The sequence below is a fragment of the Salvia splendens genome, chromosome 3 (assembly GCF_004379255.2).
Source record: "Salvia splendens isolate huo1 chromosome 3, SspV2, whole genome shotgun sequence".
NCBI classification, from domain to species: Eukaryota; Viridiplantae; Streptophyta; class Magnoliopsida; order Lamiales; family Lamiaceae; genus Salvia; species Salvia splendens.
The window spans coordinates 28,319,577-28,391,665 of NC_056034.1; the positions used below are offsets into that span (position 1 = coordinate 28,319,577).

Consider the following 72,089-nt stretch of genomic DNA (forward strand, 5'->3'; position numbering starts at 1 on the left):
CAGGCTGCTGTTGTCAATATTAGATTGCCAAAGCAAAGCACTGTTGGGGATGTTCTCAATGAGATCAAGAAAAAGGTTCTTTAATTGTTTCACTCATGTTCTGCTCTTGGCCATAGTCTTTATGTTTAACTCATTGCATCTTCAAATGATTTACTCTTCGAACTTCTCTTTTTTTTATTATGTCCTTTATAATTCTTTTGCATCTTATCGTAGGTAGAATTGTCTCAACCAAATGCTGAGCTTAGGTTGCTTGAAGTTTTCTGTCATAAAATTTACAAGGTAATGATCTTGGTTCAAACATGTCTTTTGTTCCTGATATGTTTGCTAAAATTCTGATCATTTATTCATTTATTGTATGTTGGGTATTTTTGGCTGTACTTGGATGTTATATTAACTCAGTAACCGTTATGATCTGGCATATTGTTGCTTGACTAGATGGCGTGAAGTGGATGCCACACAAATAGTTTCAAACAAATTCTGATCCCATGTTCATCTAAATATATACCGTTCAGTAGTTTGGTATGGATAATCCTAACCTCCCTTGATTTTGCAGATTTTCCCCATCCTTGAGAAAATTGAGAACATAAATGACCAGTATTGGACTTTGCGCGCTGAGGAGGTGAATTCTATTTCCTAAGCCTTGTCTCGTTCTCATCATTGTGGATAAATCATATCGACAGTTCAGCTATATTACCTGATCCCTCTTCACCCATAGAACTAATGTGTGATAAATCTAATGAACAACATTTTGGGCCCTAATTGAGGGAATCGTAATCTTAACCTCTTTTAACCTATGGCCCTATATTTATACTGTCTTGTTTTATCTTAGATTCCGGAAGAAGAAAAGAATCTTGGGCCCAACGATCACTTGATTCATGTTTACCATTTTACAAAGGAGGTTTCCCAGAATCAAGTGGTATCTCAGCCTTTTCTGAACTTTAGATTTGCAACTAGATACGAGATAAGTTATAGCTACTTATGTAATGCTTGCATTTTTTCCTGAACAGCAAGTACAGAATTTTGGGGACCCATTTTTGTTGGTTATTCATGAAGGTGAAACATTAGCAGATGTTAAACTCCGCATTCAAAAGAAATTGCAGGTCCAAGATGAAGAGTTTTCAAAGGCATGTAAATTGAATGTCATTACCTTGATACATTCTGTTTAAGTTTTGTGGATAATCTTCCCTTCTGCTCATTAATTTTCATTTTTGGAAAAATGTACAGTGGAATTTTGCATTGCTGTCCTTGGGATGTCCAGAGTATCTTGAAGACTCTAATGTTGTCTCCAGTCGTTTCCAGGTCCAGGTATCCCCCCCCCCCCCGGCCGCATTGTGATAATTTAGTAAATAATCTTTTGCTGGAATTCCAGTTGAAACTGGTGAGGTTCTTTTTCGCAGAGAATAGAAGTTTATGGTGTTTGGAAGCAGTACCTTGGGCTAGAGCACTCTGTAACTACACCTAAAAGGGCATATACTATTGTGAATCAGGTGAGTCAGCAGTTTTCCATCTTTTAATCTTGTGTTATTCTACTTCTACTGACCGCTTGTATTAGTTCTTTATGTACATGCACATCAAAATTACACCCAATAGATGTTTTAGTTTCTTTTTTTTTCTAAAAATAACCTTTAACAAGCTTTAGTTGTTTATTTTAAACCCCACATCATGCTCTTCACGAACTTTTTCTGAAATTTATCTCCGATCATCACAGACTCGCCACACACTTGATCATCAGGCAGTTAGAATATCCAATTGAAGCTGGGTTGGTGCCTTGAACTAAAATGAAAAAGAAAACAAGTGTGGATATTGGGAGGAGAGTTGAGGCAGAGATATGCTCGGTTCGTTTCTGAATGTTATGGTGATCGTTTCTTTTTTTATTAATTTTTCATCTTAACATGGATTGGAATGGTAGGCTCGGGGTAATTTTCTGGATTCAGGCAGTAGATATTGCGTTTTGTGTTCCGGTCACCAGATTTCCCAGTAGTAGGCGAGAATTATTGCATTGCGTGAGCATCCAATACCCATGAAAGATCGTTCATAACAGGATTTTGGCTGAATAGGGTCGGGTTGGTAAAGTGAGTATAGATAGTACTCTTTGTGTTTCTTAGGTCATTTTTTCTGTTCATCCTCAAATTTTATATCCATTTGTTTTGTTTATTCTTAATTTCATATATCAAGGGAATGTGGTGGTAAAATAATCATCTCTCTTATTTTTGAAATAGATATTTCTATGTTGCTATGCGATTTTCAATATGTTTTGTGTGTATATGTATATATATGTTCATGGATTTGCCTCGCAGTAGTCAAATAGTGTGCAGGCAAAGCTCAATGAACCTTGTGACCTTTGTTATGATTCTCAAAATAATGAAGTTCACATGAGATTTCACTTTTGAGCTTATCAACTACTAACATTATTATTTTTATTTACCCTAGTGCAAATACACAGATTATGTGTACACATAATTTAATAGTTTAGTTCACGCCAAAAAGGCTGAAATTGCAAAACGATATCGGAATGACTTCAAAATTACAAGATGGAATTTGGCCATAGGAGATCAGTTTCCAGAAAATATTTTAATATATATAGATTTAGTATGTACGATACACTGATTACAAGGGGAGTGATCACAAGGACGAGACTCATCATTTAATTGCTAATTACAACTAATTTAAGACTATAGGATTTTAGAAATCTTCTGGTCTACAATTTGCTATATGTAATTTCGTTTTTTATTTTTTTTATATTAAAAAGATAATAGCAACTATCAATTTAGGGTTTAGAAACATAATGTCAATATAGTGTATGAAATATATCAACACAAAGACATGACACTGTACAAGTATTGTATTGACATATCATGTGTCGTGTATTATGTATCGTGTATTGATATAAAGCTGTTAAAAAATTTATGAAAATTTTCAATTTTTTTTCAAATTTTGACATTGGAACATATGCAAGTGAGATCTCGTTACAATCCTTATGAAATTATCTTTAATTTGATATATGTTGTGCGAAAAAATAATTTAAATCGAGAAAGTTATACGCGTTTCAATGATATGGGATATTTTTCAAAAGTTAGTTACAACTAATTTGTTTTAAATTGACCTTAATACTCTTATTAAGGTTTTTTATTGATCGTATTGACATTCCGGAGCTGATAATCTAGCCCTTACTTGAATATCTAATGGTGATTATTTAATTATAATTAATAATTAATTATTAAATTAGCAATATAACCCTCTCCAGATTAAAATATGTAATATATACTGATTGCGCTTGTAATATATACTGATTGTACTTTTGTAGATTTTTTTTATTGTGTTTCTAATATATTTTGATTGATTTTTAGCATATGTTGATTGAGTTTTTAACCTATGTTGATTGAGTTTGTAATATACGCTGATTCAGTTTTAAATTTATGCTGATTGAGTTTTAATTATTTCCTCCGTTTTCTAAAAATAGGAACTTTGGAAATGACACGGATTTTAATGCAAAATTGGTAAAGTAATAGAGATGAAGAGAAAAAATGGGTAAAGCGAAAGAGAGGAAGAGAAAAAGTGTTGAAATTAATGTTAGTGATTATGGGGTCCGTTTCCTAAAATAGAGTTTTCTATTTTTAGAAACAGACTGAAAAAGAAAAAAAATTATATTTTTAAGAAACGGATAGAGTATATGTTAATTGAATTTCTATAGGTCTTTGTATAACTATGCTCATGGTAATATACTACTGTGCTAATTAAATTGTATAGTTGTGTTAACTGTATTGTACGACTATGCTGATTCAATTGTAAAAATATGTCGAATCATCATTCCTACATGCTAATTTTACGCAATTCAGTATGGAACAATATACAAATTAAGTATGGATCAACATAAAAATCCATATTTGCTGAACTTATATTATAAATTTGTTTCACTATTAACCTGACATACAAATCAATATGTGGTGAACGTATATTGTAAATTTGTTTCGCTATTAGGGTGTCCACAATGGGGGAGCCGCGGCCCGCGGCTCGGCGCGCGGTCCCCCATTGCAAAGGCCGAGAGCCGGGGCGGAGAGGCGAGAAGCGTGGCTGAGCCGCGGCCGCGGCCTTCACGCGGCTGAGCCGTGTGAGCCGCGGCCCTCCCATTGCAAGCGCCGAGAATCGCGGCTGGGCAGCGGGGATTTTTTTTTTTTTTTTCGAAATTTTGTGCATAAATATACTACATTTCCACTCCATTTTCCAACTCCATTTTACTCCCATTTTCCTCCAATCTTCCCTTCCAACTTCAATTTAACCTTGCAATTATGGATTCCGACGATGAACAATTCCAACAAGCAGTAGATCTAGAGTTCCAAAACCTTGTTGCGGCAGTGCAACGTTAAGCGGAAGAGGCAGAAGAGGCGGCGGTGGCAGTCGGCCGGCCATTCCATCATCGGCGATTTTTCGATCGTGATCATGTCGGGGCAGACCGCAGGTTGATGGAGGACTACTTCAACGACAACGCCCGTTATCCGCCAGAAGTTTTCCGTCGGCGATTCAGAATGTCGAAAAATCTCTTCGTCCATATAGCGACGTGTTTGGCGCAGCGGTTCAGGTGCTTCAACTTGCGATATGATGCCACCGGCCGACCCGGCATGTCGACTTTCCAGAAGTGTACGATGGCAATTAGACAGCTTGCCTATGCCGGGCCCGCTGACATGTTCGATGAATACCTACAGATGGGCGAAACGACTGGACTACAGACGTTGAGGCAGTTTTGCAGGGGGATCAAGGATATCTTTAAAGGGGAGTATCTACGGAAGCCATCGGCCGATGATTGCCAGAGATTGATTGCTATGCACGGGACTGCACATCATTTTCCGGGGATGTTGGGGAGCATCGATTGCATGCACTGGGAGTGGAGGAACTGTCCAGTGGCTTGGAAGGGGCAGTTCACTTCTGGCTTCAAAGGCAGACATCCCACGATGATTTTGGAAGCCATTGCTGATTACCGCTTGCGAATCTGGCATGCGTATTTTGGTGTCGCTGGATCGAACAACGACATCAACGTTCTACGATCGTCACACTTGTTTAATGACGAGAGTCGGGGTGAGGGGCCGCAAGTGAGATTCAGGGCCAACGGAACTCAGTACAACATGGGGTACTATTTGGCCGATGGGATATACCCTCGCTGGCCCGTGTTTGTGAAGACGATCCGACAACCCTTTGGACCGAAGCAAACCTACTTCGCGAAAAAACAAGAGGGTGCTAGGAAGGACGTTGAGCGAGCTTTTGGTGTACTGCAAGCGCGATGGGCCATTATACGGTGCCCGGCTCGACAATGGCACGAAAATGATGTTGCAGACATCATGACTGCATGTATCATATTGCACAATATGATAATAGATGACGAAGGATTTGCTGCAGAGCGATGGACACCCGAAGAAAGTGCTAGTACGAGCTCGGGTATTGCCATGGAGCCCATACAGATGGGTGTACCACGTAGTAATGAATACTTGATCCAGAGGTACACCGATATGCGGAGCCAAATATCGCATGATTCACTGCAGGTTGATATGGTTGAAGAGGTCTGGAACCGTAGAAGGGGCGCTGCAGAGTGATTTGAGTTTCCGGCTTGTTGTTTTTAAATTATGTCACTTTCGTTGTATAATTTTCCTATTTCAATATAATATAACGAAGTTATTGTTACATTTTTTCTAGGTTGTGAATTTTCTAATTTACAATCCACATTATTTTACTTTAATTAAATTTATAAATATCATAAATTTAAAACTAATAAAATTTATTAGACTTAAATTAAAAAATATTATTAAAAAAATAAACAAATTAATTTTTTTTAAAGACGACCACATTTGGTGGCCCTTGTTATTTTTGATAGTTTTGTTGACTTTACCATTACGGAAGCCACATGAGAGCCACGAATGGTGGCCGGGCCACCATTGTGGACACTCTTAACCTATTATTTTCAACTATGTAGTAGTATAATTTTATGAAGTAATAAGATAATGTAATTAATGCGTGATAAGCTTCCAGTTGGTAGCATTTTCAATTTTAAAATTTACTAAGAGCACTCACAATAGGGGCGCCGATTGCACGGCGCCGATCGGCGCCCCACCTGTGCTTAAATGGGGGGCGTTCGGTGGGTGTTGCTGACCTCCGATCGGTTGATTTTCATTTTTTTTTAAATTCAACTATATATATACATGTCATTTCACTTCATTTTATTCACAGCTCTCATTCTCTTGACTATAAATTTTCTCTCTCTAGTAACAGAATGAATCCCGATAGCGACAGGTCCCAATTCCCCAGACGACGGTAGCGGCTTCAGGATGAGCAGTGTGTAGAACTATTTTTTTTAATTGTAGATTTTTTTTTATTTTAATGAAATATGTTTTTTTTTATCTTTTTTTTTCTTGAATTGATTTCGTTTCTATTGTTTTAATATTTGATAAACACCAACAATTATAATGAATTATATACAGATAGTGATTGGCTATAAGATTAGCTAAGATAGGATGAGCTGAAGATAGGCTATGAGATAGGCTGATGATGTGGCATGAGGAAATTGGAGATGAGCTATAAAGAGGACTGTTTGAGTGCTCTAATGTGGTGTTCGATTTCTTAGATAAAATAATATCAAGATATAATTTATTATTGAGTTGTGAGATCATTTTAGTTATGACTAATTATTTCATGATTATCCATCTAGGATTGAGTTGTGAGATTAAATCTCATGAACCAAACATACTACATATTTAATCTCAGATACAATCTTGTAAACCAAACAATCATAAAACTTTGATATTATGGAATTCAAATTTAAGCTTCAATTTCAAATTTAATATTGGAACATAGTTTGTGTAGTCTCACAAACAATGGTGACATAAAACCATAAATAAAACACTAGGGAATTGTATAAGATAAAGGGTTTCAATCGGCTCTAACCGGACCTGATCCTCAAAATTATAAACATCAAATTGCACCAAATCTATCAAATGATTTTATTGATATGCTGTGTTGCCCATTTATACGAGGGTAATTATATAATTCATACAAAATATTTAGCATTTGTTTTATATTGATGCAAACATTTGAAGCTTGCATAAATGACAAACAGTTTTGATTGCATTTCATGTTAATACATTCTGGTAATGTACTTTAAATGTTGTTAAGAGCATCCACAACGGTGGTGGGAGTGAAGGCCGCCGTCCGTGCCAACGGCGAGGACGAGGACCGCCGGCGCTGCTCGATGCATCGAGCAGCGCCGTGCCAGCGAGCAGGCGACGTGGCGGCTTATGATTGGGCAACGGCATAGCCGTTGCCTTTGAATTATTTATTTTTTATTTTATTTTAAAAATCGTTTTTAAATTATATAAAATGATTAAAAAAAATTCCAAATCCCAAAAATATGGCCGTTTTTTCCAGTTTATTCTGAATTTTTTTGAGTTTTTTTTTTTTATTTTTTTTCCCCAAAATCATCTATAAATACACACATTCATCATCCATTTATCACATCAATTCATCTCCCATTCATCTCTCATTCTTAAAATTCTCATACAAACTATCAACACATTCATCCCTCATTCAAAACCTCAAATGGATTTCACCCATATTATGGCGGAAGCGGAACGCGAAGAACAAGAATACTACGAACAACATCGTGCCGCTTACGAAGCATATGTCGCGGCGAATACCCCCGCTCCTCCTCCTCAACGAACCAGATCAAATCGGCGCTACATCCATCGTGACCGGGAGAGAGCCCACGAAAGGCTCGTTGCCGACTACTTTGCCGACCAGCCGCAGTTTCCGGCAGATTACTCCAGGAGTCGTTTTCCCATGTCAAAGCACTTGTTCATGCGAATTGTCAACACATTGTCCGCACGTGTTGAATTCTTCCAAACAGGTCAAGATGCAGTCGGCCGGCAAAGTATCACGCCGTTGCAAAAGTGTACGTGTGCCATCCGACAACTCGCTATTGGGCAAACGGCCGACATCTTCGACGAGTATTTGCATATCGGTGAGTCCACTGGAATCCTTTGTCTAAAGAATTTTTGCGAGGGCTTTCGTTCAGCTTTCGGGGATGAATTCCTTCGGGCACCCAGCACCGATGATTGTCAACGGTTGTTGCGTCTTCACGAATCAGTCCATGGCTTCCCCGGAATGCTTGGCAGCATTGACTGCATGCATTGGAGGTGGAAGAATTGCCCGAATGCTTGGAGGGGGCAACACTTAAGCGGTCACAAAGGCGGCGGCCCAACACTTATCCTTGAGGCGGTCGCCGACTACCGCCTATGGATTTGGCATGCATATTTCGGCATTGCCGGAGCCAACAACGACTTGAACGTGCTCTATTCTTCACCACTCTTCAATGATGTGATGAATGGTGTAGCACCGGCGATCGACTTCACCATCAACGGAAATACATACCACATGAGTTACTATCTCGCCGATGGTATCTACCCAAGGTGGTCGACGTTCGTGAAGACGCTCCACAACCCGCACGACCCGAGGCGGGTTCTTTTTGCGCAGCATCAAGAGTCCGCGCGGAAAGACGTTGAAAGAGCCTTCGGGGTCCTTCAAGCCCGATTTAACATTGTGAAGGCCACGGCTCGGCTGTGGTACGTGAATAATATCGCCGACATCATGTTCACGTGTATTATCTTACACAACATGATTATAGCCGACGAAGGGCCAAGGGCGGCTAGCTTCTACGACGAGGATGAAGCCGGAAGCTCAACAGCGAAGTCTCCCCCACGCCGAGGTGAGCATACGACGGTTGGCCAGAGGATCGAGACAAGGCACACAATGCGCGATACCCGAACCCACATTCAGCTACAAGAAAACCTAATCAAACACATGTGGGCGAAATTCAGCAACGAGTAGTGATTTTTTTAATTTTTAGTATTTTAATTATGTAATTTTTAATTTTTAAGATTTTAATTATGTCATTTTTTATTTTATTTGTCATTTGTAATATTATTTATGTTTTTTTAATGAATTTTAGTATTATGAAAATGTTTATGTTTAATTGAATATTAAATTAATTGTGCTCGTCCTTGCGGAAGAGTACAGTTGTGGGTGTTGTGCTCTTGCCAGAGAGCAGGCATGAATAGTACCGCCCGGGCCTACAACAGTGCCGCTGGCAAGAGCACGGTTGTGGATGCTCTAACTCATTACCTATGTGACATACAAAACATTAAAAATGATAGTACATTTTTTTGTACCAATATAAAATAATGATAGGACTTTTTATACCAACATAAAATAATGACAAAATATTTTGTGCTCCACATAGATAGAGTTAACGGCTTATGAACAAAAGTGACGGAATGTACTAAAATGAAGTATGAACAAAACTTTTTGCACTATTCCTATGATTTATGTTAACTTCAAACGTTTTGTACTACCAATTTAAAACTAACGTGAAACATTCTATATGAGTTGCGTATTACCCATTCATATGGCAGATGCAAGTTTACTAGATTCAGAAGGGAAATTTACCAAAATGACCTTGGGTCCGTGCTACAAGTTTGGAATGACAATGCCCTTGGGATTTCAACTACTTCCCCTTCAAAATAATGAAATGAAACAGCATTCCCGAGCTAGGAAAGAGCAATTGCAAACGGCTTAGTTACAAGATCCTGTATGAGATTACACCTTCATTGGTCTCAATGCGCACCCTATTCATTCTTAAGAGCAGCAGCACATAAGATCTTGCTTTGTAGCCTGCCCATAAATATATAATGTAAGAGCCACCCATAATTTTTGGTGCGAGGAGAAGCAAATGTTAAAACTACAAGATATGGAACCACATACCTAGTCCCATCAATTCTATTTCATCTTGCTGAAAACTTTCGGCCTTTGATCCCAACCATGATTTCATTTTATCAACCGCAATTTGGAGATCCTGCATAACTTACACTTCACACTTCAGTCTCTCTCTACTTTATGGAATGAAGGGGAAAGACAAGTAACATGTGGCAACTACAAAGTCAAGTCCAAGGACATATGCATCTGATTCTAGGATTCCTTAAAATGACAAATGGAATTTGATAGAGATCTAATGGAGTCTCACCAACCAATACTATCACGTTACAAATCATAATATGCATGACTGCTTGATCTTGTTCTTGTAAGAGAATGCTCTATATACCGCTAAGTAGCTTCAGTCAAAGTGAAGATGTATGGTGAAGTGAAAATATATGTTGAACAGTGTCTAGAATTACTTCAAGTGGAGTGGCACAAAGGATCCGAGTGTTATGATACATCTAATAAACCATTCTCTAACGCTCACTGCCCTAACAAGACTCTGCAAGATTCTTGTATTTAATGTTAAAGACTGAACAAAAGACGAATGTTGTACCTCCCATGATGCCAAGCCTTTCATGATTTTAGGAAGGCTTTCATAATCATCTCTAGACACATTCAGGGAAAGCTTAGAATCTTCACATTGCTTCAGCTGATCTGTCCTTTCTTCTAAATTCATTATAAACAAGTAGCATATCATTTGTATCAAAGCTTCAACTAGATGTACTACATGGAAGGAAAGAAAGAAAGGAATAAAATTGGTAGATAGTAAACTTGCTAACCTTCTATCTCAAATTCAGATTCATACATCTCAACTTTAGTGTGAGCTTCACCACATACACAAAACAAAAATTAGTGCTTAGAAAGTGTAATAGTGGCCATGATATTTCTCAAGCACAATCCCTCACCTTGAGATGCTATTGCTGCAAGGCTACTATCTGAGATCCCAAATTTCTTCAAACTCATTGAATCATCAAGCCTACATTATATGTTAAGGAAGAAAAAGGAAAAATACCACAGAATCTGACAAATCAAAGAAATTACATGCTACTGAAATTGTACAATCAAATCAGAGGATACAAGGGGTCGTCTTCCACATCATCGCTCCTCCTCAATTCATCACCGCTTTCAGACGAAAAGGTGTCATCCACCACAGCTTCTTCATCAAAATCAACTAATACACCAATTGAAATATAATTAATTTAGAAAAAAAACAGAAGAATCGGAAAAGTGATGGAGACGAACGTGGGGCAATGTAGTTGGAGGAGGAACAGAGGTGATCCTGGAGGTCAGAAATGCCATTTCGATTCTTCTTCAAGACCTCATTGCAGTGCCCTAAGAGCTCCTCGAACGACACCGTGGCGAATGACATGGATTCCAGAATGTTGAGGTCATATCCGGCGGCGGAAACTCTCCGATTAACGCTTTGGATGAAGGTTGTTGAAGCGGAATCTAAGAATTAAAGGATGAATTAGCGTTAAACTGGATGGGAGCAGATTGTGCGGTGAGTGGTTAGTTAGTGAGTGAGTACCGAGGGGGATCGGGCGGCGGTCGACGGACTCTTTGAGTGCGGCGCAGCTAGTTTGGAGATGGTTGCAGAATTTCGCCAGCGTTGTGCACAATTTTCCGACTGATTCTTCCATCTTCTCTTCTCTCTCTCTCTCCCTCTCTCTCCCCTCTCTCTCTCTCACTCACGTATTTGAATTTACCTAATTAAATATGTTATAATATTAAATAAATAGCGCCTGTAGCTCAGTCGATAGAGGCAGAAAGTCGTAGGTTCCACTTTCCAGTCCACCCGCAACATTAATCATATTTATATCAGTTTTTCTATTTTCATTTTATTTTATTTTATTTTATTTTATTTTATTTTTTATTTGCGTTTTACCTCACCCTCCAACAATAAATTGAGGATTTATCATAGGATGGATTTAGATTTAGATTTGGATAAGGCGTTGAAGCACTACTTAATTGATTTGCCGTTTCTCCTTCAACCAATAATCGATAAGGGATTCGAGTTATCGTAAGATAGACATGAAACCAAGGTTGATCTTCTTTAACAAAAAACACAAACAAATAAAAACTTGGATTTGGAAAGAATAGGAGAATCATACTAAGATTTATTGGATAACAGGAATTATAAGACTTTTACATAGTAATCTACTGGTAAATGGGACACCAACATATAGACGGATGTAAAGCTAAAAAAAGGGTAAAGTTTTTACAAAATTCCCCAAACATTTAACCCAGTAAAATTCAAAGAAGATGATGCAACATTCAGATGTGCTGGAAACAATGGGGTTCACAGAGGCAATCAACGGCATGCATCAGCTTTCTCCTCGGGCCAACGGCATCCGCGCCCATGTCTTTGAGCTTCTGCATAGTAAGATTTGCCAGCTGAAATTTGCCAACCCTTCTCATCTGGAAAACCTTGATGAATCGTGCAAGGCCAAGAGAATCGAGCCAATTCTCCAATCCTCCTGCCTTCCTGAGCTTTTTCTCTAGATGCGATGCTCTCATCCTTTGATTTAGAAATGAGGTGCTATCAGCAAATATCTTCATTCCCTGCCTAGATCTCGGGATGCTCCACGGACTAATGTCATTCCCCTCCCTATGACCACAAAGTGGAGAATTGTCTGAGGTGGTTCTCTGATGGGATGAACTTGGTGGCTTTTCGAAATTTACATTGGGCACTTCTAGAGGAGGTTGAGGTTGAACAGCCTGTTCTTCAGATGACCTGGATTTATCCAGTTCATGAACTGATAGCTTCGCAGTGTTTGCTAACGAGCAGTGCAACTGGGAGTTGGTGGTGTTTCTTGGTGACTTGGAGTTAGTGATGCTTCTTGGCTTTTCTTGTAGCTGGCCATCTTCTACAGTGGGCATTTCTGAGTGCTTCTTATTAGGCATAGGAGGGATTATAATTGTTATTTTCTGCTTCTTGGCCACCATCCAATCTCCGTCATCAGGTGGATCAGCGTAGAGGAAACATTGATTTTGATGCTTCTTACGATGGATCTGTCTTTGTTTTGGCTTTACCATTAGTTGTATATCTGCATAAATCAATGCCTGAAAACAAAATCTAACTTTTAAGAAAGAGGATTTAGCAATTTGCAACATCACACAATCAGACTATATATGGTATTCGATATAAGAGGAATACAAGATACCACAAAGTTGATAACTTAAACTAAAAACAATTGTAAGTAAAAGAAAGAGAGATTAACTGCTAAATAGAAAAGAGACATGTAAGCATCTCTATATTGTCATCTGAATGAAAGAAGAGGGAAATCAATTCATCCAAGAGATGAGAAGGGAAGAAAAGGGAGAGCAGAAAGCACAATCTGCACATACAAGATTCATGTTCCCATCATAGAATTGCATAGCTCGCAACCTCAGTGGAATCCATAAGCAAGCAGACATACAACACTATAAAGGAAAAAGGGAAAATCGTATGAGCATTTTCCATTTTACCCCACAAAAATGACATTATAGAGACTGTTCCAATATTCTTTTGGTTGACAGTTTCGCTTTCAAATGAATATTTTAACAAGAGAAAGATACCCTTAAACTTTGTTTTTTAAATGTTGGTGGAAAAGTTGACAAATATAGCACTCTTCCAGCCAAGTCTACACAATCATAATTGAGATTTTCACTTCCTTGAATCTTTCATATTTGTTGGATCCTTCATAGATTCAGGCCATCACTATTACTAACCATTTGACACAGTGTTAAGTGATATGCTCTTTCCTTCTATCACATGTTGGAGAATTAAGTGTACCTGATATCTAACATACTCATTTAACATTTTCAATGCCAATCCATTATCAACTTGCTTTTCATCTCGAAATCACTCAACACATTTAAATATCACCAGAAACTAGAATCATTTGAAATACGAGATTTACTTGATTATCTTTCAGTTCAAAATAGTTATCTAAATCAAATGAAAACAGCCAACAATCTGCATATCGACTTTCAAAACTTTCCGTAATGACATGAATCATGAAAAGGAGTTTTTGAATTACGTGATCGATTTATCAACTAACAACTAAGAGCTTCTCTCGCAAAGATTTGTGGAATATAGCTACCACAATTCATCACCATAGTCCTAGCAATTGGGGAAAACAAGTTGGAGGTTTAAAATTTGTAATCCATTACCAGTTCTCTGCTAGTTGAAGCCCACTCAGCGATGAACAAAATCCTAAATCAATCTAAACTCGAGGATTACATACTTTGTTGCATGCATAACTATAGCCATATGATCACATGCATGCAACAATATCACAATGCGCATGCATGGTAAGGAGTTAGTTGAGAAGGTGATGACGTGGAGTTAGTTAAGAAGTTGCCAGCCAATGAGTTAGAACTATGACGTGTTACGACCAATAGTAGTGAAGCACGTGGATGTTAGTTACTTCTTTGAGGAGATTGAGCTAAGAAAACAGAGTATAAATAGTGTTGTTGCTCTTTCTTTTTCTTTGTCGATAAGATTGTTGTGTAATCGTGAGCTTAGGTCGTGGACCGAGAGTTCCCTTTGTTCTTGCTTTCTATCGTGTAATTCTCATTGTTCATTCAATAAAAACGTTCCTCTTTGATCATTCAAGTGTTGAAATCGCGTAATATCGCTGAGCTCGAGTGCCTGCGAGCTAAGATAGGGATGTTGCGGGGAAAGGTCGTAACAATTGGTATCAGAGCAATCGATCTCCGGACGTTGGAACGGTGACTCGAGGCGCAGAAATGGAGAAGAAAATGATGGAGGCAATGGAGCAGAAAATGCAGGAGATGCGAGAAGAACATAAGATTGAAATGATGCAGCTCTCGCAATCTATTGCTGCACTTAATTTGCAGAATCAAAGGAATAAGGAAATGGAGACTGGTGAAGGTAGTAATAGAGCTAATCGGTATGAAAATGGAACCGATTGGGGAAGATCTAAGCGCTATGAATTTCCAAAGTTTGACGGTGACGGCTATGAAGGATGGATGATGCAAGCTGAGTATTTCTTCCAAGTAGCTAAAGTACCAGAGGAAGAGAAGGTTAGGGTGGCTGCAATCCACCTAGAAGGAAAGGCATTACAGTGGCATCGAGGTTTTGAGAGCTTACATGGAGATATGGCGTATGCGGATTGGTCGTGCTATAGCTCCTCCTTGGCTGCTCGCTTTGGTGCTCACGCATATGAAGATCCATTGGCTGATCTCAGGAACCTCAAACAAAAAGGTACGCTACAAGATTACATGGATACTTTTGATGAATTATATCCTAGAGCTGGAATTAGAGAGGATCAAGCCTTGAGCTTCTTTTTATCTGGATTAATTGATGAGCTACAAATGCCTGTGCGTATGTTTAGACCTAAGGCATTATCTGAAGCTTACTCTCTAGCTAAACTACAAGAGCTGACTGTAAGAGCTTTAGATGTTAAGACTAAGATGAATCAGAGCCAAGTTCAGTCGAGCAGTAGCTACTACTCCAATAGTAAACCTATGTCTGTGACTGCTACTAATAAGGTTGGAACCTTGAGTAATTGGAGTGGAGGTAATAAGGATGGTAATAAGTATGGAGGAGTTAGAGCTAGTGCAAACTTAACTCCTAAAGAAATGGATGAGAAGAGAGCAAGAAAAGAATGCTTTTGGTGCACTGAGAAGTTTACTCCAAATCATCAGTGCAGCAAAAGGAAATCGTATGTGGTGCAGCTGCTTGAAGTAGGAGAGGCAGAGGAGAAGGCAGAAGAGGAAAGTGATGAAGAAGAGACAGAGGAGAAGTCTGAGCTGCAACTCTCCTTACATGCTGTGTGGGGAAAAGATGGACCTCAAGTTATGAGGATTCGAGGAAAATGTCAAAAGAAAGTCTTAAGAATATTGATAGACACTGGAAGCACTCATAATTTTTTAAGTGCTAGGGTGGCACAAAAGCTTAATTGCCAGTTGCTTCCCGTTAATTCAAGAGCTGTGGAAGTAGCTAATGGGCAGATCCTACAGTGCAATCAGAAGTGTAGTAGATTGCAGTGGGAGATGCAGGGATCAAAATTCCAAGGGGAAGTTTATCTCATAACTCTAGAAACATATGATCTCATACTAGGTGGGGATGTTAGGATTGGTATACTGAAAAGCATATTTCGAGCATGTTGCACGGATAGAATTGCTTGTATACAATAAGCTCTACAATCCACTTTTAACCCAAGGCGAGAAGAATTAATTTTATTGCATTGGTGTTTGCTTATGCATTTATAAGATGTTTCTCAAACATTTAAATGTATAAGAAGCAAATAAGTCTAATTCTTCTACATAGTAGACTGGTCGTGAACGACGTTCACAGAAGGTGACACAGTCAGTTCTTTGTAGATGAGAAATAGAATTTCACAACCTAGATAGGCTTTGGCTACCTATCGTGAAAGGTTGCAGTGTCAGTCCGCATGTTTCCTTACCTTAGGAAATAAACGACACTGGTGTGGTATAGCACTGAAGGATCTAACAGTTGAGATAAGTCTTTCTTGCTATTTACTGAAAGACGAGGTCTCAGTGATTGTTATTTCTTAATCATTGTTGGCATAACATTGAGCATACGATATTGATTATGCACTACTTTGATTTATCAAATGGTGCGGATTTTTCGCAATCCAAGAATCCTGATATCTTGAGTAGTGGTGATCTATGTCTAGAGGTGCTAGTATTGTTATTGCAATGAATCGTGTGCTGGGTGAGTCCAGTTTGATAATATCCTCAAAAGGTGTTCGAAAAAGGTTTTATTATTCAGAAACCCGGCCGGTTGGAATTTATTCCAGAATAATAAATAAAGATTTTGAACTAGACAACTCTTGGAAAAGATATTAATTAATTAAAGTCAAATAGCAGACTTAAATTAATTAATGGATATTTATATCTTAAACACAGGAAATAATAAATTAAAGAGGTAAAGCCCGGATTACTCGTAATTTGGGATTGGACGTGCAGTCAATATTATTTTACTGTAGTGGCTGATAATAATAGTCTGTCGGACTTGTATTAAATTAGGGCTCAATTTAATTAGTAAAAGTCCAACGGGTTTGGCCCAAGTCCAACCTCCATGGATCCCTAATCTGGCCCATCATAACTCTATATAAAAAGAGATTAGAAAGGAGATTTAATAATAATTAACTCAAAAATTTCGTTCTCCCCTCTGGGAGTGGACGAAAAAATCAGTTCTTCACAGAACTAGAGTTCTGTCTCCTTTCTAATCAAGCCATTTTCGATTCTGACAAGCTTTGCCCACCCAAAGGTCATTATCTGAGTTCGGGATACAGATTAGAAGATTCGTGGTTGAGTACGAAGAACATCACGTGGAGAAGGCGCAAGCAATCGTCGATTCTTTGGAGAATCATATCGGTAACCCTAAACCGTAGGAATTCATGAACTAGGGTTTCGATTCCTTATTTGTGAATTATATGTGTTCTAGCATGCAATTGATTGTTTAACATGAGATAAATTGATCTCATAATCTGTCAAATAGATCCATATGTATGATTTATTTGTGAATGCATGACTTCCGCTGTGCAAGGGGCATCAAACCCCAGCAATTGGTATCAGAGCCAATTTTTTGGCTCTGATTATGTGGATTAATTTCATGTTATGTGAATTGCTTGAATGCATGTTGTTGTTCGTTACTTCTTTTATTTACATAATTGTACGAATGAACAAATCCTCGACGCCTAGGGAAAGGGCTGCGTGGAGCATTAATTCTCGCCTCGTATGTAATCAATTCCTACGTGAATGTTGAGATACTTGTTATATTTGCTTTCATGATGTTGGCAATGATTATATACATGAAATCTCATTGAGTAATGATTACATTCCTTGGTTATATTTTCAATTCGTACCTTGTACGTGATTTTGAATTAAACATCACCGCTCGTTCGTCGCTTTGAGTGGGAGCCCTGCGTGGGCAGTTTCCCAGACTCGAGATGGACAGCGTTGGGGAAACAACGGCGCAGCAGCCGCTGCGAAGCCGCCGTCGCAGCAGCAGCGCCGGAGGCGAGAGCTGGGCTATTCCGTATAGCAGCGCCGGTGGCTGCAGAGACGACGACGACGTAGCAGCGGTAATCAGGCAGCAACTGCAGTGACAACGCAGCAGCGGCAGTCCAAACTCCGGGGATGCGAGCGCTGTCCAAGATGCAGTTACGGTAGAGTTGCGGGCAGCAAGAGGTGGCTGCGGTTCAGTGGGAGTACAACAACGCTGAATTAGGGTTTTTCCCTATGAAGACTTTCCAAAATTGAATTATAGTTTCCTAACCCTAATTTTGGAAATAATTCAGGATATAATTTAGAATAAGTTTTGAATATATCAATTTAATTGGATGGTCTAAAATTTAATTTTTAATTAAATTATGGATTAATTGGAAATTTATCTTTATTTTATGGATTTAGAAAGATTAAATTCTATCTAGATGAATCCTAGATAAATTCAGATAATACTAATTAATTTTATTTTATCTTATGGATTTACGTAGGATTTAATTCTATGTAAATAAATCCTAGATAGACTAGATAAATAATTAATTAAATTTGGATTTTATCCTTATTTTATGGATTTAGATATATTTAATTATATCTAGAGAAATCCTAGATAAATTTGGATGAATAATTAAATTTATTTCTGTCATATGGATTTAGATAGATTTTATTCTATCTTGTTGAATCCTTGATTGACTAAGATAAATATTAATTAAGTTTATCCATATCTTGTAGATATTGATAAATCTATATCTATCTAGAATATATCTTAGTAGATTTGGATAATTAAAATCCATGTTTATCTTTATCTTGTGGATATTTATAGAATTAATTCTATTTAGAAAATATCCTAGTAGATTTAGATAATTAAATGTATCTCTATCTTATAGATATTGATAGATTTACATCTATCTAGAATATATCTAAGAAGATTTAGATAATTGTTAATCCAGTATTATAATTATCTTTTGGATTTAAGATAGATTTAGTTTTATGTAGTTAAATCCTAGTTGAATTAATTAATATTAATTCTAGTTTATCCTAATTTTATGGATATAAATAGATTTATTTCTATTTAGAAAATATCCTAGATAAATTTGGATAAAGATAATACAAGATAATCCTAATCTAATTGGATTTTGATAAAATTAATTTTATCTAGAATAAATCCTAATAGATATGATATATTCTAGTTTCTTATTCTAAATAATCTAAGATTTTCTTAAATCTTGGAGTGATTGGATTTTATCTTTAACTTATGGATTTGGATAGATTTGTTTCTATCTTGAAAATATCCTAGTATGATTTAGATAATGATAATCCAAGGTCAGTCTTATCTTGAATTTTAGGATTTGATTTTATCCCTGTAAAATCTAGAATAATCCTAAGAGGATTTAGATAGATTTCCTTCTATCTAGATAAATCCTAAATTAATTTGGATAGTCATTATCCAAATAAATCGTATCAAATTCGAAAATCCTATTTTGGATAAGATAAGGAATTAATTATTTATTTAAATCTCCCTAGATTTATTAAATAATTTCAATAATTATCCAGTGTGATTAATCACCATGAATTAAATGGATTTATCTATTTATTTGGGGTTAATCTGTTTTAAGTGGATTATCTGCCTTGTCTGCTTGTGTGATAATTATGCAAAAACCATGTTTAAAATGACTAAGCGATAATTACAACAATGTGTTGGATATGGTCTCCATAAATTGGTCTATTTATGAAGCAGTTTCTAATATTATCGCGACCCACCTTAGTGGGAGCAATAATCCTACGAAATAGCAAGTTCATAAGATTAGACTTCTTAATAGTAAATTGTTTAAACTAGAAGCATGTTTCTAATATTATCGCGACCCACCCTAGTGGGAGCCATAATCCTGTGAAATTGCAAGTTCATATGTTTAAAACATATTTATAAGATAGCTATGGAATTTTGTTAGTGGCGTACGACCTTCCCTAGAAGGAGTATCAAAACAGAAACGAAATTCCAAGATGCAAATATTTATGGTAAAAGCTTAGGCAATATTTGGCGGCCATGCCACCGTAGTGGTCTCTGGACTATTCGTCGGTATTGTGACCAGGAAATTGTTGGAATCCGAATTTGTATGACCTCCCTAGAGGCGTACTTATTTTGGTTTTCACGGTTGCGAGATACATAAATTGTTTTGTGGTTGTTTGCGATTATGTATTAAGCATAGTATGTGATAAATAGTTTTATTTCTTCTCAGTCAAATTCTTAATAATGTCTGCGAACCTTAAAGAAATCAAACTCGAAGGCCAAAATTATGTAGACTGGAAATATTAAATGGATAAGATTCTCATTGCTTAAAACTTAAAGTTTGTACTCACCAGTTCATGTCCTCCATTTCCTCGACAAAATTCTATAAAGAAAATCCAAGAATGCATTTCATGCATGTACTTGACAAGTTCTTTGAGATAGAAGGTCAAACTACTTTCTTTTAAGTAGTAACACACGTCTTGGTTTATACCGATGATAAAGGGATATCCAATGAGGACGTTGTCCAGATTCTATTGGAACATCCAAAAGAGATAGAATGTTTTGATGAATCTTCTGATTCAGTTAACTCAGTTCATCGCCAAATGTAATAGGAAGTGATTATTTGAAGGTTGTTACTGAAAAGTTGGAAACCTTCGACATTGTACTCACTTTATTACTTTTGGAGGAAGATAACATGATAGTTGACGAATTCATTAAGGCTGCATCTTTCCTATGTCTTAGTTCAATCGAACAGAAGACTAGCAATGGAAAGAGGGAAGAGCTGAATTGTCATCAATGAAAGCAAGAAATGCAAGAAATATTTGGTGAAAAGGCAAAGAGAAGATGCATTGTAAGTCGGATTGACCTCTTATATAGAAGGACAATGGCTTAGATAACAATGCAACTTCTAAAGGAGAAATCTACATCCAGTTGGGCAGTTGTTGCACTGGGAGCTATTTATTTATGCTCACTTTATTGTTTTGTTTTGATGTTAGAGATTTAGTTTTATTGGTACAGTCTTGTTTAGAATGAATTTATATTCAGTTTCTAAACTCATTTATGATTCTACGATGTTCAATTTCATTTTATAATGCTTGCATTATTGAGAAATGTGGATCGAATATCTATCATAGTACCATAGAAAAATAAATTATACATCATAGTATCTAAACAATATAATTGCAAAAAGATTGAGCTTAACACGACAGTTCAACTTCTTAAACAATGAATGATAAAGTATTTATGGTACTTAAACATAAGGCCAAGAAAATACTTAGTAATTGTTCAAACTGATTATGTCTAACTCAAGTGACTATCGAGATTTTAACAACTTGTTTGTTGAATAGCTTGAAGGTCAAGTAAGTCTGGTTGATGCACTACAAGTTAGAATCATTTGGTGGTTTAAGGGATTCAGAATACTTATAGAGATGCAACATAGAAAGACTAGTAAGTCTCAATGGTTTGCACCATAGGAGACGAGCAAATGAGTTAAGATCAGTAGTGGGAGTTAAATCCTAGTTGACTACTCCAAGCATTCTTCTAAAGAATATGATAGTCATATAAGAAGATATCGAAGTCTCTCGAAGACAAGTTCGATAAGTGAACAGTTTTACTCAATAACACCTTATCATTGATGGGATACGTTGGAAATAACGAGTTATACCTTAAAGAAACTACCATAACATCAGTACCTTCTACAACACACGAGTTGTGGACTAGAGGTAAGTTTAGTCCAGCACATCTCAAGGTGTGGAGTTATTCCAAGACATGTTTTGGAAAAGGTATCCAAGTAATTGGAGTTGTGTACTGAGGTATGTTTTAAGGTTGTCCCAAATGATAGCAAAGGTACATGTTCTATAATCTTCACGGCAAGATATGTGTTTGTTTCCACGAATACTAGATTCTTTGATGAAGATTATGAGGAGAACTACAAGTCTAACAAACATGATAATTCTCAAGATAATGAGAATATCTATTTTCCATCTTAATCAAGAAATCATACCATTAGAAACTTATGCACTAAAAAAAATCAACGTTTGTACCTAAGATTGTAAGAGTCGTGTCGTAGTGGGAGCGTTCTTTGCGAACATAATAAGTTCATGGGCCTAAGAGAGTCTTTAGACTCAGTCTTAGACCAACTTGAACATAATCCCTGCAACTACAAGGACGCAATGACTTATTCAGATAATCATTCTTGATAAGATGATAGATTCTGAATAACAATCTTAAATAGACAAGAATGTTTGCAAGACTTGCAATACTACCCACAGACTAGTTCAGTCAGTGGGAGCTAGTGGACCTGCAAGTGTAAGCATGGGTCTCAAAAGGCTAGAATAATGGCAAAGGGTTATACCCAGAGAGAATTATATTCTCGCCTGCCATTTTTGCCTAAGTCGATCTGTATATTGTCTATTGTAGCCTACATAAATTAGGATGTATGTACTATGATTGTCAAGACAGTTTTCTTTAAGTAGAAGTCTTGAGGAGATCATCTGCATGGAACATCTTAATGGTTATGTAATACAAGGCAAGAAAGTTGAAAGTGCACTATATATGGTATTCTTGGTACTCTACGATGATGACATCTATAACAGTTGAAAAACAACTAAGAGGGTTATCTAGCGTAGGAAACTGGTCGTCTACCCAGTTTAAGGATGATGGATTTAAGATAATCTAGTTACATTCTAAGCATCTATGTCATTAGATTGCTAGAAAAAGAATGTTATGTTTCTTAAAGAATCCTACATCTACACAATACTTAGACACTTTAGCATTGAAAATTCCAAGAAAAGGTTTTACTTTTCTAGATGGAATTATCTTGTCTCTAGTAAGTGTTTTACGACACTGAATGAGATCAAGAGGAATGAGACAAGTTCCGTAATTGGAAGTTCCAATTATGCTATGATGTGTATTAAGTTAGATATTAGCTTTGTCGTTGGCATAGAAGCATGATATCATTTTAACCATGGCCAAGGACATTGGATTGGTAAAGAATATACTACAGTACTTGAAAAAGACTAAACGGTATGCTCTAGTTTACCAGACATTCATGTTATGTCCTTTAGGTTACATCGACTCGATTTTATAATTGATCGGTGATCGAGTCATCCTCTGACTATGTGTTCACTTTAGGAGTTGAATACTGAGACATGAAGGAGTGTTGATCAAATCATAGACTCTATCATGAAAATTACAAGTGTGGTTTCATCGGAAACTACTAAGGTAGTTGTTCATCTCAATAACTTTCTAATAGCTTTGATCGTGATTCCGAGAATGCCTATAAGTATTATATTTTGTTATGATTACTCTAGCCATGTGTCTAACTCGAGGGAAACACGATCTGATAAAGCTAAGCAATCACATAGAGAAGAGGAAGTATGAAATTAATTAAGGATTAAGTGCGCAGCAAGACGTTATGGTTTCCAAGATATCATCAGAGAACAACCAGGCAGAATTTTTCACAAAATGCCTATATGGCGACATGTTTTACACATGAGGTGAAAAGTACGGTAGTTCGATGTATCATGGCCTGAGACCTGCTTAGAGTATAAGTGGGAGAGTTTTGGCAGTGGGTATACTCGAAAGCATGATTTTGAGTATAAGTGGGAGATTGTTAGGATTGGTATACTGAAAAGCATATTTCGAGCATGTTGCACGGATAGAATTGCTTGTATACAATGAACTCTACAATCCACTTTTAACCCAAGGCGAGAAGAATTAATTTTATTGCATTGGTGTTTGCTTATGCATTTATAAGATGTTTCTCAAACATTTAAATGTATAAGAAGCAAATAAGTCTAATTCTTCTACATAGTAGACTGGTCGTGAACGACGTTCACAGAAGGTGACACAGTCAGTTCTTTGTAGATGAGAAATAGAATTTCACAACCTAGATAGGCTTTGGCTACCTATCGTGAAAGGTTGCAGTGTCAGTCCGCATGTTTCCTTACCTTAGGAAATAAACGACACTGGTGTGGTATAGCACTGAAGGATCTAACAGTTGAGATAAGTCTTTCTTGCTATTTACTGAAAGACGAGGTCTCGGTGATTGTTATTTCTTAATCATTGTTGACATAACATTGAGCATACGATATTGATTATGCACTACTTTGATTTATCAAATGGTGCGGATTTTTCGCAATCCAAGAATCCTGATATCTTGAGTAGTGGTGATCTATGTCTAGAGGTGCTAGTATTGTTATTGCAATGAATCGTGTGCTGGGTGAGTCCAGTTTGATAATATCCTCAAAAGGTGTTCGAAAAAGGTTTTATTATTCAGAAACCCGGCCGGTTGGAATTTATTCCAGAATAATAAATAAAGATTTTGAACTAGACAACTCTTGGAAAAGATATTAATTAATTAAAGTCAAATAGCAGACTTAAATTAATTAATGGATATTTATATCTTAAACACAGGAAATAATAAATTAAAGAGGTAAAGCCCGGATTACTCGTAATTTGGGATTGGACGGGCAGTCAATATTATTTTACTGTAGTGGCTGATAATAATAGTCTGTCGGACTTGTATTAAATTGGGGCTCAATTTAATTAGTAAAAGTCCAACTGGTTTGGCCCAAGTCCAACCTCCATGGATCCCTAATCTGGCCCATCATAACTCTATATAAAAAGAGATTAGAAAGGAGATTTAATAATAATTAACTCAAAAATTTCGTGCTCCCCTCTGGGAGTGGACGAAAAAATCAGTTCTTCACAGAACTAGAGTTATGTCTCCTTTCTAATCAAGCCCTTTTCGATTCTGACAAGCTTTGCCCACCCAAAGGTCATTATCTGAGTTCGGGATACAGATTAGAAGATTCGTGGTTGAGTACGAAGAACATCACGTGGAGAAGGCGCAAGCAATCGTCGATTCTTTGGAGAATCATATCGGTAACCCTAAACCGTAGGAATTCATGAACTAGGGTTTTGATTCCTTATTTGTGAATTATATGTGTTCTAGCATGCAATTGATTGTTTAACATGAGATAAATTGATCCCATAATCTGTCAAATAGATCCATATGTATGATTTATTTGTGAATGCATGACTTCCGCTGTGCAAGGGGCATCAAACCCCAGCAGGGGAATGGTTGTCCACTTTGGGTGAGATTAAGTGGAACTTTAATAATCTCGGCATGGTTTTTAATATCAATGGTGAGGAAGTGAAGCTGCAAGGGGAAAGATGGTTACCAAAATCTGATCAGTTAAACTTTTTACATATATTGAATCCTGATGATGAAGATGTGAATGAGAGGAAATGGAATCAGTGGATACCCTCAGTAGGAGTGGATGCAGGCTTCTGCTATGAGATTAGTGTGGAGGAAATTTGGCCGAATCTTAATTTGATTCTTAAGGAATTTGCTGATATATTTGAGGAACCTAGAACACTGCCTCTACAAAGAAAGCAAGATCACAAAATTATTTTAAAGGAAGGTGCTGATGCAGTTAATATGAGGCCTTATAAGTATGCTGCACACCAAAAAGATATCATTGAAACTATGATAGATGAGATGCTTAAAGCTAGAATCATCAGGCACAGTGAGAGCTCCTTTGCAAGTTCTATTGTGCTAGTAAAGAAGAAGGACTCATCTTGGAGAATGTGTGTTGACTACAGAGCCTTGAATGCCATAACTGTTAAGGATAAGTATCCTATTCCTGTGATTGAAGAGCTATTAGATGAGTTGGGAAGAGCAGCCTGGTTCTATTGTTACGACCTTTCCCCGCAACTTCCCTATCTTAGCTCGCAGGCACTCGAGCTCAGCGATATTACGCGATTTCAACACTTGAATGATCAAAGAGGAACGTTTTTATTGAATGAACAATGAGAATTACACGATAGAAAGCAAGAACAAAGGGAACTCTCGGTCCACGACCTAAGCTCACGATTACACAACAATCTTATCGACAAAGAAAAAGAAAGAGCAACAACACTATTTATACTCTGTTTTCTTAGCTCAATCTCCTCAAAGAAGTAACTAACATCCACGTGCTTCACTACTATTGGTCGTAACACGTCATAGTTCTAACTCATTGGCTGGCAACTTCTTAACTAACTCCACGTCATCACCTTCTCAACTAACTCCTTACCATGCATGCGCATTGTGATATTGTTGCATGCATGTGATCATATGGCTATAGTTATGCATGCAACATACTTCCCGGTAAAAATGAAAAAGAGAAACAAGCAAGAAATTGAAGACATTGTGATCGAAGGAGGAAACTGAAAACCTGTAGTCTTGACATGGAAGGTATTTGGAGTTCAAAGAGAAGAGTGAAAATCGACGAGCACCGACGAAATCGCCGCCTGGATATGCCCGGCCGTTCAATCGAGTAATTTTCTGTTGCTCTCTTCGTTCAATAGTTAATCAATTTAATTTTGCACTTGTTTTAGATTATACTCTATCCGTTCACAGCGGTTCACTCATTCAATTACAAATAGGACTGTCATTTCTCTTTAAGAAATATATTTAAAAGTAATTGAAAAAAAGGTTAAATTATAGTATATAAGTCTCACTTTATTTTAAATTAAATAAGGTAATAGAAAGTGGACTCTATTACCATTTATATCCTTCATCCGTATCATGTTACTCGCACTTTTCATTTTAGGCCGTAAATTTGAGATTGATTTTTTAGTGTAATTTAATTAGAGTTTTAAGTGTAATGAGACATCATTTAATAAATGAGCTCTTAACTTAATCTAACATATTAATTAAATGCATTAATTCTAACCTAAACTATAAATAGTGTAAGGAGTTTGTCACGAGCCGAAAAGCAAAAGTGCAAGTAACATGGGACGGAGGGAGTAGTAAAATATGTTTTCGGCATGAGATTTTACGAAGCGGTGTTTTGTTTGTTAAGTAAAGTGAATAAAGTAAGAAAGAGAAAAAAAAGTAGGACGATGTTGTTTCCATTTTTAAAAATATTTATTTTTAATGGGACAATCTAAAAATCCACTTTTAATGGGACAAAAAGAGTATATAATGTTGAAGAGCATCCGCAACGCGAGCTGGCGATCTGGGATGAGATGCGGGGACCCATTGCATGCACCCCATCCTAGCGAGACTCACGTGAAGGGGGAGCTGGGGAGGTAGCACAGGTTGTTACTCCACGCCCCGCACGTGCGTCTCCTGGCGTGGTTAGTGAAGCACACTCAACTCCATGTGAGTGGACTATGTTTATGGCTATTGGAAAGTATTTTTTTAAAAAACAGTGAACTTAAAAAATGGAGCTGATCATCGTGTTTTACACAAAAATGCTACCTGGTCCTTTTTTTATATTGTTTTGGTATCTAAAAGTAACATTTTTAGTAGCTGGCCATAATTTTGCCCCCGAAAGACCCTCCAAATAAACGCATTTTCAGATTTGTGCCGTAAAATACATTTTTGGGTATGAAAAAATGACCTAAAATGATATCATCAAAATCTTGTCTCTTTTTTCCTCGTCTTCTTCCCTAATTCATTTTGTTTTTCTCTTCTTCCATAGTTCATTTCTCTATCTCTTTCCTAATTCATCTTCTCTCTTCTATATCCTATGTTGGCAGCTCATTTCCACTATCCTCAATCATATACAAATATTTTCATTTTGGAATTCAATTTTAGGGTTTTTCCTCAAGAACCATTTATCTTGTTCCTTGAATTTTATTATGTTGTGAAAGAGGAGAAGGAAATAATAAGAGTGGTTGGAGAAGAAGAAGAAGGAAGCTGAAATGGGGATGGAGCTACTATGGGCAAAGCCGACGCTCCAGTGGAGGCTTGGCCGGATCTGATCGCAGTATCCGTCCGGCTGCATCATTTTTACAAAAGAAGGAAGGGGTAACATCTGTGTTGTTTGGACTTTTTTGGAAGAATTATGACGGAAATTATCTTAGATTAGAAGAAGAAACAGGGAAAATTTTGGGTTGTGGGTATTGGATGGAAAAATGTGGATTAGTCTTATAGGGAAAAAAGGTTTCGTTACAATCTTTAGCTTCAAAAAACATGGTGCTTCCTTCGTTCCATACTAATATGGAGGCGTTTCTTTTCGGCATGGAGACTAAGAAAAATTGTGTTAAGTGAGTTAAGTCAAGGGAGAATAAAGTGGAAAATGAAAAAGGTAGAGAGAAAAAAGTAAAAGAGAATAAAGTTGGTGTGGAAAAATGTGTTGACTTTACTAAAAAAGGGAAATGACTCTATTATTATGGAACGTACCAAAATGACAAAATGGCTCTATTACTATGAAACGGAGGGAGTACCTCATTATTTCAAGCTCATTATATCACACTAAAAATGTAAGAAGAAATGGAAGAAATAGAAAGAAGAAGAAATAGAAACTGAAGAAGAAAAAAGAAAGAAGAAAGGAAGAAAAAAAATCACATGTTTGGTACTCCCTTCGTCCACCATTAGGAGTTCCAGTTTACCATTTTAGTCCGTCTGCCATAAGGAGTCTCGGTTCACTTTTACTATAAATGATTAGTAGGTACACCTCACTTTCCACTAACTTATTCCACTCAAATTCTATTATAAAACTAATAAGGCCATCTGCATTCATGTCTCTTATCCGTCTCTTAACTGTCTCATCTCTTCACTATTCATTGGCCCCACTGTACTTTTCACCTCATCTCTTAACTAAGAGACAGCATCTGCATCCCTCCATCTTTTAATCATCTCTTAACCATCTCATCCCTTAACTATTCATTCAATTTCATTTTTTATTTTTATTTTCAACAAATTCAATTAATAAAAACACACTTCATTAAATAAAATAAAATAAAATTATAATTTAAAATCCTAAAAAAATAAAAAAGACATAATTAAAAAAACCCCATAATTAAAATCTAAAAAAATAAATAAAAAAGACATAATTTAAAATACTAGAAATTAAAAATTACACACTTAAAAACTACTCCCGTCGGCAAATCATCCCCCGAAGGTGGTGGCGGTGCACTCAAGCCACCTGTAGGCGGAATACCAATTTGTCTTGCCATATACTCAATTCCGGCAAGATGAGCTTGATATTGGGAAGGCGTCATGCGGGAAGTGTTAGCCATCGTGGCGGTCAAGTACATGGACAATAGGGTGTTCGAGCCCGAGACCGAGCCCACCTGGCTTGATTCGCCTCGGCCCCTCCCCCCTCTGCATCGGTGGTCGTGCCCTCAACCTCTTGTGAGGCGTTGCTTGACCCGCCCTCACTAGACGAGTATTGGCCACCCGCCGTGTGCTTCGTGCGTTTCGAGCTCGAGCCCGTGCTGGACTGGACACCGCCAGCCCACCTTTCAACGTCTTTGACCGCCTCCCAAACATCGACATGTTTGAATTCATTGTTGTTGTCGTCAAAAAATACTCGCATAGCCGCTCTCAGAATGTCGGCTCCACTGGCTCCGCTTTGGTAATTCGCTGCTTCATTCTTGTAGATCCCGCAAAATTTTTTGACATCTCTGTCGACTCGGTCAAAATGACTGCGGAGCATCTTTATGGTGCGGCGGTGGGACCCCTTTGGCTTGCTCTCGTTGTAGGCGTCAGTGACCTTTATCCAAAAACACTTGCGGGTTTGTTGATTCCCGACGATGGGATCGTACGAGATGCTGACCCAAGCGTTGAACAGAGTCATCGTGTCGTTGCGGCTGTATGGATGACGGCCTACATCCTCATCCTCCTCGGCCGCCTCCTCCTCTTCCTCCACTGCGTCGAATGCGCAACCCCCAGAGCTTCCACCCCCTCGTCCTCTTTCCGGATTGGGTTCATCCGGAAAATCCTCCATAATTTGGGATAATCCCTGTGGTTTCCCATACCTCGGGGCGGAGGGACAAGAGTATGCATCCACATCAAAATAGGGTGATTGGTACGCCGCCGGCGTCGACGAACCGTAACCGGAAGCACCCAAGACATTGTACATGCCCCCAGTCGCCAAACGTGTTCAAGTCATAGCCGCCGGAGCCGGTAGAGTTTCCGTCGCCGGACATTTTGAGATGAAAATTGGAGAGGTGAGATGAAAATTAGAGAGAAAAGAGAGATGAATTGAGAAGAATAGATGTGTATTTGTGTGTATAATGAGAATGAAAGAGGAGTATTTATAGAATAAAAAATTAAAAATTATCGTTGAACGGTAATATTACCGTTTTTTTAATTTTTATTTATTTATTTTAATTAAAATCAAATTTAAAAAAAATTATTTATTGTGTCAGCATGACGACGTCCACTCACGGGCCGCCGAGTGGGCGTCACACCTAGCGCCAGCGCTCGCCACGTGGCGCTGGCGCGTGACGAGACGTCTCGCGAACCCACCCTCCAGGCCGAGATGGATGGCTGCATCGCTGTCTCGATGCCGTCTCGTCTCTTCGAGACGAGATAGAGACAACATCGAGACGCGATGCGGATGGCCTAAGTATATAAAATTGGGCTCCACGTTTCACTATCTTTTCTTACCCCCTTTTCTTTATATTTCTTAAATCTGTGTCGAACTCAAATGGTATTCTTAATGGTGGACGGAGGGAGTACCACTTAATTTAAATTTTCAAAAATATCCCACATGGCCCAAAAATCACATGTTTGGTACATGGAGTTATTTTTTCCCAAAGTATCAAAAACGATACTCCATCCGTACGGCATTAGGAGTCCCGGTTGACCATTTTCATCTGTCCGGCATTAGGAGTACCGGTTAGACATTTCCATAAAAAGTGAAATAAAAATATTATAAAATAAAACACTAAAAACACAAGTAAAAACACATTCAAAGAATAAAGCAACTAATAATGCAAATGAGTCTCACATTCCATTATCACACACTCTAATTATACACTCAAACATTTCTTAAAACCCGCATCCAAATCAACCGGGACTCCTAATGCCGGACGGATCAAATACCATTTTTGTGCAAAGCACAAAGATCAGATACCATTTTTGAGGTTCGCTCTTTTTAAAATCAGAAATTTATTTAAATTATTTCACTTTTGTCAAATATAGTATTTATATTACCATTTTTTTCCTTTTTTTGTTCTAACACTTTCTCATGTATAAAAAATCTCCAAATTTTTCCACCCAAATTGCAGCATTGGATGGGCTCGTGCTCATGCCCAATCATGATGCTTCCAGATATATGATGTGGTTACATGTATAGTAAGTTGAGATCTTCTGAAACACAAAACAATGGAGTCTCCTCATATGATGAAGGCGTTGCCATTATAAATGTCGAAAGCATATGAATTGCGTGTATACTAACAACTAAAATTAGTAATCTCTCACTCCACAAGAAATAGAACAATTTTACATTTTTAAGCCGTCCGCCAAAATTAGACCAATTTCAAATAAGGAAAGTTTTAATAACTAATAATGTGAATCCCACAATCCAATAACACTACTTTCATCACCATTTCTCATCACACTCATATTTTACCAATAATGCATTAAAACTTATGTCATTTATAACTCGGAATGTACCTTGGTTTGGAGATGCGTCGGGATTACCAGAGCAATTGGCCAAAAAAGGACGGAATTTTGAAAATGAATTCACAAATGAAGTTCTTGTCCCGTTTTGTGTGATTTAAGGGTTATACGCATTCTGAGAACACAGAACACCCCTTTGCAGAATTAAAAGAAAAGGTATTCCATTTTGGGACATGATTTTACAAAGACGGCCAAATCAAGAATTTTCCCTCAGAAACCATGGCATTTCTACTTTACGGCAATGGTTCTAAATACACTAGACAGACAATATAGAATTTCACTTGAGATTTGGCGATGATGCACCTGAAGTGCCTTTATTTAGTGCACTGGATGTGAAGATAACATACACAAACCAAATCTAAAGAGGATGCCACTTTTTTTTATACTCCCTCAATCCCACTAATCAGTACGAGATTTTATATAGGGTTGTTTTGTTAATAAAGAAAGATAGAGTGAGAAAGTAGAGAGAGTAATATTTCTACATTTAGAAAATGTGTCATTTAGAGTGAGACATTCCAAAAAACAAAACGTGTCAATTAGAATGATACGAAGGGATTATATATCAATGCCCTTATATCTCCTATGTATGAATGATAGTTTTGTACCTTTCATAATCCACTAACTACTTTCATTTTGAATGTGAATATATGTTTTGTCATCATTAAAATTAAGAGTAAAGGTCATTTGTGGTCCTAAATACACGACGATTTTACGATTTTGGTCCAAAATATTATTTTTAAAATTATTGCATCCCGAACAAATGAAACGGTCCAGATTTGATCCATTTTGGACAGCCCCGTCAAAAATTTGACCGTCAATGCCAATTAACTTCATTTTGACTGGATTAAAAGTTTAACACAATAATGTTTTCTACCTTTTTGGTCCTAAACATATTGTCTTTGTTCATCCACCATCGCCACCGTCGTGTATGCAGCCCACCCCTACAACCTCGTTGACTTCATTTTCTACGGCTCTCACGCGCAGCTCAATCTTGGCGGCAGAGGAAATTACAAAGGCGGAAGGTCGTCGTCGTGGAGCATACGCTAAATCGGACGTGGTGGCGGCATTTGTGGAATGAATTGGTGGAATTTGGCGACGGGTTGGGTTTGTTGGAGACTAGGGGGATAAGTCGGCGGCACGAAGTAGCGGCGGTGGGTATGGGGCAGGGGGTGAAGGGGGAAGATGATGTTGGATGCTAGAGGGTAAAATTTGGAGAGATAGGGCGAGGGAGTTCTTGAGGAAATAAAATTGGGAGCATTGAGTGGTAGAAATGGAGAGCTACGATGAGGATAAAATCGAGCCATATCATGCTGAAATGGGAGTGCACTTGTTCATGATATCAGCGCTTCCACTACACCACGGTCGAATATGTGTGAATTGAGGCCGTTTTCTGTGGATGAAGGGGATGGTGATGGTGGATGAACAAAGGCAATATGTTTAGGACCAAAAAGGTAGAATACATTATTGAGTTAAAATTGTTAATTCAGTCAAAATTGAGTTAATTGGATCATATTCGGACCGTTTTCATTTGTTCGGGATGCAATGATTCAAAAGATAATGTTTTGGACCAAAATCATAAAATCGTCATATGTTTAGGATAAAAAATGACCTTTACTCTAACATTAAAGGGATATTGGCACCTAATATCATAGAACTTTAAAAAAGTTGGATTTTTTCCACAAATTTTGAAATTGACAAATAATATCACGAACTTTATTCCGAGTTTGTTATTTCCTACCAATGAAAAAATCCGGCTATATTAATAGATTGAAGAACAATTTTGGAAGGTGTTCTTCAAGAAAAACTGTTCTCAAAGATTGAAAAACTTCAAGTTCTCGAAGTGGTTGTCGATAATTTACAAAAAAAAATCCATATCATGATATTATTTGCTGGAATTTTTCATTGGTGGGAAATAACAAACTCGGATAAAATTCGTGATATTATTTGCCAATTTCAAAGTTCGTGGGAAAAACTCAACTTTTTGAAAGTTTCATGATATTAAGCGCCAATATCCCAAAATTAAATAGCTTGGTTATCACTTTCCTCATCTACTATTGTCACTAGTTTCATTTTTAGTCCATCCGCTAATATTTAGCGTACTTGCTTTTTTTACTTTTAGTATATTCTACCAACTCATTTTCAATTAAGTTTTTTTACTCTTACCTTTCTTAAAATCTGGGTCAATTCAATTTGTGATAATTAATGGCGTATTCTACCAACTCATTTTCATTTCTTAAAATCTGTTGTGATAATTAATGGCGTACGAAAGGGAGTTATATTTTAGCTTTTAAGTGAGGTAATATATTGAACTGATATCTGTTTAAACAAATTCACTTTAGTAATATTTTAAGAATATTTCTATAAGTCGTAAACAAAATAAACTATGATTCATATTTCTTCGATTGTTAAAATATTATAAAACATAATTATGTCAATAAAATAAGAATTTATTAAAATTACAACTATTGTCAAAGTTTCAATGTAACTAAATTACTTAATTAGTTAAATAATACTCTACAAATTTTAAAATCCGGAAATTAGTTATTTGATTGAATATTCTTATCAGTAGGTTCATAATTGTGATTTTGTTTCTTCATTTTGTTGACATAATTATTTTTGTAATATTTTAATTATTGAAGAAATATGAATCATGGTTTTATTTTATGTACTAAAACTTATGGAAATATTCTTAAAATATCACTGGAGTTAAATTGTATAAATAGATACTATCAATTTAGTACTTTCTCCGCCTCTCACTAAGCGAGACATTTCTTTTCGGCAACATATAAGAAAATGAAATTTTGTTAGTTAAGTTGAAAGAATAAAGTAAAATAGATGAAAAAAGAGAGGAAAAAGTAAGAGATGGAATGCCAAAAAAATGACTTACTAACTTTGACACGTTGGTAAAAAAAATATGAACCACTTACATTACTGTATTACTTCACTTGACACTTAACATTACTGTATTACTTCACTTGAAACTAAAAAACATTTAAAAACTAAAGCCACCAATTTTAATCATGACAAAATTGACAAATCACTATTTTTCAATGCAAATAAAGATTTTTAGTGGATTTTGAAAAGTAAAATAATGGAAGGTATTTATATTTAAAAAAAATAAAATTGACGATGAATCTTAAAGTTGAAGGAATAAATATAAAAGTAGTAGGAATGGGAGAGATTTAGTTGAAAATCTCTGCTGTATCATCTCATATGACTATCTAATAGGAGAGTATCTATCCCCTTCAAATCAGGACTCTCTCTCTTTGGTTTTCAATTTGATTTCAATTTGGGTTTGTAGATTGCTAGATGAGCCGTTGCCTGAAGCGACTCACCAACAAAGCTCTCGAGTTTCGATTTGGATTCCGATTCCAATTCCAATTTCAATTTCCACCCCTTTTCCACCTCTTCAACCAATCAGCCAACTTCCTCTTCTCTCTCCTCCGCCGCACTCTCTTTAAATCCATGGACTCCCTTTTCTTCTCCCACAACGACGACGACGACCTTTTCTCCAACTCCTTCGATCAATCCTTTTTGCCGCCTTCCTTTACCGACCCCGGCGACTCTCTCTACCTAGTCTCCTTTAGGTTTTGCTTTTTAACTTTGACAATTAGTCTCTACTCACTATTTTTGTTGGTGTGGCCTCAGCAATTTCGTTTTTTCTTTCTCCTTCAGCTGGTGGAACGAAGCCGTGTGTGGCGGCGCCGTGGTGGACGATACGACCGCCGTTTTGTATGGCGCCACCGCGCAATTGAATGGTGGTGTTGGTGATCAGAGCGTTGGGGGTTCTGAGATTTTGGTCGGCTTGAGGAGAGAAGACGAGGCTGGAATTAGTGGTGATGAAGGCAACCATGGCGGTGAGGGGGATTTGGCATTGCTCTCTGAGTGGATGTTCTTTACCTCTCTTAAATGGTAAGGGTGTGTATTGATTTTTATTTATTGGCTTGTTTACATCCTTTTTTCTAACTAGTTAGTAGTACTATGCAATTTTTGTTGGTAACTTGTATAGAAAAAATTTCGTATCACTTGCTTCTGAAGTTGAGAACCATAATTATGTTGGGGCAATCAAGAGTGCAATTATTCTAATTTGCAGGTTCTAACTATAGATAAATCTAAGTTGATGTAGAATCTTAAGAATCTATGAATTTCTAAATTTCTGATCTATTTATGTTCACAAACATGGAAGGATATTGTTTTGTAGTTTCTCTGTTTCAATGTTGTCAAAGCAGTATAGTGGTTCATGGCGGTTCGCCCGAAAAATGCCACAGGGATATAGCGTATCGGTATGGCGGGATATAGCGGTCATTAATTAAATATATAAAATAATATTTATATATTCATATATAATTCAAAAAATTAGAAAATAATAAAAATATAACATTAAAAACTCTAAAAACATGTAATAAAGCATAAAATAGAAAACAATTATATAAAAGTCTAGCAATTAAAGTCTTTAGTTCAAGTGTTCAACAAAACATAAAACCATGATAAGCTCAATAGACATCAATCATCAAGCTCAACATAGTCTTCTAGCTCATCATCATCACTATCATCGGCATCCATTTCATCTTCATCCTCCATTGCTTCATCCTCTTGATCTCCACTTACACTATCCTCAAATTCTTCCTCTTCCGATTCTTCATCTACAAGCGCAAGCCTTTTCCTTTTCCCTTTCCCTTTTCTAGGTATGATAGGTTCTTTTTTCTTAGAAACTCTAAGACAACTTGAACTAGATGTAGAAGATTCTTTCCTCTTCTTTGACCTAGTATATGTCCTAGGCTCTCCAACACCCGAAGCCTTATACACCATGTTCCAATCAAGTGTATCATCGTCATCATGAACCAAATGATTACCACCATCAATATCATCATAAACGCATCCATCGGCCCTCTGATGTCATGATAGCTCGGAACTGGCAAATTCTTGCCAAATTCTCCAATTGATTTAACCATCCGATCAAAGTACGGCAACCGAATCGCGTTGAACGACAAGCCTGCATGATACCAAAATCGAGCAATATCCTGGTGGACTAGTGCTACAGCTTTTTTATCAAGAGATTCTTTCACTTTCTGTTGCCTCATATTCTCTTTGCTTAGTTTTCCAGCACTTGCAGCTACACCCCTTTTCATAAACGCATCCATCGGCCCTCTCACTACTGTAGCATCTTCATCTGCATTGCCAATGCCACTCGTACTATCAGTACCACCTAGATCGACAAACTCTGTATACTTCGCAAAATCTGAGCTTCCAAAATTTTTTTTTGATTGGAAGTGATCCCAAAGCTCATCTCGCACCTGTTTCGGACAACTAGGACATGGGGCAACCTTTCCTTTCTTGCCCATCAGATGCTCTTTTGCTCTTGTGATGCCCCCGTTCATCTCTTTGTTGCAAAAGTTGCATTTGACTTTACTAGTCAACTTTTCATCAACGGGAGAACAATACTTCCAGCCCGGATCAGTTCTATTCGAACATTTTCCACTAGTGGCAGCTGTTGAAGCTTCTCCATGAGACATTCTTGCAAATAAAAGAAAACAATAAAACATAATAAGTTAACAAAATCCAGAATATTTGCATGCTCTTGTTTATCACACAACCTAGCTGATGATATCATTACCTTTTAAGTTTTTATACATTATAGAATGGGTAAAGCATGTAATAGAACCACAAAATAGAAAAATATCTTGTCGGAAAGCTGACTGCTGGTCGCTGGACTGTTGCTGGAAGGTGCTCGGCTGCTGTAGGTGGCGGCGGCGGCGGCGGCGCGAGGGTGGCGGCGTCAAGTGGCTGGGCGGTGGCTGAGTCACTGAGTGGGGATGATTGTGAATAGGAGGGGCTGTAGGGTGCAGATTGTGAATAGGAGGGGCTGTAGGGTGCAGATTGTGAATAGGAGGGGCTGTATGGCTGGGCGATGATTGTGAATAGGAGGGGCTGTAGGGTGCAGATTGTGAATAGGAGGGGCTGTAGGGTGCAGATTGTGAATAGGAGGGGCTGTATGCTGGGCGGTGGCTGAGTCACTGAGTGGGGCTGGAGGGTGCTGGCGGGTGCTGGCTAGGCTGCAACAGGCGGCGGGGGCGGCGCGACGGTGGGTGGCAGATTGTGGAAGGACTGAAGGAGTAGAGATGAAAAGCGGCAGATTGGGGTTGTGGAATTAGGGTTTAGAATTATTGGGGTTAGAATTATTGGGGTGGGCTGATTGGGCCTATGCAAAATTAAATTAAAAAATAAAAAGCCCAATAAAAGTCAAAATTAGCACCAAAAGTCAAAATTGGGCTAAAATACCGCTATTGCGGGATATGGTAGCGCTATGGCGCCACGACCGCCACGGGTATGGCGGCCGCCACAGAAAAATGCTACGCATCGGTGTGGCGATAGCGTTTTCATTAAAAACTGATATGCTATAGCGCAATATCCCCGCTATAGCCGCTATTTGACAACATTGCTCTGTTTTATTGTTAATCAAAATTTGTACTTTTGATGAAAAATATGGTTGATTGTTAAAACTGTGCTTTCATGATGGATCTCGGGACTAGTTATCAACATATGGTCAGTCCATAATCTGTATATCTGTGAAACAAGGTTAAAATGAATCACGAGTAATGCTCTTTAGACAGATATGATATGCTTGGAATGTTTTCATTCAAGACTCATAATAAACGCACAGGAAACTACCAATTTTCTCCTCAAAGTACACTGTTAAACATAGATATACAGGTTATATTTAGGATCTAGTGTGCTCTATCTAGGATGCGACTAGAAAAATAATATCCCACTCTACCGAATTTGGATACTCGACTGTTGATTGTGCGTATATATAGTGCTTTCCTATTATCTGCATGAATATAATTCTTGTCCATGTTACATCAGCATTCAGCTGGCCTGGCAATCTAAATTTTGTTACTAAGTTCATGGAATAGCTACTGTTTTGAAAAGTTCAATTGTAGAGTTCCTGGCAAAGGTCCATGTGAATGTTGTGATCATAGCATTGCCATGGTAGGCTGTGGCATTCTTTAGGTCTCATCCAAGAGAGTATGAAGCTGGAATATGTACTTATGCTCCTTCACTGTTGAGGGTGCTGAATGAACCATTTATCAGAGCCTATTATACGGCATTTGCTTGATTTTCCTTTCCTCCATTGTAGGCATTATGATAAGAAGGGTATGGAAAATTCATTACCTGGAGAAGATAGTGGACATGACTTATTCTCTTTGCAGATCAGACTTATGTATGTGAGACAAACAAGGCAATTGATCATAAAGATTAGCCAACAGGTGTGTTTATAACAACTAGCCTCCATTTTCTTTCTGTTCCATACTTCTTATTCTTAATCCTAATAGTCCATTTTGCAAATGGACATGTTTTGAGAATTGCAGGATAATGGACACAGTTCTTTCAACGAAGCATACGGTATTTTTACCAAGTTGGGCATGGTGAGCAATATTTATAATTAGAATTTCATTTGGAGTGGAGATAAGTGCATAATTGCTCACTTCCAATTTACAGTTGCAAGTATGGGATTTCTCAGGACAGACAAACCAACTTTTTCTCAATGACAACCTGTCATCTGTGGATATGGTCCGATCTCATGAGGAGGTAATTAATTTTTTCTCACTTTACCTAGAGGCGAGGAACTAGATTTTCTGATGAATTTTGATTAATCGACTAATGACTACTTATTTTTGTAATTGTTTACGCTTCCTGTCTTGTTGATAATTGCCCTTGCAGATTCTCTTAGAGTTGCATGTTTATGGCTTGCCTTGTAGCATCAATGAGAAGGAAAGCAGTGATGAGAATGTTGCACTGACACAGCCTACAATGAATGGCTCTTCCTCGCGTTCTGCAGTTACAATGAATGGCTCTTCTCCGAGATCTGCACTGACAATGAATGCCTCTCCTCCGAGATCTGCACTTACAATGAATGGCCCTTCCTCGAGTTATGCACTTACAATGGATGGCAGTGCGGATAAACTGAACTTTTTTTCTAAAGTTCCTCAGTCAGATGCAACTTGTAGTGCCGTGAATGGCAGTGGTTCTTTGGGCTTGACCGGACTGTACAACCTTGGAAATACTTGTTTCATGAACAGTGCTGTCCAGTGCTTGGTTCATACACCCAAGCTAGTTGATTATTTTCTTGGAAACTTCAGGAAGGATCTGAATTATGAAAATCCATTGGGCATGAATGTATGCCTTTCTACCATGTTCTGATCTTGTTTATTTGATATGTTATTTTATCAGAGAGTTGTTATTTGGAACAAGTTACACCTTATCCAATTTCTCTTGATTCTTTTTTACAAGTCTAAGTAGTTTGACTTGCTTCCTTCCTCTTTATCATGACTATCTATACTGTATGTCTATGTTGAAACATTGTGATTGTCCCAGGGCAAGCTTGCTATAGCATTTGGGGACCTACTTCGAAAGTTGTGGGCTCCTGAGGCAACACCAGTGGCTCCAAGGATGTTTAAGTCAACTATCTCCAGTTTTGCTCCTCAATTTGGTGGATACAACCAACATGATTCCCAAGTAAGTAACATTCTCATAGCTTTCAAAGCAGTTGTTTTCATAACTTCAGTAAGACGGATAATTTTCGGGTATTTACAAGTTTTATTGTAGGAATTTCTTTCTTTTTTGTTGGATGGCCTCCACGAAGATCTCAACCGCGTAAAAAGAAAACCCTATGTACAGGCAAAAGAAGAAGATGGTCGATCTGATGAAGAAGTTGCCGATGAATACTGGGAGAACCATTTATCACGCAATGATTCGGTCATAGTAGATTTGTGTCAAGTATTCTTCTTCTCCTTGCTTCTAGATTGTCATGGACAAATATAATGTTTCAGCTCCTAGTTTGGTTTTGTAGTATTTTAAGCCTATGTATTAGAAGTGGATACTGATTTACTTTTCTCAATTCTCATAAGTGCCCAACTTTAATTGTAGGGTCAATATCGATCATCATTGGTTTGCCCCGTTTGCAAAAAGTTGTCTGTTACATTTGATCCGTTTATGTACCTGTCATTACCACTTCCTTCTTCAACAATGCGGAAGATGACTTTGACAGTCTTGAGCACTGATGGGATTAATTTGCCACACCCAGTTACAGTTACAGTCCCTCACAATGGTACCCGCAAAGATCTTGTTGATGCCCTTGGAACCGCTTGTTCATTAAGAGATGATGAAACATTGTATATTTCTGAGGTATACTCTTTAATTCATCTCAATCATGAAGTTTTGCCTTCATCATTGTTGTTTCTTCCATTTTCCACTCAAATATTTGTCAATACATTATGCTCCCTCTTTCCTGTAAAATTTAAAACTATTTCCATTTTTATCCATCCCTTAAAAGCTTTCTATTTTAGGAATTTTTTTCTCCACTAACAATGCTTCCCGTGCCATTTTAGAAGTTTCTAATTTTCAAAGACGGAGGTGGTAATAGTTTTTGGTGGTTATGTAAACTATAATTCTAAGAGTTATGAGCATGTATTAGTTTAGGTAGCTATGTTTTGCTAAGAGAATGGCATTTGTCCTAGCTCTTATATGTCAGTTAAATTATCTCTTGGCCCATGTCATTTTTCCGACCCACATTCTTTTCAATGTTTAGGTGTGTTAAATAAACCCACCAAATAGGTGGTTTAATATATCTACATTGAAAATCCAATCATGGTAACTAATTCAAACTTTCTTATTGGCCTCAAACTTTTCGCCGTCCTATTTTGATTGAGATTTAGTAGGGGTATTTTTGTACGATTACAAAAGCAATATAGAAAATATATAATTAATTTATCTGCTTTATTTATTTAACATACCAAACATGTATAAATGTCAAACTTATTCACACAAAACTAAATAACTTATTAACTAACATGGTAAAACTCAACTCGGCTACCAAACAAGGGCTAAGAGTTATAAGCATGTTTGCCTCAGTCAAATTCTGTTTTTCTTCATCGTTTCCTCCTATTTCCTTGCCACTTCAGTTAATTACTGTAAAATATTGAGAGAGTTTCACTTGTAGAAGATTTTTCATTCTATCCTGGAAAAAATGGTTTTACGTAGTGATATTTGAAATATAGTTATTCTTAGCACGCCAGATACTTGAACAACCTGGGACAGATCTTTCTGTGATGGTTTTTGAAGTTGTTACAAATAATTTCAGATGTAGAAAATGATTGAAGCAGTTACATATAGGTTTTCTTGTTAATCCTGAAAGCACTTACGCCTTGTGCCCTTTTGTGCTTACTGGGCTAGCTTGCTTCATTTTTGGATTTTCCACCTTGTGAGGTTTTCCTGCTAAGATATCATACACTACAGAGTACGTAAGGGCATTGCAAATCAGTTGGTAACTGACTTAAGGGCATATTTATAAGCATTAAGCCATTTTATTTTATTATTTCAAATCACATCTATCGGATATTGTCTACATGAGTCTAAAATCAATCTCCTCATAGATCCCTGTCTTTCTTAATGCATGCATCACCATGCTTTTCCCTTTCCCATTGGTTTTGGTAGTGCAACTGTCCTTGAGTGATACATGCTGTTACCCTAATCTCTTTGCATCTGTCGATTTGTTTGGTAGTGAAATTATTACAAACTAAAATGAAGCCTTAATTTGTGTTTTTGGTGTTACTATCCCTTGACTTGTAAAATGGTATGCAGATATACAATAATTCAATCCTCCAGGCTTTGGACAATCCCATTGGTTCTATAGAGCTAATCAGAGACTATGATAAACTTGTTGCTTATAGATTACCAAAAGACATGGATGGCTGTCCTTTGGTCGAGTTTACACATCAGCTGGAGGAGAAGTAAGTTTAAATTTCCATATGATATGTCCCATGTAAATTACTAGTTCAAACTACCTTTTACTAGATTCTAATCCAATCCCTGAAAAGGTACAACGTATTATGGCTCTAGTATGTAATCCTCCATTTTGAATCCCACAAACTGTTTTTTTTTCTGGCTTTCTCATTCTTATAAAATTATGAAATTATTGGTATTACTATTATATGTGAATTGTTGTGTTAAACCGGGCTTTTTAAATCTCAAATTCAAGTCTATCCCCAACCAACAACTTCGCCTACACCCATGGTTGAGAGGGTGTTAAACCGCTCTCTTTGGCCACATGTAGCTCTTATTCTTTCTGTATAACATCATGCAGGTCATATCTACATTCTTTCCCGTCTTTCAGAAAGTTTGGCATTCCTCTTGTGGCAAGAATTTCTGACTTTTCGAAAGGATCCGAGATATATAAAGCGTTTCTTAAAATCATCACTCCCTTCTTACTTCTTCGTGAAGAAGAGTCCTTAACTGATTTAGATTCAAGGGAGAATGCCCAAGAAGATGCAGAAATCGAGGATACAGTTTCAGATGAAGCTGAAAATTCAAAAGATGAAACTGAAAATGATTTGGATTCTCAGAGTAACTTCGAGTTCCACATGGAAAATGGTGCTTACTCCAGCGGCGTCAGGATACAGATGGACGAACCAGTGCCTACATTAAACTATCGTCAGCGCATTAGAGTGCGCGTTACTTGGTCTCGGAAAATGTTTCAAGATTATGATACCTCAATGCTAAGCCATTTACCGGAAGTATGTAAGACTGCGTCCATGTCAAAGGGGACTCAAGATTCTATTTCACTTTATAAATGTGTAGAAGCCTTCTTGAAAGAGGAGCCTCTTGGACCAGAAGACATGTGGTATCTGCCCCCTTAATATTGAAGATGACATTGTTTTTTTCTATAGTATTCATTAGTATTGGAAACATAAACCATTATATATTTTGTTGTAGGTACTGTCCTAATTGCAAGGAGCACAGACAGGCTGGCAAAAAGTTGGATCTGTGGAGATTACCAGAGATTCTGGTCATTCATTTAAAAAGGTTTTCTTACACTAGATTTTCGAAAAACAAGCTGGAGACTTTTGTGGATTTCCCTGTTGAGAACTTTGATCTCTCCAATTACATTCTTAAGAAAAATAACAAGGATTGCCATCGTTATATGTTATATGCGATAAGCAATCATTACGGCGGCATGGGTGGCGGTCATTATACTGCATTTGCTAAAGTAAGTGTTAACTCGGAGTAATAAAATTATTAACTTATTAAGTGGTGCTCTTTTATTGATTTTGTATCTGACTCGTTCCAAACTTGTTGTAGTTTGGATTGTTTGTTTACATCAATAAAATCACCCTCCCTCCGCTTGATCATTTTTATGATGAGTTTATTGTTGCTTCTGCAGCATAGGGTTGATAGTTGGTACGAATTTGATGATAGCCATGTCTATCCTGTCACTGAGGAGCAGATAAAGACTCAAGCTGCTTATGTTCTATTCTACAAGAGAGTATAATTTGTTGACACTCAACTCAGGTAAAATCTATATTTGTTTGAGATTTTCTTGTCTGGCTCCCTACACCCCAAATTTATACTACTACACTCAAACAAAGTTGTCATCTTAGTTTTCCTAATTACAAAAAAATATTTTAATTTACCCCTCCCTGTTAGCCCATGAAACCAAAACCCAAAAGCAACCTTTATTTTCCCGAAACTATACTGAATTTCAGTATCTGAGTTCAATTATGCCTTTTAAGGTATAATACTGAAATGAGTTAAAAACTTTTTATAAGCTATTTTATAAAGAAATCAACTTTTGTAATTCAAAATTTGTCCATATGTTGTGGTAACTATCACTATCCGATACAACTATATTTTCGTGGTTTTCAGGAAATTTTTGCTTACTGGAGTATTCACACACAAGAAAATTTAGGGGTATTAAGATCATCTACAAGGATACTACAAAACAAGATGGCATTGTAGAAATGAAAACGTAGTAGTGATTTTAATCATGTGGTACTGCAAATTGATTACATTTTGTATTTTTTTCCCTTCAGTTTTGAACATTGGATTGAAATCACATAGAAAAATAGTGGGTGGAAACTTGGGGGAGAAATCTGCCAATCAAATAGAAATCTGGGATGTGTTTCGATGGATTTTCTTATGATTATTAGTGTTAATATTTTACTTCTGAACTTGATTAATTTTATTCAATGAGAGCTGATATGGTTTGAGCTATGGGTTTAATTTCAAAATTCAAGTGACTAATAGTTTTCACTTGTTCGTTCCTCATACACATGAAAGGTAATTGTCTTTATGGAGTAGTAATATTTTTCTGGTACTTTTGTTTTAAGGATAATATCCTCATTTTGTCTCTCTCTCTCTCACACACACACACACACACACACACACACACACACACACACACACACACACACACACACACACACACACAAACTCTCTCTCTTCTTTTTCGACGTTGTTTTAATTGCAGGGACATTGCTATGGAGCAAAGCCTGTGGAAATAGGAGATCTTTTCTCTTTTCTAATAGTGCAAATGAATGTACCCTAATTCAGAGCGTAGGATTAAATACAGATGTATATTTCTCCTTTTGACTAATATATGCTTCTCAGAGATTCATAGATATACATTTAGGTGAATCTTGTACTTAGAAGACAAATCAAAGCTTTGATACAATTTTCAATTTCGTCAATTCGACTAATAAAATAAATATGTGCTAAAACTAAAAATAAAAATAAACTAAAACACATCACAAGAAAAATCACTCACGGATATTGAACATTTACGTTTTCCACATTTGAGAGCAAGGGATCATATCATATATGGCAGATTGTTTGGAATCATAATTGGGTATCAAGGATCATAATTGGCAGATCTTAATTACATAAACAATCAGAAAAAGAAGTATTACAATATATTTTGTCCCTGAATAAATATCTTATTTTGACTTGTCACGACTGTTAGACATAAAAATATGTGAGTGAAAAAAAGAGGAATGTGAGTCCGAGACTAAAAGTATCGGTTTAGTTCGTAGCAGATTTTAAGAAGTATGATGAAAAGTGGGTAAATAAAGAGAGTGAAGTGTGGGGTTGTATTATATATAAGTATATAACACTAGTTTTAAACGCTAAATACTAAACATGTCATTATAAAATAAAACGGAATTCAATACAACTTTATTTGCAATTCATGATAGGGTATTTAGTGATTTAAAAACAATGACATCATCTAACATAAATTAAAAATCCAAAGTTCATTATAAGTTTGTTATTAGTTCATTATAATGACCCCTGGGTGATCTTATAATAATATTGTTGGGCGTTTAGCGTTTAAGACTGGTTTGGCATTGATCACAGTCTGCGAAATGTGAATCTAATTTTATACTATATGTTCTATAATAAAAATTTAGCAAAATGAGTTAAATAATTGTATTATCTATTTATACATATATAAAAGGCGAGTTTTGACCATCATTTTAAATATTTATGAATTTTGTGCAAAATATTAAATGTTTATAAATTTTGGATTTTGAATGTAATTTTTTATTTATTTTGTTTATCAATAAACGCTGAATTCAATTATGAAATTGTAACTGCCATATTACTCATAATTGTATTAATGATAATTCAATTTAAATTTTTACTGTTGCACTGTTTAGCTTCCTCATATATTCAAATTCATTACCATATTAACATGAAAATCATAATATTTATGTTGATGGGTGCATAAATATTTAAATATGGAAAGTTTCAATTCCATTGACAATGGAAAATGGGCTCCATATAATTTATTTCCTTTTAACATTCTTTTAAAATTTTGACAATTTAACCTAAATTTCTTAATAATAATAACAACGTACGTTGTCTATAAAAGGGGAATTCTGAAAGAAATTCCATTTTAAAGCATATGAAATATGTAGCGTAAGATTTATTTTCGAATTATACTGCTGAGTGACTGTTTGTTATTGTATTTGAAATCCATAACACAATTTGATACTATGAATTAAATGTAATTTGATACTAAAAATTAAATTAGACATTAAAATAGAAGTTACAAAAACTCATTGAATTCTAAGCCATTTCTTCTCAAACATTTATTGGCCCTATTAATTTTATATATTGCTCATAACTTTTTTCTCCTTATAAATACTCTCATTTATCGAATCGTCATACATCATCAAACAATTTTACTTTCGTAACTAAAAATCAACAGAAAAACCCAAGAGCTTTCTCCAAAAAATAGTTGTTGTGCTAGCATCATCCACCATGATTTCGGTAAGAAAACTAGAGTCGAGGTTGAACCTGAAAGTACGACTCAAAACGGCGATGAAATGTTTGGAAAAATATCTTGCACCGTTGTAGAACGTCGGTGGAGGTGGCCTTACATGTAGAAGGGCTGAGAGGTGGTGCAGTGGCAGATAGGGCATGCCAAAATTTCCAACTTTTATATGTATTATTATAAAGTATAAGGAGTAAGGTATTAAATGTGGTAATTGACATTAAAAAAGTACTTGTGATTGATTAATTAGTGTCACGACCGCATTTTGCTAAAGATAGCGAAAACGGGTAATCCGCGACTAATAAAAGGGATTAACGAAGCAGGGAAAGAAAAGAGGGCAGAACTCAAGAAACTAGCCGAAAAGGCCAAATCGATTAATACCATAAGATAGAAGCAAAGTATTTAGTTACTGTTAGGATTGGCATACTGAAAAGCATATTTCGAGCATGTTGCACGGATAGAATTGCTTGTATACAATAAACTCTACAATCCACTTTTAACCCAAGGCGAGAAGAATTAATTTTATCGCATTGATGTTTGCTTATGCATTTGTAAGATGTTTCTCAAACATTTAAATGTATAAGAAACAAATAAGTCTAATTCTTCTGCATAGTAGACTGGTCGTGAACGACGTTCACAGAGGGTGACGCAGTCGGTCCTTTGTAGAAGAGAAATAGAATTTCACAACCTAGATAGGCTTTGGCTACCTATCGTGAAAGGTTGCAGTATCAGTCCGCATGTTTCCTTACCTTAGGAAATAAACGACACTAGTGTGGTATAGCACTGAAGGATCTAACAGTTGAGATAAGTCTTCCATGCTATTTACTGAAAGACGAGGTCTCGGTAATTGTTATTTCTTAATCATTGTTGATATAACATTGAGCATACGATATTGATTATGCACTACTTTGATTTATCAAATGGTGCGGATTTTTCGCAATCCAAGAATCCTAATTTCTTGGGTAGTGGTGATTAATGTCTAGAGGTGCTAGTATTGTTATTGCAATGAATCGTGTGCTGGGTGAGTCCAGTTTGATAATATCATCAAGAGGTTTTCGAAAATGGTTTTATTATTCAGAAACCCGGCCGGTTGTAATTTATTCCAGAATAATAAATAAAGATTTTGAACTAGACAACTCTTGGAAAAAGATATTAATTAATTAAAGTCAAATAGCATGCTTAAATTAATTAATGGATATTTATATCTTAAACACGGGAAATAATAAATTAAAGAGGTAAAGTCCAGATTACTCGTAATTTAGGATTGGACGGACAATCAATAATATTTTACTATAGTGGCTGATAATAATATTCTGTTGGACTTGTATTAAATTGGGGCTCAATTTAATTAGTAAAAGTCCAACAGGTTTGGCCCAAGTCCGACCTCCATTGATCCCTAATCTGGCCCATCATAACTCTATATATAAAGGAGATTAGGGAGAAGACAAATTAAATAATTTTATTCAAAAATTTCGTTCCTCTCTCTCCAGAATGAACGATTTTTTCAGTTCTCTCCAGATCTGCAATTCTGTCTTCTTTCTAATCTTTGCCCACCCAAAGGTTAGATTCTGAGTCCAGGATACAGATTAGAAGATTCATGGTTGAGTACGAAGAACATCACGTGGAGAAGGCGCAAGCAATCGGCTATTCTTTGGAGAATCAGAGCGGTAATTCTAAACTGTAGAAATTCATGTTTTGGGTTTTAATTCCTTTTACATGAATTATGTGCGTTCTTGGATGCAATTCTGTGTTTAACATGTAGTTAATTAATCCCATAATCGGTCAAAATTGATCTGTATGTGTGATTTATTTGTGAATGCATGACTTCCGTTGTGCAAGGGGCTCCAATCCCCAGCAGTTACATGGTCTCAAAATAGAACAATCATTTCATCAACTAAATCAGAGTTTTTTTTTCTTTCCTCCGGACATACATATTTAGGAGTTCGAGATACATTCGGCAAGCTAACCAGCCCTTCCCCAGCCCCTCGTTGTTCGTAGACAGGCCGCCAACCAGCCGGGCACCTCCGGGAGGTCTACGCCCGTGAACAGCTGCCATCTGAGACGTCGCCACCCGAGACGGGTTCCAGGCCCATCAGCTTGCCAAGCCCCAAGGCAACCAGCCTTGTAAAGGCCCACAGGGGAAATTAATCCCAAGTTGCGCCATCCAGGATTCGAACTCAAGACCTCTTGGATGGTGCGGTATCCTTGCCACCCTCCTCAACCACTTGAGCTAGGGGGCTTGGATCAACTAAATCAGAGTTCGATGGTGGGACTTGAAATTCTCACTTTAACAAAAGCACATCGGAATAAGTCCTTACTAAACGACTTCGTGTATGAAGACACGAATCGTCGAGAAATCCACTTGATTACTTAATAACATCGACTCCGATCAATACTCCTTCCTCTTGACGTTCAACCTGCACATTTATAAATACATGCAGGGCTGAGTACAGGAGTACTTAGTGGACACGTGCCGAAAATCAAAGCATACATTATATAGTTGTCATCCATCAACAGTATCACACAGGGTTTTCTTAAAAGGCCCGAGCATACTAAATTCTTTTGTGATCTTAAAAGTCCGACTGCAGTCTAAGTTCTTGATGTATCCTACCATGTCTGAGAATCTCTTGTGCCGTGAAGGTGGCAACCTTCAACGAACACCCTCGCCGGCCAACCTCTCTAGGATGGCTCACGGCTCTTGTGCACATTATTCCGAATAGGATTTGCGGTCCTATTGGGAACTGAATTCGTTACTAAACTTTTGGCATCGCCAAACTCTCGGCATATAGCCCTATCAGACAGGCCTCGAAAACAAACACTTTATGGCATGACAACAACTTTAAAATAATCACATCTCCATTTTGAGAAAAAAGATATTTCATAACTTCAAAATTATTTGTTTTAAAAGAAAGCCCACCTATATGCTTATCTCCAATTAAAAATTCTTGTCTGGCCTCACTTGCCCTTGGATAATTTATCCTTTGAAAACAAATAGCGTAGCACACTAATTAGTACTTGGACTAATTTTCTTGAGAGAAGAATGCATGCATCCTAACGGATAGCACCTATATCCTAGTCTCGGCTCATGGGATTTTTCTCAATCCTATTCTCGGGCTTCACTGCTTTGCATAGTTTAATTATTCTCTTTACTAATTCCGAAAAATTCTATTTTCTCTAGCACAATTATTTGTGCTCTTATTTAATAAAATATGGATTCTTGGAAGAAAATCCCTTCTAATTCTTTTCTTCGAATTTTCTTAAGGCCGCCCATGGCGTCGCGGGGCGACGCCGATCGGCCCTTCTTGTCTCAAACTTTAAAATTTTCCATCATCAGGAACTCAATAATTTTTTCGGGAATTAAAATAGTTAAGCTCCAAGCTCAAATAGTTCTCGGCCCAATTGATTATGAATGGCTCACTGGCCCAAAATCCTTTAATTATAGCTTATGTGTAGGATTAATTCTTTTGGCCCAAATATAAAAATTAGTAGTGGCCCAATCAAAGATTGGAATAGGAACCAAATATACCCGTTGTCTCCATCCATCGATATTCCTCCCCCAAATCATCTTCATCTTCATCTTCATCTTCATCTTCCCCAAATGACATCCCCAATTTGGGAAATCACCGACGCCTGCTTCCCCTCTCACGCCTCCTCCGGTGAAAACGCCGATTGAGGGGAAAGGCGTCGCCTTTCTTCCTCTGGCTCTTTCTCAATTCTGAGTCTGTAAATTTTCTTTTTCTAGATCGAAGCAGCGCTTCCGTCCGTCCTCGTCTCCTTCTCCGGCGAAATCGCGTTGCAGTCGGCTCGCTCTCCACCGATCATTGCCACCGGCGTCGAGTTCTTTCTCCCGACGAGGTTGTCGACAGAGAAGGCGTCGCCCCCCTGCCTCCCTGCGAAGTTACCGATAGGAAGGAGGCGTCGCCTCCCTTCCACGGCGTCGATACCGACCGCCGCTGTCCCCGTCGCGTCGTCGTTCGCCCGTCGCCGGTCCGCCCGCCGTTCACGCTGCCTCCGTCGTCGCTGCTGCTCAGGCAGCGCCGCTCCTCCGGCGATTAAGCTGAGTCCCCCCTTCCCTTTACCCCCCTCAATTTCTGTAAATTATTCCGTGAGTTGTGGAGTTCTCTATTGAAGATGTCTTTGGAATGAGGCATTGCTGATCTTGGTACCTTACTGCAGAAAGCTAATTGTTTTGGTATTTGCTCACTATGAAGGGGTTTTACAAGTTGTTTGCTACTGTCATTGTTGAGATTTTACCTATATGATGCTTGCTTCTTGCTATTGATGTGGAGATCCTATTGAAATCCTAAGTTCTCGGCTACTTATTTGCTTGTTCTAATTAATGCAAGAATTGGTTTCCGGGAAATTACCTCAGCTTGATGAACCTTGTTCTGCCCTCTTACTGTCACTGCCTCGCGCTGCCCGTTCCTCCCTCCGTCGCACTCCACGCCTGAAAATCTTGGGCCGAAAGAGTGTGTGGAGGGAAGGGCGATGGCTGCATTTATAGGCCAATTCTTTGGCTTCTTGTGGCAGATTATTGAGCTTCTACTTTTGGCTATAAGGCTTTATAAATATGGTGTTCATACTAGATTAGTGTTAGTTTTGGGGCTGCCTCTCCTGGCTGTCATCTTGGCCTCGTTTGATGGGGAGGAGGATGTATTGTTGCCTCTAAAAGGCATTAGTGATGAGCTTGTTTCCTTGCTCCATCTTGTTCTCATTTTTTCTTGGGAGATTGATGATGATTCACCTAGATTTGCATACTTACTATTTTGAAGAGATCTCTCACCTTGCATCTTGTGAAGTCTACTTCTCACACCCCTTTTTAGTGTTTCACTTGTAGGTACATGGCTTGTCCACACTTGGAGTGTTGTGGGGCGACAATCGAGGAGGAAGGAGATGGGGAAGAAGGAAAAGAACATCCTCTTGTATCTCTTTGGCTTCAATACTAATTTGGTTGTCTTCAAGATTGTGTTGTCTCTTTCACATATGTAACCATGTACTATTAGTATCTCCATTATCCATGTCACTTGTTTTCCAAACTTTTACTTTTCTAATGAAAGCATAGCATTTCCTCGCAACTTGTTTCCTTCAACGTTAATACTTAAATCTATTTCAAAGTCAGAACATTACCATGAAATTCTACATTTTCTAAACGAGAATTACTTAAGCTAGTAAATCCGGTTTATCTCGAAAGAAAGAAACGAAATTTCGGGGCGTCACAATTAGCGTGGGTAATTGATACTCCACTAAATAAGAAATTGTGATTGATTAGTTTTCACACTAATCACTTACCCTTCTTATTGATTTAATTAGTATAGATTTAAGGCTTTGATTAGTATAGATTTGATTTTGCAGAATAATCTGTGAGAGTGCATGTTATGTGTTAGTTACTCCCCTGTTCGCGAATAGGAGTCCTGGTTCACTTTTACCATAAATGATAATAGGGTCTCACCTTCCACTAACTCATTCCACTCACATTTCATTTAAAACTAATATATACAAGTGAGACTCATATTCCACTAACTTTTTTTTCACACACTTTTCTTAACATTTCTTAAAACCCGTGCCGCCCATAAATGAGACTCTTAATGACTGACGGAGGGAGTAATAAATAGCGAACACCTCAAGATGACTAACAATGTGAGATATTTAAATTCCCAAATAATACTCCCCCTTCCTAAAAAAAATAAGGCTATTTGGGACGACATGAGGATTAATGCATACTTGGTAAAGTAAGATGATTAAGAAAATGGTAGTTAAAATAGTCTTAGTTGATAGTGAGACCCACATTATTGTTAGTACTCCCTTCGTCCCATAATAGATGTCACACTTTCCTTTTTAGTTTGTCCTACAAAAGATGTCACATTTCCTTTTTAGGAAAAAGTTCTTCCTCACATTAACATAAATATACTTTTTTCTTTCTCCACCTAACACACAAAACAATATCTGTTAAAATCCTGAGCCATTCCCCAAGTATGCCATCTACTATGAGACGGAAGGAGTATTTAATAATTGACTATAATGATATAAGTTGTAAATAAATTAATTTATATAAGTAATAAGTTTTATGAGAACTTTCTATAAATGGAAATTTAGATATTTTTATGGGATAAAGAAAAAGAAAAATATTACTCCCCCTGTCCCATTAGAAATGAAACATTTTCCTTTTGGTTTGTCCCATTAAAATGAAACGTTTCTAAAAATGAAAACAATACTCTCTCTACCTTTTCATTTCTCTTACTTTACTCTCTCTTTATTAACTCACAAAACAACATCTTGTGCCGAAAAACAAATATTGCATATTTAATACGTCCCGCTACAAGTGAGGCACTCCAAATCGGACGTTGTTTTGCAAAAATAATAATAAATAGTTAGAGTAGAGATAAAGTAAAGTAAATAAGATAATAATGTATGTACGACTCTCTTTTATATTATTCTGTCTTACTTTACTTTCTCTCCACTTTAATGATTTATTATTATCTTCACAAAACAACGGCCAGAAAGAAACGACTCACTTATAGTAGGACAGAGGGAGTATTATTTTTATGGACGAAGCGAGGAAAAGTAAGAGAAAGTGGAAAGATGGAAAAGAATGTCTGAAAATACAAATGAGGGATAGCGTGTGAAAAAACACACAAATAACTATTTAATCCTATATTAAAAAGCGAGAAATAATCATCGAAACTTTCATTACTTAGTAAGCTCTTGAAATATGTTGTATAAACTAAAATAAGTTTAGACAAACACGCCCAAGTGTTAACGAAGTTCCATATATATACACATCGATGCTAATCATGACATTACCCACTCACTGGTGTTAAGGGACAGACGTCACTTCGCCAAGCAAAAATTTTCTTTTTAAATTGTACTCCCTATATATATATATATTTTAGATGCTAAACCCATACCTAACTGATGGAGTACGTACTAAACAAGCCCAACAGCAGTAAAGCCCATCAGCCTAAAGCCCAAGAAAGAGTATCAGTTCGGCATGACTAAAGAGTAACAGTCCGGCATGACTAAAGAAGTTCAGTTCGGCACAACCAAAGAGTTCGGCCCCAGCCTACAGCTCGGTAAAAGCCAACCAATCAAACTCTGCTCTCAGGTCGGCATCAAGCTCTACTCTCAGATCGGCAAAAGCTGCTCGGCAATAATTCAGCAGTTCGGTCTCAGTATTCGACCGAACTAGGAGATAGTGGACTCATGCAGGATTTCCACCTCCACTACACCCACGATCTATTTAGTGGTGTCAAGCAGTCATTAACTCATGCAGGATAGTGGACCCATGCAAGATCGCCACGATCTCCACGACATCCACTACCTAGTAAATGGCTGCATGCCACGATCTTGGTTCAATGTATAAATAGAACCTAGATCAGATAGATAGGGTTAAGTTCTGTTAAGCTCTCTAGAGATAAAAAGATCAAATAGCAAGTCTGTATTGTAAGCTGTAGAAAACAGATCAAGCAATACAACTCTGCCCTCTTTTCTTCCCGTGGACGTAGATTTACCTCAGTAAATCGAACCACGTAAATCTCTGTGTCGTGATCTGCATTTTCCTGCATTCATCACCATCAAAAATTCGCCCAACCATCACTGGCGCCGTCTGTGGGAAACAGAGAACCAAATTTGTGATAAAGCGAATTTTTGACCCTTTTTCCACCCCAAAAAAATGCATACCAGATCACACACTACCCGTAATACCGTTCGTGAAAACCATGAGGAAGCTAGTCCAGCTCGCAGGTCTGAAAAACGGCCTCGGGAGACATCTACCTCCGGTTCTCACGAAGAAGGAACAAGCCACTCCAGGAGAGATCGCACCGAGTCTTCCCAGCAGCCCGATTTAAATGAAGCTGTCAAGCTGTTCTTGGCCGAGAAGCAGGAGGAGTTCTTAACCTTCCTGCAGAAGAGCCAACAGCCGGAGAAGACAACGGCGGATTCTCCCTCCTCATCCAGACATGAAAGTCACTACCGCAGTAGTGACGTGTCTTCCAGGAGAAAGAATCCTCAACCCCGACATGTTCCTGTTCCTCCTCGGTACCGGAACCACAGGAGAACTCCATCTCCTCCGTACCGAAGAGATGTCGGGTTCGCCATGTACGGAGCATTAAAGACTCCGTTCTCGGACGATATCACCCGAACTCCTTTGCCGCGGAACTACCGGACACCGTCAATGACTTATGACGGGTTGGTGGATCCTCATGACTTCCTGGGACGCTATCAGTATAACATGGCGAACCAGGGTCTCAATGAGGTCCATATGTGCAAGCTGTTCCCCGAGCTGCTTATCGGAAACGCGAGAAGGTGGTTCGATAGCCTCCCCCAAGGCAGCATTAGATCTTACCGAGATCTAATGGATGCTTTCCACAGGAGGTTCTTTCAGAAAGCGGAAGCCCGGATCACTTCGGCTCAGCTGCTTTCTATACGTCAAGGTCGCGACGAAAAGATCAGCGACTTCATGACGAGATTCCACAAGGAATGCCTACAAGTAGATGATCTCAACGATCTACTTGTCATTTCGGCATTCCAAAATGGAATCCAGCCCGGAGCTCTCTACAGAAAGCTCGTGGAATGCAGTCCGCAAACAGCTCAAGAGATGTGGGACATTGCGGACCAGTTCTCCCGTGCCGATGAGGCAGACCGTCGAAAACGGTCTTTAGACAGCTCATCTAGAGGAGACGAAAAGAAGCCCGATCATAGCGATCAGAGGTTTCCTCGCCGAACTCCTTTTGAAAGAATTCAAAGGGCACCGGTACAAGGCAGATTGGGACCACGTCTCAATCCTGAGAAGCCGCCCGCTCAGTTCGTACCATTGAACAAGTCAAGAGCGGAAATTTTCGAACTGCATTCCGATATGTTCGAAAAACCAAGGCGGATGACGAAATCGGCCGCGCGCCGACCTCAGGATCAATATTGCTCCTTCCATCAAGACTACGGTCACGATACCGAGGAGTGCCGACATTTGGCTGCAGGTATTGATGCCCTTGTGAAAGCAGGGACGTTAAAAAAATACCAAAGCAAGCAGCCGAAAAGTAACAAAAAGCAGGGAGGTGCGAACTGCGCTCCTCAGGATCCGAAAAGGCAACAGGATCCCGAAGACGATAACGAGCCGCAATATGATGGAGTAATCCTAACTATTGACGCTCTCCCTGCCGGGAAGACTAAATCGTCTCTGAAGTCATAGAGCAGAAAAAGGCTTTTGACGAGCTCAAAAGTTATTTAGCCGAGCTTCCAATTCTCTCTGCTCCAACAGATGCCGAAGTGATTTTCTTATACTTAGCGGCATCCGATCAAACCATTAGCGCGGTGCTTGTACGAGAAGAAGGCCTAAAGCAGTTTCCCATCTACTTTACAAGCCGAGCATTAAGAGGTCCAGAAACAAGGTATCAACCTCTGGAAAAAATTGCTCTGGCGTTAGTAAATGCAGCAAGGAGACTGCGGCCATACTTCTATGCTCACAAGGTATGTGTCTTAACCGATCTGCCTCTTCGGCAAGTTTTGACCAAGCCAGAAGCATCAGGCAGAATTGCCAAATGGGCCATAGAGCTGGGAGAACACTCAATCGAGTACCTACCTCGGAAAGCCATCAAGGGACAAGCCTTGGCAGATTTTCTTGCAGAAGCAAAGTTCGATCAAGCAATTCCTGTTATTGCCGAACAGAAGAATTCTGAAAATGCCGAACTAGCACAGCCCTTGGAATCCGAAGTAGAGCCGCCGGACTGCTGGAGCGGATTCGTAGATGGAGCTTCAAACAAGATGGGAAGTGGAGCTGGTATTTTACTTGTCGCTCCCGACGGACACGAGGTAACCTACTCACTTCGGTTCCTATTCCCCACTACTAATAATGAAGCCGAGTACGAAGCCCTCCTGGCCGGACTCCAGTTAGCGCAAAGTCTGCTCGTCAAATCTCTCAAAGTCCATTGTGATTCACAAGTCATAGTAAATCACATGTTGGGTACAAGTGAAGCTCGTGAAGAGAGAATGAAGAAGTATTTGGACAAAGCGCAAAGCATCAGCCGAAGTTTCTCCTATTTTCGGATAATCCGCATTCCCAGAGCGGAAAATAGCCGAGCAGATACCTTAAGTAAGTTGGCCTCAGATCCGAGCTCAAAGGCGGAAGAATTAATGCATCGAAGCATTGATGAAGCCGAGGTACATTCAGTATCCAGCTCGCCGAACTGGATGACGCCGATCTTGCAGTATCTGGATCAAGGACAATTGCCCGAGGATAAGAGAGAAGCTCGGAAGATCACGTGCCGAGCACTTCGGTACGAACTTCATGAAGGAGTCCTCTTTAGAAAGTCTTACCTCCAGCCGTTATTGCGGTGCGTAGGACCAGAAGAGACGGACTACATCCTCAGAGAAATTCATGAAGGATCGTGCGGTAGCCACATCGGAGCCAGAGCTTTAGCTAAAAAAGTTCTGAGATGGGGATATTATTGGCCAACCATGGTACAAGAGGCAGTGCAGCTCGTCAAGACATGCCCGAAGTGCCAAATCCATGCAAATATCCCAAGGATGCCGCAGACCGATCTATCCACTATGCAAAGCCCTTGGCCTTTTATGCAATGGGGTATAGACATAGTAGGACCACTACCACAAGCTCCTCGGCAAATAAAATTCCTAATCGTTGCCGTGGACTACTTTACGAAGTGGGTGGAAGCTGAACCATTAGCTACGATAACGAGCTCGAAGGCATTGGATTTCGTCTGGAAGAACATAGTGTGCCGATTTGGCATACCCCACATCCTCATCTCGGATAACGGGACTCAGTTCACCGACAAGACGTTCAAGAATTGGTGCCAAGAGCTGAATATTCAACAGCGGTTCACTTCGGTCTCTCATCCACAAGCAAACGGACAAACGGAGGTAACAAATCGTATCCTGGTGAAAGGGTTAAAAGCTCGGTTAGAACAAGCCAAAGGACAATGGGTAGAAAATCTCCCTCAAGTCCTATGGTCCTACCGAACTACATCCACAACCTCCAACGGTGAAACTCCGTACAGTCTTGTGTACGGCACTGAAGCCGTGATTCCGGTGGAGATCGGCATACCCAGTCCCCGAACTCTAAATTTCTCAGCAGAAATGAATGACGACGGACTGAGAGCCGAGCTAGATCTTGCCGAAGAAAGAAGAGAATTGGCATGCATAAAAGCAGCCAAGTACAAGGAGCAAGTAGCCCGGTATTACAACCAAAGGGTGAAGAAGCTGCAATTTCAAGTGGGAGATCTCGTCTTGAGAAACAACGAAGTAAGCCGAGCAGAAAAGCTGGGCAAGCTCGAACCCACATAGGAAGGTCCGTATCGGGTGTCAGAAGTCCTCGGCAAAGGGTCTTACAAATTGGCTCACATGTCAGGAGAACAGGTACCCCGAACATGGCACATTTCCAACCTCAAGAAGTTCCATTTGTAAGAGACAGTCCGGTCAGTCAGTCTTGAGTCCTGTTCGGTCAATGTGCTTTATTTGGTTTGCTTGGTCTTTGCTTGTCTCTGTGCGTTTTGTCTGTGTGTTTTGTCTGTCTCTGTGCGTGTCGTCTCTTACAAATGTTACTGAGGTATCTTGTTCTTCGAAGGCTGATCCCCTTCTTAGAACATATACAAGCCAACGATTGTGAGTCAAAGCTTCTAAAGAGGATACAAGACCACAATTCAGCTTAAACAAGCAGTTCGTCTGAAACGAGCTGCAATAAGCCAACGATTGTGAGTCAAAGCTTCTAAAGAGGATACAAGACCACAATTCAGCTTAAAACAAGCAGTTCGTCTGAAACGAGCTGCAATAAGCCAACGATTGTGAAGTCAAAGCTTCTAAAGAAGATACAAGGCCACAATTCAGCTTAAACAAGCAGTTCGTCTGAAACGAACTGCAATAAGCCAACGATTGTGAAGTCCAAGCTTCTAAAGAGGATACAAGACCGCAATTCAGCTTAAGAATCAAGCACTTCGTCTGAAACGAACTGCAACAAAAGTCCGATTCTCGCGATAAAACTTGCCTGAATTAGGACAAGGGAAAGTCCGATCCACGCGATAAAACTCGCCGAATTAGGACAAGGGAAAGTCCGATCCCCAAATTAGGACAACGGAAAGTCCGATCCGAGCGATAAAACTCGCCAAATTAGGACACAAGACGAGTCCGGTCAAAGATGTTTATTTCATCAGACCAAAGACGAGTCCGGTCAAAGATGTTTATTTCATCAGACCAAAGACGAGTCCGGTCAAAGATGTTTATTTCATCAGACCAAAGACGAGTCCGGTCAAAGAAGAGTTCACTTCATAAGACCGAGGACAAACATCAACTTACCCCGTACCTTTATCCAGAATGCCGAAGTAATTCACTTCGCTTTCCGGGGGGGGTAGTGATGGAGTACGTACTAAACAAGCCCAACAGCAGTAAAGCCCATCAGCCTAAAGCCCAAGAAAGAGTATCAGTTCGGCATGACTAAAGAGTATCAGTCCGGCATGACTAAAGAAGTTCAGTTCGGCACAACCAAAGAGTTCGGCCCCAGCCTACAGCTCGGTAAAAGCCAACCAATCAAACTCTGCTCTCAGGTCGGCATCAAGCTCTACTCTCAGATCGGCAAAAGCTGCTCGGCAATAATTCAGCAGTTCGGTCTCAGTATTCGACCGAACTAGGAGATAGTGGACTCATGCAGGATTTCCACCTCCACTACACCCACGATCTATTTAGTGGTGTCAAGCAGTCATTAACTCATGCAGGATAGTGGACCCATGCAAGATCGCCACGATCTCCACGACATCCACTACCTAGTAAATGGCTGCATGCCACGATCTTGGTTCAATGTATAAATAGAACCTAGATCAGATAGATAGGGTTAAGTTCTGTTAAGCTCTCTAGAGATAAAAAGATCAAATAGCAAGTCTGTATTGTAAGCTGTAGAAAACAGATCAAGCAATACAACTCTGCCCTCTTTTCTTCCCGTGGACGTAGATTTACCTCAGTAAATCGAACCACGTAAATCTCTGTGTCGTGATCTGCATTTTCCTGCATTCATCACCATCAAAAATTCGCCCAACCATCACTAACCCATTACATTAGGGATGATTAAGGGATGGTGATTGTGATTAATGGTCTAATACTCTAATATGCCCACCTTCGGCCGTTCATTTCCACATCAAGCAACCCATTTTCTACTACTATCCTTGACATTACATTGTGTAGTTAATCAAATAGGGGTAGTATAAGACCCATTTCCACACAATTTAAATCTAAAACTACTAATTAATGTGATAATAAATGACAATTGATAAGAAGGCTGCGGCGAGAGAGGAGCATGGACCACCATTAACCCAAATATAATTGGTGGTGTCCCTAAGATTTCACTGAATTCATACACTTGTAGTAAAGGCATTAATAACATGAGGAAACATCATTTTTGGTCTACGAAATTTGCCAAAGTATCATTTTAGGTCCGTGAACTTTGAAAATATCATTTTAGGTCCGTGAACTTTAAGTTAGTATCATTTGAGGTACTTTTTACTATTTCCAAGTTTTTTTGGACGAAAATACCCCCAATACCTTAAAGTGTATATATTTTTAATAAATTTATCATATACTCATATTTTTTTATAAATATCTTTATAATATATTTTTGACAAATTTTCTAAATATAATTTGACCTTAAATATTATCACTTAATTTTGTGACATGCTAGTAAAATAGCTTCTTCAATTTTTTATATTAATTTTTTTTAAAAATTGAGTAAAGAACTTTCTTTAATAATAAAAAAATGAATAAAGATCTTTTCATAAATATCTTTACAATATATTTTTGACAAATTTTCTAAATATAATTTGACCTTAAATATTATCACTTAATTTTGTGACATGCAAGTAAAATTGCTTCTTCAATTTTTTATATTAATTTTTTTTTAAAATTGAATAAAGAACTTTCTTTAATAATAAAAAATTGAATAAAGATCTTTTTATAAATATCTTTACAATATATTTTTGACAAATTTTCTAAATATAATTTGACCTTCAATATTATCATTTAATTTTGTGACATGCAAGAAAAGATCTTTACTCAATTTTTTATTATTAAAGAAAAGTTCTTTATTCAATTTTAAAAAAAACTAATATAAAAAATTGAAGAAGCAATTTTACTTGCATGTCACAAAATTAAGTGATAATATTTAAGGTCAAATTATATTTAGAAAATTTGTCAAAAATATATTGTAAAGATATTTATAAAAAATTATGAGTATATGATAAATTTATTAAAAATATATACACTTTAAGGTATTGAGGGTATTTTCGTCCAAAAAAACTTGGAAATAGTAAAAAGTACCTCAAATGATACTAACTCAAAGTTCACGGACCTAAAATGATACTTTGGCAAAGTTCGTGGACCAAAAATGATATTCCCTCTAATAACATATAGGAAAATGGGATCCGGACCATTTGGAGTTGCAGGGCATGCTTGGGGAGGGGGTCGCAATAAAAAAATTAGATTTATTTTCTAACTATAAAAATAATATAAAACCATCGTAAAATCAAGATTTAATAGTTCATTTCTATCTATAAATATAATATTACAACAATAAAAAAAATAGTCTATGTATTGTAACAGAATAGGACAATTGAGTAATTGAAACAAAAAGAAACGTAAAGAGACACAGATTTACGTTGTTCACCAATGTTGTTGGCTTTGTCCACGGGCAAGAACATAGAATAAACTATATTATGATAGCGGTTTCAGATTTAAGGCATACTAACATTAAGAGATACAATTAGGACATTGTTAGAATCATTATAAAAAGAATTTTTAATTTGATATTTTTAGATACAACTAGTGGAGTAATATTTTTAGATTTTTAGGATAGGGAAATTTAATATACAAAGTGATCCATATCACATGTTTTAAGTGAAATTCGTGGACACGTTCCAAGCGCTCGATTTGAGAAGTATGCAGTCCATATTGGTTATTTGTTAATTGTTAGCATGTAAAGATTGATCATTTTTGGGTACACTGGGGTGCAAACAGCCTTTTAGATAATATTTGGTTTCCTAGATAAAATAATATTAAAATATAATTTTAGTTATAGTTATAGAGGATTAACTATGACTAATTATCTCATAATTATCCATCTAGGCATGTGGGATTGAATCTCATGAACCATGCACACTACATATTTAATATCGGGATATCACGCGCGTTCCATTACTCAATTATGGAATCAACATCATAGAGGTATTTTTGTCTTCCTTCCCAGACGCAGTTCCATTTGAAAATCGATTCACGAGATTTTAGTCACTGAATAGGGATACCATTTTATGCGTAGATTCAACTTCTTATCAAATCATTTGTGCAGAGCTCGTTACTCTCATTAAAAATGGTGCATCCACTAAGCAAAACCTAACAATAATTCCTGGTTCATCCCTCCAAGTTCATCCACTGCGTTTTCTGAAACAAGTCTAAAATATTTCCATCGTTCAACATTTTAATGTATTCTAGTGACAATGAAGAATTTGCATATATTAGTAGTAGTATTTTGCAGATTTGAGTTTCGAGAAGGATTTGCTTCAAGCTTTGTATGTATTTTTTGCTTTGTTTTTATTGTAATCCGACAGTTAAATATTACTATGTTTTACCTAACTTGTTTGAAGATAAATGGAAAAGAAGCGAACAACAACAAAAATCCATTTGATCGGAACGACGACTCATTATAATAAAGCAATAATTCCATTACGTACTTATAATGTTTTCATGATGTAGATACATTGTGTATTGTATCATAGTGATGTCCAATTTACATTACGTACTTACATAATAATAGTCATATTACTCCTCCGTCCACAAAATAATGTTCATATTTGCTATTTTGATCTGTAAACAGAATAATGTTCACATTTACTTTTTCCATTTTAATTTGGTAAATGGACTCCTTTACTTTTCACTAACTCATTACACTCTGATTCTATTATAAAACTTATGTATATAAAGTGGGATGTACATTCTACTAACTTTTTCAACCCACTTTCCTTCACATTTATTAAAACCTGCACCAAGTCAAAATGTGACTTTAAATCATGGACGAAGGGACTATCATTTAGACATTTTCCCTCATCATCTCGTTATGGTCTTTTCCTATATAGTAATAAAATAGCGATATATGTTGTAATTTAAAAATTACTACTCCATTATAAACATATATCACTACACATTATTCGTGAATAAAATGTGAACTACATAATAGAGATCTGGCCATTACATAATGAAACATTGTTATAACTATATTAGAGAATTATAACTAACAAAAATAAACAATACTTTAATTTTAATGGATTAATTATACATTCACTTATGAACTAGAGTGATATCTCGAATAAAATATTGATAAATGATAAATCAATTTAATGGATGAGAAAAAAGAATAGTGGAGTAAATATAGGATCCAAAAAGGACTAATTTGTCAACATGTAATTGTCAAAATCCATTTAATAAAGGTAATATAATTATTTTAAATTGAGTTAATAAGATATGACGATACATGCTTATAATGTAACATTGGCTATTATGCAATGAAATAGTGTTAAGTTATAATGGAGAAATTATAATTCCGTGAATAACATAATTAAGGTAAGTATAATGTTTGACTAATTCAAATTAATTAAGTAAAAATTATGATTTTAGTATAATTAATGAATCATTAAATGAATAAATTATTTTTTATCATTTTCAAATTTATATAATAATTTAATAATTTTCACATAGATTAATTTCACCCTTTAGGGCATCCACAGTGTGGCGGACGATAGTCCGCATCGGGCGGACTATCGTCCGCCACTGTAGCCATGCGGACGATGGGACATCCATCGTCCGCGCCCTATGCTTCGTCATGCGGACGATTGGCCTTGGACCAGGCATCGTCCGTGGTATCGTCCGCCCCACTGCGGGTGAGGCGGACGATGCAACGCGTTTTCTTTTTTTTTTAATTCTTCAAAATTTATATATATACACCACAACTTCCTTTCACTCTTCACTCTTCCTTTCACTCTTCCATTCTCTATTTACACTATAAAATGAATCCCGGTGATTACCCAAGTCCGAATAGTCCAATGTTCGGTGGTGGTGCACGGTGGCCGGGTACAAGCCCTAATGAATGCCAGCCCTTTGACTCCAACACTCAGTACGATCCCGATTTCAGTACGGATTTGTACGAGCTGTTTGACATGGGTCCGTCTCCCACCCGCGCCCCCGCCCCACCCCGCCGCGCCTCGGGCTCCGCAGGCGCCATCGCCTCGGGCTCCGCCACCAAGAAGAAGCAGAACAGGCAAAGGGCCCAAAAGTTGCCGCCTCTGGAGAAGAATGAAGAGTTCGCCCCAGGGAGGACGAACTACAACCCGGATGAAACCCTCGTCTTGACGAGGTGTTGGATTGATATTTCAGAGGACCCGGTGTTTGCCAACAACCAAAAGTAAATCGCGTACTGGGAGCGCATCGCTGATCGCTTCAACGAGGCCAAGCCGGCAGCAGGCTACAAGCGCCATAGGTAGCAGCTCGGCAAGCCCTGGGATCAGGTGAAGAAGCAGGTCAATTTGTTCTCGTCGGAGTACGAGAAGTACTTGAGTGAGCAGTGCAGCGGCGAGAGTTTGACTGATGTGCGCGATAGAGCCCTTGCGTCGTACATTTCATTGTACGACGATTTCAAGCATTACAACTCCTGGCTCCTCTTGAAGGACAAGCAGAAGTTCCAAGGAGGGATTCTGCCCCTATCGGCTGCAGCGAAGAGGACGAAAAACACCGCCGCCGGTGATTATACGAGCAGTGACAGCGGCGCACCTCCGATGGACCTCAACCAGCCGATGTACGAGGATGAGAGTTCCGGCACACCGATGTCCTCCCGGCGTCCCATTGGCCAAGAACAAGGGCAAGGCGAAGGCGACATCCTCATAGGCCGCGCCCCGACCCCGACCCCGACTTCGGCTGCGGGACATGCCTACGCGGAGTTGGTGGCAGCCGCCAACCGGAGGATATTGTTGGACACGCACCACACCCTCATGCAGTGTGAGGACCCGGGCAAAAACGAATACCTCAAGTGGATGATCGATGATATGCGCCGCAAGCTGGGAATGATGTAGAGTATGCTTTTATCTGTAGTGCACTTGTTTTTTTTATCTCCACTCTTGTAACTTTTTTTTAATGAAGTAAATGTAGGATTTGCCTTAATTGTGGTGCTTTTTTTTAATTTATTTTGCTTGATATATTTGCAAACATAAATTAAATACAAAATAAAAGTATAAAAACTATAGGACGTCCCACTGCAGGTGGAAGGGTAGAAGAATAAAATGCTGATGTGGCGGAGGATAGGGCGCCCTACCGTGGATGCTCTTAAAATTGGAAATCCAATAATCCATAAATGATTATTTGCTATGCATCAATATGAAGTTATTATTTGATCATATCCTATCAGCTATATGTCTACCATATAATAACCTTCCGATCCGAAAATAGACGTTCCAAATTTAATCCCTCTGCATCAATGCAGTTAATATAGGGTAATTTGGGCAAACCTAAAAAAACATCCATGTTTTTTGGAATTCTTGATTTGTATTGTATCATCTCTTGACTTCTATTTTCTTTGTCAACTTGATTTTCGCATCTATGTTGTGGAAATGTCGATTGGGAAGAGGAAGAAAATGATAGTTAACATGGAATCATTGGAAGATATATAAAGAAATTTTCTAATTCTGGTTTGATAAATTCTACTAGAAACATGTTCATGTAATTTTGCAAGAATAGGTCGAGATATTGGTATTTGATTCTGTAATTATGTGTCTTGGTTTACTTTCTTGAATTGTATTGACATGGTTACATACTTGAATTGAATTGAAATACTATATTGATATTTAATCATGATATGTATTCATATTTGCTGTTTAAGTTAGGATATTCATACAAATATGTGATTAGTGCATACACTCAAGTCAGTATTACTAATAACTATACAGGTAAATTGACGGCAAACAACACCATTCACCCTCACAGGTTTGCAGGCATTCTATTTTTATATTGTCATAGATATGTTAATTAGGGCCGGGAAAATATACCGAAATACCGCACTTACCGTACCGAAAAAATACCGAAAATTCGGTATACCGTACTTTCGGTACAGTATCATACCGTACCGACAGTTTTAGGTAGGGTAAAGGTATGCATTTTATATATACCGCGGTATACCGCGTTATACCGCATCATACCGCAATTGCGGTATATACCACAAATAACACGGTATACCGCAATTGCGGTATATACCGCAAATAACACGGTATACCGCAAATTGCGATATATACCGGAAATCACGGTATACCGAAATCACGGTACGGTATACCGACAAAAGCGGTAAGGTAACGATATCTAAATTTTGGTATACCGACTGCGGTATACCGACTGCGGTATACCGACAAAAGCGGTACGGTAAAGGTATGGTTTTTGGTCATACCGCACGGTACGGTACGGTATGCGGTATGGCCATTTCGGCGCGGTATACCTTACCGTTCCAACCCTAATGTTAATATTGTTGTTGAATTATGTTGATATTATTTTGTATCTATATTGGAGTACTATTTACTCCCTTCGTCTCCAAAGTTTGTCCCATTTTACTATTTTCGTCCATCCTACAAAGTTTGTCCCACTTGGAATTTTATCAAAAATAGACATTAAATACACCCCCAATTTCCTCAATGTGAGATCATTATTCCACTACACACCTTCGTTTAATATAAAGTCAAACAATTTCTTAAAACCCGCGCCGGGTCAAATTGGGATAAACTTTGGGGGACGAAGAGAGTATATTATACTCCATCCGTTTTTTTAAAATAGACCGCATTTATCATTTTTGGATATCTCTTAAAAATAGACCAATTCTATTAAATGTACTTTTTTTTCTTTCTGAGATGAGTCTCATTCTCCAATAATAATATTCCATTCATTTTTACTTTTTATATTTCTCTTATTTTACTAATTATGCATTCAAATTCATGTATTTTTTTAAGGATAGTATATCAATATTTACAATGTTGAATAATGTGATTTTGATGGGTAACTGTATTGATGTTTTTTAAATGTTACATCAATATTTATTTTGATGCGTATTCATATTTAAATTGTTTTTCAGGATAGTATATCAATATTTACAATGTTGAATAATGCGATTTTGATGGGTAACTGTATTGATGTTTATTAAATGTTACATCATTATTTATTTTGATGCGTATTCGTATTTAAATTGTTTTTCTTTTATATTTTGTCAGAAAAAATCTGGGTACTTTGTCAATAAAACTTCAAAAGCAAGAAAAAATATTGTGAATGTATCTTAATTTATAATATAACTCAAAAGTTGTGTCAACACTTTGCAGACTTATTAGTTAAATAATTTGTGTCAATTTAATATAAATAAATTATTAATATATTTTGGTCGATATATCAATAAAATACATATCTATTTGATGAATATCAATACAAAGTGTTCATATTATCAATATTCAGATTCATACAAATATTGTGTCGCAAACTGTACAGCACCATCTCCATCTGCACGTTATTTATTAAACGACGAATGTTTTATCCGCGTGATAAAAATATCAAAGTTATAATATAATTATTTGTATTAAAATTGATCAAATTTGATGATTTTCCCAGATAATAGGAAAGAAAAGGAGGCCTTGCGTTTTATCAGTGTATATTTTAGCCAAAACACTGCTCATCGTTTAACCATGGCAGCCGGGATATGATGGATTAATTACGAATTAATCTAACCAAGATTCACTAATTTGAATGGAGCGGATTACCTATTTATAAAAGGGATATTGACATATAAAATCATGAAACTATCAAAAAGTTGGATTTTTCCACAAACTTTCAACTTGACAAATAATATCACGAATTTTACCTATATTTGTTATTTTCCGCCGGTGAAATTTTTTGGCAAATAATATCATGATGAGGATTTTTTTTTCATAATTTTTCGACAACAACTTTGAGAGCTTCAAGTTTTTCAATCTTTGAGTATAGTTTTTTTTGAAGCACACCCTTCAAAGTTGTTCTTAAATCCATTAATATAGCCAAAATTTATTAACTGATGGGAAATAATAAACTCGGGTAACGTTTGTGATATTATTTGTCAATTTGAAAGTTCGTGGAAAAAATCCAACTTTTTAAAAGTTCCATGATATTAGTGGCTAAATATCCGTTTATAAAAAGGGATAAAGATAAAGAAAGCTCTTGTTAACGAATGAGAATCCATTGTAGGAATATTTATTCCTATATGTGACCTATGTAGATATTGGTTTAATAATAAAGATCAAGTTCAAACATATCAGTTGGATTCTAATATGAAAGACGATACCGTGATGGATCGGTTTCGATTAAAGAATTAGAATCGGGTGTATTGATAACCCTCTTCTCTTGCCTTTCATAGATGATATAAATATGTGTATATTAATGTGTATAAAATATTAAAAGCTGTAGGATAAATCTGATGTTTATATGAAAAGGTGTGAACGAACGGACACGACTCTTCTTGAAAGGTTGTGTGTTGCCTATATATACAATCAGATTTTATAGCTTCAAATACGCAATTTTACTACAGAATTCTATATACAGAAAAGTAATATTGATATTGAATTCTTCTTCATCAAAAGAATTCATAAAGGAAAGGCCAAAGAGACGAAAAGATCAACCACAGCTTTTAGGGGAAACATCAACTCGTGGAATACAACCCTACATCAAATATAAGCTATGGATGGAGGTTGGTATATCATCTCTTTGATGTGTTATGTGTTATGGTTGAATTAATACGAATCTAGAATGTGATTTCGGTATAGAAATCGGTAAAGCATCAAAAGATGGCTAACAGTTGGTATCAGAGCCAACCTAGATTTGTTAATTCACCATATTAAGTGTTCAAAATTGAAATATGGATGTTTATGTTTCATTTTGATGTTATTTGGTTCCGCTGCGCATTGGGTGATTGTTTCATGGAATGTTGAAACATGAAAATCGAAGGGAGAATTCAGAATACAGAGAAAACGCCCGACCGGGCGATAATATGCCCGGCCCGGGCGTTGTCAAAGAGTGCGTCGGTTGACAAACGCCCGGTCGGGCGTTTAGACGGTATACAAACGCCCGACCGGGCGAACTTTCTGGAATCATCGATGCTAACGCCCGACCGGGCGTTTAGATGGTATAAAAACGCCCGATCGGGCGAACTCTCTGGACTCACCAATGACAATTCCGTACATGTTATTTTTTAATCCTTTTAAGTTGCATATTGATGTTATATGACATGTTAATCACCAAAGTGGTCTTGTTATATGATATTATGATTATGGAAAAGGATGTAAATTATTTATTTATTGATCATGATTAAAGGATGCTAAATGACATGAAAGTTGATTGGTCAATAACTTTATTATCTATATACTTGGAGATCACCCAAAGGTGGATCATTGTATATAAGTTAATAAAACGAAAAGGATTAATTTTGTCTACAGTATCACATGTAGTATGTATTCCCAAAGGCAACATGCTTATTTGATATGTGTATGATACGATTGATCATTAAAGTATATTCTAGCATCGATGATAGTATGTGTGTTTAAGTATTGCCCAAAGGTTGCTTGAATGCATGTTGTTTAAAGTTTATTACAGTTATCTGAATCGGTGTTTAAAGTTCAAAGCACTAATTGTAAGCATGTATAAATGTTGCAGCTTCGTCTAATATATATGCATTTGCAAACTCTGTCGTAAAGTTCAATGGGCAGAACTATGGTGAATGGTCAGAACAGATCCGGTTTTCACTGGGTGTTATGTCACTTGACCATGCCATACTTACGGAAGATGAGCGTGCAGCCATTACGGAAGAGAGCCCCGAAACGGACAAGGCTCGATATGAGACTTGGGAGCGCTCTAACAAGCTAAGTCTCAATCTTATGAGGATGACGATGTCAGAAAGTTTTAAGCCATCTATGCCTAAGACAGAGAGTGCAAGGGAATTCATAGAAAAGATAAATGAGTGTTCACAATCGGAATTGGCCGACAAGCCAATTGTAGGGAGCTTAATGAGTGAACTCACTACAAGAAAGTTTGACTGGTCACAGCCTATTCATGATCATGTAACACACATGTCAAACTTGGCAGCAACGCTCTCGACCTTGGGAATGGAGGTTCATGAACAGTTCTTGGTTCAATTCATCATAAACTCTCTTCCTATTGAATTTGGCCAGTTCCAGGTGAATTATAACACCATAAAAGATAAATGGGACCTTAAAGAACTAAAGGCCATGTTGGTACAAGAGGAAGGGAGACTAAAGAAGGTGGGTGGCCAAGTTGTGAATCTAAAGGGCCATGGAGGAGAAAGCACCAGTAAGGGATAGGCAAGTAAAATGGACAAATGCAAGGATTCTTCTTATCCTAAAAGTCCCGAATAGAAGATCCAGAAGGAAAGGAAGTGTTTCTTCTGTAGAGAAACGGGACACTTCAAGAAGGATTGTCCGAAAAGAAAGGCATGGTTTGATAAGAAAGGTAAACATAACAGTTTCGTTTGCTTTGAATCGAATCTTATTGAAGTGCCTAATAATACTTGGTGGTTAGATTCTGGTACTACTACTCATGTGTCTCATATTGAACAGGGATTCAGTACGATCTGACCTATAAAAGGAAGTGAACAATACTTGTTCATGGGAAACAGGATGAAGGCACAAATTAAAGGCATCAGAACCTATAGACTGATCTTAGACACATGATGTCATATAGATCTTAAGGAATGTCTCTATGTACCAGATTGTGCTAGAAATCTTGTATCTGTTAGTCGGTTGGATAGATTAGGTTTTAAAATCAAGTTTGTAAATAGTGTATTCACATTGTACAGAAATAATTACTTCTATGGAAGTGGTACTTTGTTTGATTCACTCTATAGTTTCAATCTTGATGCAAAATTTTCTGAATCCTAGTTTAATATTGAAAGTAGAGGCATAAAACGTAGTATGTCAAGTGAATGTTCGGCTTACTTGTGGCATCAAAGACTAGGTCACATATCCAAAGAAAGGATAATGAGGTTGGTAAAAAGTGAAATTCTTCCTCAATTGGATTTTAGTGATCTAGATATGTGTATAGATTGCATAAAGGGAAAACAAACTAAACACATAGTAAAGAAACCAGCCACAAAGAGTTCTCAACTTCTTGAGTTAATTCATACTGATATATGTGGTCCTTTTGATGCACCTTCATGGGATGGTAGAAATTATTTTATCACCTTCATTGATGATTTCTCACGATATGGTTATATATATCTATTGCGTGAAAAGGCTGAATCGGTGAATGCCTTGAAGATATTCATAGATGAAGTGGAAAGGCAATTAGATAGAAAAGTAAAAGTTGTGAGATCAGATAGAGGTGGTGAATTCTACGGAAAATTTAATGAGTCTGGACAATGTCCGGGCCCATTTGCAAAGTACCTCGAAAGTAAGGGCATTTGTGCATAATATACAATGCCCGATACTCCGCAGCAGAATGGTGTAGCGGAAAGGCGGAATCGTACTCTTTTGGATATGGTTAGATGCATGTTAAGTGGATGTAATTTACCTCTTTCGTTGTGGATTTATGCATTAAGGACTGCAACATATATGCTTAATCGAATTCCTAGTAAGGCAGTTCCAAAGACCCCTTTTGAACTGTGGACGGGAAGGAAACCGAGTTTAAAGCATATATGTATTTGGGGTTGCCCTGCAGAAGTAAAGTTGTATAATCCACATGAAAAGAAATTGGATTTAAAGACGGTCAGTGGATTCTTCATTGGCTATCCAGATAAGTCGAAGGGATATACATTCTATTGTCCTAACCATAGTACGAGGATAGTTGAGACGGGAAATGCTAGATTCATTGAAAACAATGAAACTAGTGGGAGTGATGAACCTCGAAAAGTGGACCTTAATGAAGTTCAAGAAAATGTTGTTCATCCACCTTTTGTTGCACCTAAGATTGTTGTTCCTATTGAGCAACATGAAGTGCATAACCCACCTGTTGAGATTGAAGATGAATCAGTCATAATTCAAGAACGGAATGATGAACCAATAGAGCCTTTAAGGCGATCAGTAAGGGAACGTCGATCGGCCATATCGGATGACTATGTGGTATATTCCGTTGAAAGTGAATGTGACTTGAGCATTGATAAAGATCCGATCTCATTCTAACAAGCCATGGAAAGTGACAATTCTGAAAATTGGTTAAATGCAGCAAATGATGAGATGAAATCTATGAGCAATAACGATGTTTGAGACTTAGTAGAATTGCCTAAAGGTTTTAAAGCCATTGGTTGTAAATGGATCTTTAAAACAAAACGTGATTCGAAAGGTGACATTGAAAGGTACAAGGCTCGCCTTGTCGCCAAAGGTTTCACTCAAAAGGATGGCATTGACTACAAAGAAACCTTCTCTCCAGTTTCAAAAAAGGATTATTTAAGAATTGTGTTGGCTTTGGTGGCTCATTATGATTTAGAGCTTCTCCAAATGAATGTAAAGACGACTTTCCTAAATGGAGTACTTGAAGAGGAGGTATACATGAAACAACCCGAAGGATTCATGAAAGAAGGACAAGAAGGTTTAGTATGTAAGTTGAGAAAGTCAATATATGGACTCAAACAAGCTTCTAGACAATGGTATATAAAGTTTAATGATATCATTGTTTCATATGGTTTTGTAGAGATCATCGTTGATAGATGTATCTATATTAAAATCAGTGGGAGCAAGTTTATTATATTGGTCCTATATGTT

At 37.5% G+C, this 72,089-nt stretch overlaps 5 protein-coding genes across 10 annotated transcripts in view; 3 read left to right on the plus strand and 2 right to left on the minus strand.

The window, feature by feature from the left end:
- The window catches only part of LOC121795596 (ubiquitin C-terminal hydrolase 12-like), a 10,080-nt gene extending 7,844 nt beyond the window's left edge, over positions 1-2,236 (plus strand). For 2 of the 4 annotated variants that reach the window (XM_042194129.1, XM_042194131.1), the window contains 8 exons: positions 4-75; positions 214-279; positions 554-619; positions 830-916; positions 1,008-1,124; positions 1,225-1,305; positions 1,398-1,487; positions 1,709-2,236. In XM_042194129.1, the coding sequence (XP_042050063.1) occupies positions 4-75; positions 214-279; positions 554-619; positions 830-916; positions 1,008-1,124; positions 1,225-1,305; positions 1,398-1,487; positions 1,709-1,753 (624 nt within the window). In that variant the 3' untranslated portion in view covers positions 1,754-2,236. The remainder of the gene's footprint in view (positions 1-3; positions 76-213; positions 280-553; positions 620-829; positions 917-1,007; positions 1,125-1,224; positions 1,306-1,397; positions 1,488-1,708) is intronic. The other 2 variants (XM_042194130.1, XM_042194132.1) reach the window with 1 other exon arrangement.
- A 6,975-nt stretch (positions 2,237-9,211) lies between these two features.
- Positions 9,212-11,492, minus strand: LOC121793618. The gene is made up of 8 exons (XM_042191651.1): positions 11,321-11,492; positions 11,035-11,241; positions 10,870-10,963; positions 10,698-10,768; positions 10,572-10,616; positions 10,346-10,458; positions 9,799-9,889; positions 9,212-9,708 (listed from the first exon to the last, which is right to left on the minus strand). Exons 1-8 carry the CDS (start codon positions 11,430-11,432, stop codon positions 9,614-9,616), a joined length of 828 nt encoding a protein of 275 aa, XP_042047585.1. The 5' UTR covers positions 11,433-11,492; the 3' UTR covers positions 9,212-9,613.
- Positions 11,493-11,903: 411 nt separating this feature from the next.
- On the minus strand, positions 11,904-13,197 carry LOC121794680. Of its 2 annotated transcripts, none has more exons than XM_042192958.1 (2): positions 13,141-13,197; positions 11,904-12,855 (listed from the first exon to the last, which is right to left on the minus strand). In XM_042192958.1, exons 1-2 carry the CDS (start codon positions 13,168-13,170, stop codon positions 12,067-12,069), a joined length of 819 nt encoding a protein of 272 aa, XP_042048892.1. In that variant the 5' UTR covers positions 13,171-13,197; the 3' UTR covers positions 11,904-12,066. The 2 variants fall into 2 exon arrangements, with proteins under 2 accessions (XP_042048892.1, XP_042048893.1); XM_042192959.1 differs by having other exon boundaries at positions 13,014-13,196.
- A 1,329-nt stretch (positions 13,198-14,526) lies between these two features.
- Positions 14,527-25,601, plus strand: LOC121796828. Its single transcript, XM_042195604.1, has 2 exons — positions 14,527-15,880; positions 25,018-25,601. The coding sequence occupies exons 1-2, from the start codon at positions 14,527-14,529 to the stop codon at positions 25,599-25,601; spliced, it is 1,938 nt and encodes a 645-aa protein (XP_042051538.1).
- An 8,778-nt stretch (positions 25,602-34,379) lies between these two features.
- Positions 34,380-44,243, plus strand: LOC121795598 (ubiquitin carboxyl-terminal hydrolase 8-like). 2 transcript variants are annotated; one of them, XM_042194133.1, is made up of 14 exons: positions 34,380-34,780; positions 34,869-35,105; positions 38,332-38,461; positions 38,564-38,620; positions 38,694-38,783; positions 38,916-39,371; positions 39,570-39,710; positions 39,801-39,971; positions 40,122-40,379; positions 41,835-41,983; positions 42,337-42,873; positions 42,966-43,239; positions 43,414-43,541; positions 43,896-44,243. In XM_042194133.1, exons 1-13 carry the CDS (start codon positions 34,503-34,505, stop codon positions 43,519-43,521), a joined length of 2,886 nt encoding a protein of 961 aa, XP_042050067.1. In that variant the 5' UTR covers positions 34,380-34,502; the 3' UTR covers positions 43,522-43,541; positions 43,896-44,243. The 2 variants fall into 2 exon arrangements, with proteins under 2 accessions (XP_042050067.1, XP_042050068.1); XM_042194134.1 differs by lacking the exon at positions 34,380-34,780 and having other exon boundaries at positions 34,967-35,105; positions 38,405-38,461.
- Positions 44,244-72,089: the final 27,846 nt, after the last annotated feature.

Bases quoted from the DNA above. Each gene is read 5' to 3' on its own strand.
- LOC121795598 (XM_042194133.1), top strand. From the start codon at position 34,503: ATGAGCCGTTGCCTGAAGCGACTCACCAACAAAGCTCTCGAGTTTCGA. The intron at 40,380-41,834 runs GTATACTCTTTA...AATGGTATGCAG, and splicing joins AAACATTGTATATTTCTGAG to ATATACAATAATTCAATCCT. The intron at 43,240-43,413 runs GTAAGTGTTAAC...TTGCTTCTGCAG, and splicing joins ATTATACTGCATTTGCTAAA to CATAGGGTTGATAGTTGGTA.
- LOC121796828 (XM_042195604.1), top strand. From the start codon at position 14,527: ATGGAGAAGAAAATGATGGAGGCAATGGAGCAGAAAATGCAGGAGATG. The intron at 15,881-25,017 runs GTATACTGAAAA...CTGATGATGAAG, and splicing joins AGGTGGGGATGTTAGGATTG to ATGTGAATGAGAGGAAATGG.
- LOC121794680 (XM_042192958.1), bottom strand. From the start codon at position 13,170: ATGCAATTCTATGATGGGAACATGAATCTT. The intron at 12,856-13,140 runs GTATGTGCAGAT...TTTTGTTTTCAG, and splicing joins ATGATGGGAACATGAATCTT to GCATTGATTTATGCAGATAT.
- LOC121793618 (XM_042191651.1), bottom strand. From the start codon at position 11,432: ATGGAAGAATCAGTCGGAAAATTGTGCACAACGCTGGCGAAATTCTGC. The intron at 10,617-10,697 runs GTGAGGGATTGT...TATGTGGTGAAG, and splicing joins TGCAGCAATAGCATCTCAAG to CTCACACTAAAGTTGAGATG. The intron at 10,459-10,571 runs GTTAGCAAGTTT...TAATGAATTTAG, and splicing joins ATCTGAATTTGAGATAGAAG to AAGAAAGGACAGATCAGCTG.